Source organism: Panthera tigris, chromosome F2 (assembly GCF_018350195.1).
Source record: "Panthera tigris isolate Pti1 chromosome F2, P.tigris_Pti1_mat1.1, whole genome shotgun sequence".
In the NCBI taxonomy this organism is placed as follows: domain Eukaryota; kingdom Metazoa; phylum Chordata; class Mammalia; order Carnivora; family Felidae; genus Panthera; species Panthera tigris.
Window position 1 is genome coordinate 10,274,786 of NC_056676.1, and position 72,089 is coordinate 10,346,874.

At 41.5% G+C, this 72,089-nt stretch overlaps 1 protein-coding gene across 4 annotated transcripts; it reads left to right on the plus strand.

The window, feature by feature from the left end:
* Positions 1-23,248: 23,248 nt before the first annotated feature.
* Positions 23,249-52,306, plus strand: UBXN2B (UBX domain protein 2B). 4 transcript variants are annotated; one of them, XM_042972823.1, is made up of 9 exons: positions 23,249-23,351; positions 27,777-27,880; positions 33,777-33,927; positions 36,704-36,787; positions 37,582-37,691; positions 41,269-41,406; positions 46,808-46,969; positions 48,798-48,974; positions 51,248-51,333. In XM_042972823.1, exons 1-8 carry the CDS (start codon positions 23,271-23,273, stop codon positions 48,931-48,933), a joined length of 966 nt encoding a protein of 321 aa, XP_042828757.1. In that variant the 5' UTR covers positions 23,249-23,270; the 3' UTR covers positions 48,934-48,974; positions 51,248-51,333. The 4 variants fall into 4 exon arrangements, with proteins under 4 accessions (XP_042828757.1, XP_042828754.1, XP_042828756.1 ...); XM_042972820.1 differs by lacking the exon at positions 48,798-48,974 and having other exon boundaries at positions 51,248-52,306; XM_042972822.1 differs by lacking the exon at positions 51,248-51,333 and having other exon boundaries at positions 48,798-50,004.
* Positions 52,307-72,089: the final 19,783 nt, after the last annotated feature.

The window sequence follows — 72,089 nt, forward strand, 5'->3', positions numbered from 1 at the left end:
TGGCTCAGAGCCTGGAGCCTGCTTCCGATTCTGTGTCTCCCTCTCTCTCTGCCCCTCCCCCCTCCCTCTCTCTCTCAAAAATAAATAATCATTAGAAAAAAAGAAATAGAGTTCTTCTGGATAGAGAGAGGATCCCAGTATAACAACTAAAGAAGAAACACCAATTTCTACAAGAATAGTTGACGCCTTCAGAAAACAGGTGACATCAACAATTAAGGGCACACAATTCTAAAAACAAAACAAGGCCAATGAGGGAAAAAAAAATAACTGGCAATGAAATGGCTAGAGTATTAGATGCAAATGTAACATCGTACATAAGTTCTAAATGAGTTAAAGTGTAAAACACAACACTAAAAACTACATATAAGTCAGTAAAAAATTTAAAAACACGTTTGGTGTTTTTTTTTAATTTTTAATGTTTACTTATTTTTGAGAGAGACAGAGCGTGAGCAGGGGAGGGAGAAAGAGAGGGAGACACAGAATCCGGAGCTGACTCCAGGCTCTGAGCTGTCAGCACAGAGCCTGATTCGGGGCTCAAACCCATAAACGGTGAGATCATGACCTGAGCGGAAGCTGGACGCCTAAACGGCTGAGCCACCGAGGTGCCCCTTAAAAACCCACTTGTAAAATGGCATGAATAAATGTTTTAAAAAGAAAGCAATGAAATTCCCAAGCAGCAACATAACTCCTAAAAGTTTCATATTCTGACTTATAAAAACTGATCCCAATAACGTCCATGCTCCCATTTCACTGGAGAGATGGAAAAAATGTAAATCAAAAAAATTTCAGTTACCGTTACACATCTGTGAAACCAACCATAATAAATAGAAATGGTAGTCAACATGAAAGACCAAAGCTGCAGGAAACGAAAGGTATTCCCAGTAAACTATCTGACACTGTCAAACAATATTTACAAAAATCCGTAACAACGTGGAGTGTCTACCCACATAGCCATGGGAGAAGGTGGGGGGCAGGTGGGAGGGGGGTCCGAAGCGAAGTGGATGCCGTGGTTCATTTCTAAAATTTACAACTGAAGAAATAGCAATTTACGGGTTGTTGTTGTTATTGTTTTTAATAATATGGACCTAATTACCTTAAGAAACAGACAAGACAAGCCATGGCCGGAATCATGAGGAAACGGTGAGGCAGAAGACTGCTATTTGTAATAAGCCATGGGATATTAATCAGTGTTGTGATCATGCTTTGTTTTGAAATTTTTTTCTAGCATAATTAATTAATTGATTTGAGAACCGTGTGGGCATTATGCAAATTTTCCACTTCCTTATGTGCAAATTTGGCTGCAAGAAACACGAGCAATATTGCACCCAGCTGACCTGGCGGGAATACACAAAACACACACACACACACACACACACACACCCCTCAGATATCTACCAGCTGTCTCCATGCACCATGTGTATGAACCACACCCCTCCACAGCCCCTATTATGCATCAGTATCACTCTTGAAGATGAATAGTAATAAGTATGGCTGTTTCTTCCTAGTCACGCCAGCATTGACAATTTTAGCTATTTTTTTTTATTTTGCTCTTAACGAAAGTATTTTTAAAATGTTATGTCCATTCTGTTCACTGTGTGTCAAGTCAATTTATGTCACTGACGACATTTTTGTCATGCCCCTAACTCCATTTTTTGCCCTGCGGTCTTTGTTTGTTGTCGGGTTTGTTTGGCATGCGTAATTAATAGACTTGATTTTTTAGAGCAGTTTTAGGCTTACAGAAAAATTGAATGGGAAGCATAGAATTCCCCCAAACTAAGTTTCCTCTGTTATTAACATCTTGTACCAGTGTGGTACCTTTGTTACAAGTGAGGAGCCAATATTGATGAATTATTATTAACTAAAGCCCGCAGTTCAGTCTTTGTGTTGTACATTGTACGGGTTCTGACAGATGTGTAACATGTATTACCACATCTTACACAATAGTTTCACTGCTCTAAACATCCTCTGTGCTCCCCCTACTCATTCCCCCCACCCCACTAACACTTGGTAGATGCTAATCTTTTTACTCCCCATAATCTTTTTACTGCCCTACGGGGAGTAAAATATCATGTAATTGGAACCGTAGGGTATTTAGCTTTTGCAGACTGACTTCTGTCCCTTAGTAATAGGTATTTAAGATTCTACCACGTGTTTTTGTGACTTGATAGCTCATTTCATTTTATTGCTGAGTAATACTCCATTGTATGGATGTGCCATAGTTTATTTTCCCATTCATCTACCGAAAGGACATTTTGGTGACTTCCAAGTTTGGGCAATGACGAATAAAGCTGCTATAAATATTTGTATGCAGGCTTTTGTGTGGACATAAGCTTTCAACTCATTTAAGGGCAATTAAGTTTTGTTTTATTTGTTTTAGAGAGAGAGAGAAAGCACCAGCTGGGGAAAGAGACAGAGGGACAGAGAGAGAGAGAGAGAGAACCACAATGAGGCTCCATGTCGAGCACGGAGCCCAATGCGGGGTTCAGTCCCCCAGGACTGCGAGATCATGACCTGAGTTGAAATCTGGAGTCCAACACTCAACCCACTGAGCCACCCAGACGCTGGGAGGGGCAGTTAAGCTTTTTAACTCAAGGAACGCAATTGTGCGGTAAAAGTAGGTTTAATTTTGCAAAAAAAAAAAAAAAAACCAACTATGAAACTGTCTTCCAAAGTGGCTATAACATTTTGCATTCTCACCAGCAATACAGGAGAGCTCCGTTTACTCCAGATCCTTGCCATCACTAGATGTTGCCAACATTTTGGATCCTGGGCATTGTAACAGGGTGTGTAGGTGTACCTCATTTTTTTTATTGCAACTCCTTCATGACTTGATGTTGAGCATCTTTTCACATGCTTATTTTCCATCTGCGTATCTTCTTTGGTAAGGTGTCTTTTCAGACTTTCGCCCATTTTTTAACTGGGTTGTTTCTTTCCTCGCTGTTGAGTTTTAAGAATTCCTTGTGTATTTTGGATACCGCTTCTTTATCAAATATGTATTTTGCAAAGATTTTCTCAAAAACCTGGCTTGTCGTTTCCTTTTCTAAACAGTGTCTGTCACAAAGCAGAAGTTTTTAATTTCAGTGAAGTCCAACTTGCCATTTTTTCTTTCGTGGGTCATGTTTTTTGTTGCACAATTTTGCACAAGTCAACGATTTTTAGGAATTCATAGACTGTGATAGCCACTGACCACATTGAACCTTTTCAACCATCCATTTATTTGACCAGATAATTCCCTTTTGAATGAAGTCCCTAAAACAATTGGTGCCGATGTACTGAGCAGCACAATTTACAGTGAAAAATAGGAAACCTACCGCCAAACAGAGGAGAATGGAGACATAAGAATAGAGAATATTAACGTTATAAAATACACTGTTGAAGATTGTTAACACGTCAACATACTAGGCACACAAATAGAAGTTCATGGAAATGTTAAGTGCAGAAAGTGGCACAGAAAGTATTATTTATCCATTAATTTCAACTGAGAAAAAATACGACCTGACAAATAGAAATGAAAATCCAGAAACATGTTTTAGTTAGAATAAGTAGCACTAGTTGCTGTAAAACAAATTCCAAAGTTTCGTAGTAAAAGTTGAATTTTTCATTCATGCAAAACCTTATTTCAGGTTAAGTAACCACTAAGGGACCCAGGATCCTTCTACCTGGGGCTGTACCCCCCCCCCCCGCCCCGGGCTGTGGCACTCTTGGCCCTTCCTTCCTCTGCGTTTGGCTGGCGGATGAAAGAAGAATTTGGGGGATCACACAGCAGGTTTTCACAGCCAGGTTTAGAAGGCTGAACTTGACCTGCACACACCTGGCTACATCTACCTTGAAGACAGGCTGGGAGAAGTGACCTAGCTGTGTGCCCTAGACATGAAGGGATGCTTCTGTGCCTACATAACGCTGCACCTAACAAAATTAGACTGGGGTTCTTAGGTTTCTTTCCTTTTCAATTTTGCTGGACTCCGTAGTAATACATAAGTATTCTTTATTGTCTTAATCTATTTAGTTCCAGAGTCCAGATTATGAGAGTTTAGACACCACTTACACCACTTATCCAAGTCTATCAGGTTCCTGTGTTCAGATAGGAAGAGTTTTGATAGCTATGGTTTACTCCTTCTTTCCTTAAAAAAAGAAAATTGAAATTTGCAGCCTCTCTGGATTCATCCCCTATCCTTCATGTCAGACAATACCTCCTAAACCGACTTGGAGTATTGCTGGTCCTATTTAAAAAGTTTACAGCAAGATGACATGTCTTGCCAAAGAACAATGCCAAAAAATCATTTCTGTGATTCTTTATTCCTAACCTAAATTTGCGTGTGTGTGTGTGTGTGTGTGTGTGTGTGTGTGTGTGTGTGTTGTGGTCGTTGCTTTGTTTTTTAGAGAGAGAGAACACGCAGGGGAGAGAGGGGCAGAGGGGGAGAGAGGGAAGCTTAAGCAGGCTCCACACTCAGCACGGAGCCCAACCCAGGGCTCGAGCCCACGACTCTAGGATCATGAGCTGAGCCGAAATCAAGAGGTGGACGCTCCACTGACTGAGCCACTCAAGCGCCCCTAAATTTTTTTTGTTTTGTTTTCTAAGAGAAAGCAAAATTCCTAAGATTTTCTTCCCTGCGTATTAAGAACTAGTGTTTGGTTATGCATCGAGAACATTCATCAGGGTCAATTCTTGTAGAAATGTTTCATATTAACACAGATTGTTTATATAAGGGCCTGTAAACATGTTGTATTTGAAGCGTAGAACATCTTTATATGATAATCCATTTCTAAAAATGTTTTTTTTTTTTTCCTGTGGCAGCTCTTCCTGCCCATGGGTTCTCTCCCCGTGTTTTAATAAAGTGCTTTAGTAAAAAAAAAAAAAAAAAAAAAAAAAAATCCATTTCCATGATCACCTTAACATTGTTCTCCAGTCACCTTTTTTCTTTTTTCTTGTAGAAACCTCTACACCCAATGTGGGGCTCAAACTTAGAACCCCAAGATCAAGAGTCACAGGCTTTACCCACTGAGCCAGCCAGGTGTCTTCCAGGTACCTTTTAAATTTAACAAAATTTTTGAAAAACGTTTGAAGGTTTTCTAAAGTAAGTTGATTGTTAGTATCTTTGTGGTTTTTCCAGATTTTTTACTATTAATTTGCCAATTTGTATAAAATGTCTCCTACAGGCTCTTAATATACATTTACACTTTATCTATGTTTACCTTAAATAATATTTGCATGTTTAATGTATTTAATTCTGTAGTTATGAGTGTCTTACTTTATTTTTCCTACCAAAGTTTTATTATATTCTGTTAATATATATTATATGTTCCAAGATAAATCACTATCCATCTATGCAAGGCTTTGTTGCTAAGTTATTACATTTATTTTTTTATTTTATCTTCTAACTACATGTCATTAATGTAAGTGTGCAATTGATTTTTTGAAGACCACATTAAAATCTTGCCATTTTGTGAACTTCTAATTTTTTGGTTGATATCCTTGATTTTCTGTATGATTATACAATTAGTAGAGGTTGACTTCCTAACAAACTATCCAGGAACCTTACTTGAGACTTTCCTTTAACTAGCTTCTTATACAGTAGTTTTAAGGTTTCATTAAGATATACAAAGTTCAATCTGTATGCACTCTTAGTTTTGTGATTAAGTAAACCTATTAAAACCAAAATATTTATAAAATTAACTGAATTAAGGAAACTGTGACAGATGGAAATTATATCATTTGACGTAATTGGATTTGGAATTCTATTTCTATAGACGTTAAAAGAACAAATTACCAATCCATTGCTATCCTAAGTGAATAAGTGTAACGTAAAAAATTTTACAAATGCACTTTTTGTATAACCATAAGTATACTATAACACATTTTGTAAATGCATTTTTTTGTGAAAAATAAAATTTTACTACAATGGCAAAGGCTATTTCTGAAATGAATTCTGAGAATTACAGTCAGTTATCAGATCAGGAACTGTTTGGAGTGTTACAGTATCACCACCTACTGGAGAATTAGAATTGCAACATTTTCATCATCGTGGAAATCCTCATCAAAGGCAATATTTACTGAATTTAGACATTCCTAGACTCATAACATTTCTTAAGATGTTGGGGTCCTAACCCCTTACTTTACACACATGTAAAAATAGACACAGAAGGGCTAAACAGTTCAATGATTTGCCTAAAATCACTAATTATGCATAAGATGAGTATATATGCTAAATTGTAGATAAGACTATGCCGCATTTCTACTAGTCCTCAGTCCCATGATCTGTGGTCTCTATCCTGTGTCTCCTACTGCAACACTCGTCATGCTCATTGTCAGTGACCTTCATAATAAAGGCGAAAAACACTCATGTTTTCCTACCAAATTATTTAGCATAATTTCCCATTTTTCCTTAACTGCCTCAGAATAATGAAGAGCTAAGTGTTCACTGCATCCTTAGGTTTTATCCTACAAATGAATGCTGATCAAATTATTTATATTAGCAGCCAATTTCTCAATATCTCTCTTGCATTTTCCCACCCACAATCTAAAAAGGAAGACAGCACTTTCCAACCCTCTGCCTACAAATTAAAAGGCTGCTGGAAACTGTATGAGAAAGCAGACTCCCTCTCAAACTGGGAGAGAATAAATTAGTGTTAAAGTTTTGTTAGTAATTTCACAGCACTGTATCTACCAGAAGCTTACCTAATGTCACTTTGACACCACAATTCTACTTCTGGGTATTCATTCTCCTGATAGTTTTGCCCAAATATTCATTGCAGTATTATTGGTGATAGCAAAAACAAAACAAATCTGGAAACAACCTAAATGTTATATAAAAAGATACTGATAAATTATGGAACATTGACACAGCCAATACTGTATGGAGTACTGTTCAGCTATTTTTTTTTTAATCACATGGTTCTGTGCACACTTATAAGAAACAAAGCCTAACCTTTATGCTTAAAAAAAAAAAAGAGCCAGTTTTTATTTTATTTATTTTTGAGAGAGAGAGAGAGACAGAGACAGAGTGTGAGCAGGGGAAGGGCAGAGAGAGAGAGAGAGAGACGACAGACAGAATCTGATGCAGGCTCCAGGCTCTGAGCTGTCAGCGCAGAGCCTCACGCGGGGCTCGAACTTAAAAACCGCAAGATCATGACCTGAGCTGAAGTTGGATGCTTAACCGACTGAACCACCCAGGAGCCCCTGTACTTGTTTTTGTTTTCTTTTTTTTTCTTTTTTTTTTTAATATTCAACACGTGAGATTGAGAGTTTATAGGAGTATAAGTATCCATGTGGGTTTAGTTCTTTGTTGACTAAACTTGAGTTTTCTGTATTTATTTTGTAGTGGATTCTTTATAAAAACTAGAGTGTATTGAATGTACCTACCTTTTAGACTGTTAAATAAACCCTAATCTTAATATTTAATTATCTGTAATTTAGCAAATGGGTTAAGGAGTCCTTCAACTCTAAAAGAGAGTTATGACCTTACACTGCCATTTAAAAAAAAAATTTTTTTTAATGTTTATTTTTGAGAGGGGCAGAGAGAGAGAGAGAGACAGAGAGACAGACTCTGAAGCAGTCTCCAGGCTCTGAACTGTCAGCACAGAGCCCACTGCGGGACTTGAACTCACGAACCACAAGGTCATGAACTGAGCTAAGTCGGATGTTTAACCCACTGAGCCACCCAGGCACTCTTAGTCTAACTCTTGATGGCCACCTTTGATGAAAATCTGTATTTGCACAAGAATACAATTTGAAAAAATTGTAATTACTTTACAACCATGCAAAAACTTTAATATACCTGAGAGTCTTTGTCTTTTCACTTAATGTCTTATCTTTTTCCTTCATCAATAAATGTAATGTTAAAAGTTCTTTGGTGAGGTGACTGGATTTCCAAGTTAACCGGATGCTTTCCTACCAAGTATTTCTCAGTCTAAATAATCTCTAATTTGCAAAAAGACATGGGCCTTGTTAGAGCAGTCACCCTCAAAGTGGTTTGGATGGCCCTAAAAGGGCACGTCTGCCCCAAGTAGGCAGAATTATACAATATCTGTGGTGCACAGGGTTGAATAGTGTCCTCTACAAAATTCATGTCCATCCAGAACCTCAGAATATGACTTGATTTGAAACAGGGGCCTTTGCAGATGTGATCTAGGTCATGTTTAAGATAAGATCATCTTGGATCAGGGTGAGCCCAAAATCCAGTGGGACTTTTCTTAAAAGAGACAGAAAAGGAAAAGACCCAGGGATACTGAGAAGAATGTGATGTGAATATGCAGACAGGAGTTGAAGTGATGCATCCTCAAACCAAGGGAGGCCAAGGATTGAGGGCCACCAGCAGAAGCTGGGAGAGTGGAAGGGACTGGGTTCTCCCTCAGAGCCTCCAGAAGAAACCAACCCCGGTGACGCATTGACTTCAGACTGGTGGCCTCCGGAACTGGGAGAGAAGGTATTTGTGTTATTTTAAAGCCTAGTTTGTTTATGATGTCCAGTCAACTTTGCCATGGCATCCCCAGGACACTAGTATACATGGGACGCCTTCTCGAGGATGGGATGCCTGGGGTCGGGTGGGGAGTCCAGTAGAGCTCTCTTTCCGTGAGGTAAACCAAGATTTCAGTTTCAAGATAGAACACCCATGAGGCTCAGCTGTGACTTTACTCAGCACTCCACCGCCTGGGCCAATCCACCTCCCCCATGCCCCCCATACAAACGCTTCAAGGAAACAACCTGTGAAGGCAACACTGAGAGAACAGCTCAGGAAAACAAGATCTTTATTTAATTCCCGTTACAGTGCAGTAAAATGTCGTAGAGAATGAAGAAAATGATCAGGCTTTTTCAGAGAAAGCAGCATCTTCCACAAAAGAAAACTGTTGGAGGGGCGCCTGGGTGGCTCAGTCGGTTAAGTGTCCGACTCTCGATTTTGGCTCAGGTCATGATCTCAAGGTTTGTGAGATCAAGCCCTGTGTCAGGTTCTATGCCGAGCGGGGAGTCTGCTTGGGACTCTCTCTCCCCCTCGCTGTCTGTCCCTCCCCCGCTCACTCGTGCGTTTTCTCTCTCTCTCTCAAAATAAATAAATAAAACCTTAAAAAAACTGTTGGAATGTCAAGAAAATTTTGAGCACATAGACAGTGAGTTTGATGAAAGGCCATATTTGAAAAACATCTTCAAAAATATCAACACATGTGAACCTCAGCCACCTGATACTAGGTCATGCCGTGGTCTCCAAAATGATTCTGGGAAAGAGAATCTTCTCAGACAGGGTTAAATGAAGTCTTCCTCTGAGACCACCAAACTGAAGGACATTTGGTTAATGATCCTAAGTATCTTGGACATAGAATGTGGGCAGAGAGATATTCTCCAGGTTTTCAGTGTATTAATGGCTGGGGCTTAGTGTCAATCACCCTAATATCCATGCAGGCTTGGGACAGAGCAAGACATAGTTGGTTCAAAAGAAATACAATAGTTATAATATAAAATATTTATGGGCGCCCGGTGGCTCAGTTGGTTAGGCATCCAACTCTTGATTCCTGCTCAGGTCATGATCTCGTAGTTTGTGAATTCAAGCCCCACCTCGGGCTCTGTGCTGATGACAGGTCCCGGTTGGGATTCTGCTTCTCCTTCTCTCTGCCCCTCCCCTGCTCATGTTTGCTCTCTCTCTCTCTCTCTCTCTCTCTCTCTCAAAATAAATAAACTTAAAAATATAAAAATATTTACACAGTATCACTGTTTTCACAGCATTTAAATCCGTGAAAAGAGTGCACAAATCAAATTTTACAAATATAATCATATCTAAACATTCTATAGAATGTTTTTATTTGTAAGAACCACAGAAAATACCCTTCTGGACACTGAAAAAAACCTCCTGCGGCAAAAATACTTATTTTGTTATTAATCTCTTTTGTTTATAAGGTACTTAAGTATCTTTAAAGTGAAGAGCCCTCAGAATTTGTTTTCTGACATGAATTTTTGTTTGTTTTTAGAGCTTTAGTGCAACATGATTGCCAAAAAAATTGTGAGATATTTAAAGTGTATGTGATTTTGTATATATAGTAGATATTTAAATATATTAAATATGATAATCATATTAGTATGTGCTATATTTAAATATGTAAATATTTAATACATTACATATTACAATATATACTATTGTATATTTAAGTATATTAAATATGATGATCATATTAATATGTGATATATAGTTAAATATCATTTAACATTAAATGATATACATTTAAATATTGTGTATATATATACATATATAGTGAAAAGATTCCCCACAATCAAGTGAACCCACCCATCTCCTCCCATATTTACCTTTTTTGGGAACCAGGGGGACACTTGAGATCTATTCTCTTAGCAAATTTCAGTTATGCAATGTAGTATTATCAACCATAGTCACCATGCAATTCGTTAGCGCCTCAGACCTTATTCACCTTGCAACTCAAGGTTTGTACCCTTCCACAGTCTCTCCCTGCCATTTCCTTACCCCAACACTTGGCAACCACAATCTCCTGTCTGTTTTATGAGTTTGGCTTTTTTTTTTTTTAAGCTTCCATGTATCAATGGTACCATGCGGTGTGTGTGTGTCCTTCTCTGAATGATTTCACTCAGCACAATGGCAAGACACAACCCTTGAGTTCCTACATGTCGAAGAATGCAGGACAACCTATGGGGGTTCTCTGAGATGCATACTTAGCCGTCAGGCTTCCTTCTCTAGGCCGGACGGTACCTGGTATTGTCTAGGAATTTAGGGTGAAATTTCCTTCATTGCATTTTTGTCATTCACATTGCCTGCCCTAATTCTGGTCCTTTCTGCAGATACTGGGTGTGTTTGTCTTGTTGTGGCTGTGTTTGCGTTGGGGCCCAGGAAGAGGGGTGAAGGTCAGGTGCTGGGAAGGGCCTGGGGTAATGAAGAAGAAAACCACTGGATCTGTGCTCTCCACAAAAAGCTGAGGGCTTAAGGAATAGCTTGGTAAAATGTGCGATCAAATCAATCAATACAATTTGATTACACTAGACTCTTTAAATGGCTTTTTAAATGCGAGTATAATTGATACAGTAGTTTCGAATATACAACATAGGGATTCAACCTCTCTACATTATGCTGTGCTCAAAAGTGTAGGTCCCATCTGTCACCATGTAACACCATGACAACATCATTGACTATATTCCCTAAGCTCTGCCTTTTATTCCCATGGCTTTATTCATGACATAACTGGAAGCCTGTATCTCCCACTCCCCTTCACCCATTTTGCCTTTCCCCCCACCCCCTCTGACAACCGCCAGTTTGCTCTTTGTATTTATGGATCTTATTCTACTTTTTATGTGGTTATTCATTTGGTTTGTTTTTTAAGTTCCACATATGAGTGAAATCGCATGGTACTTGTGTTTCTCTGTCTGACTAAATTCACTTAGGATAATACCCTCTAGGTCCATCCCTGTTTTCACAGGTGTCAAGATCTCATCCTTTTTTATTGGCTGTATCATACATATCTATATATGTATATGTATATGTATATGTATATCTATATCTATATCTATATATCTATATATCTTATCCCCATATCTTGGCTGTTGTAAACAAAGCTGCAGTAAACATAGTGGTACATATAGCTTTTAAAATTAGTGTTTTCATTTCCTTTGGGTAAACACCCAGTAGTGGAATTATAAATATTGGGTCATATGGTATTTCTATATTTAATTTTTTGAAGAACCTGCTAAATATTTTTTTCAACTTTCTTTCCCAGGTTATTTGGCAAAGAATGGGAACAACCCCTGCAAATTTCACCTCACCGATTCAACTCTCCCTCTCCCTCCCATTCTCTCTCTGTTTCCTAAATTCAGCTTTACAGGGGCACCTGGGTGGCTCAGTATGTTAAACATTTGACTACAGCTCAGGTCATGATCTCGTGGTTTGTGAGTTCGAGCCCCACGTCAGGCTCCGGGCAGGGGAGCCTGCTTCGGATTCTGTGTCTCCTTCTCTCTCTCTCTCTCTGCCCCTTCCCTGCTCTCTCTCTCTCTCTCACAAAACGAATAAAACTTTTAAAAAAATTTTTTTAATAAATTCAGCTTTACATTTCTATATAATAGCTATCAAAGTAATATACTTAATCCTCTTTTAATGTATGTTTTATACATTTATACATTTATAACACCGTATGTCTGAGAACTTCAGTCAAGATTAGGAGGAATCTGAACCTCAAGTTGGGAATCGCAAATTACAGGCAAGTCTGTGGGCTGGTGCCCCCTCTGGTGGACAGTTTTTACATTGCGCATGCTTTTTTTTTTTTTTTTTAGGGGCTTTTTTTTTTTTTTTTTTTTTTAATGTTTATGTATTTGAAAGAGAGTGCACACAGGAGTGAAGCCTGAGAGTCAGGGAGAGAGGGAAAGAGAATCCCAAGCAGGCCCCGCGCTGTCAGCACAGCCCAAGTCAGGGCTTGACCTCACGAACCAGGCGAGCATGACCTGAGCCGACACCAAGAGTCAGACACTCGACCCACTGAGCCCCCCAGGCAACCCTGTCGCTTGGCTTTGTGCAGGTCCTACAGCAGAAAATGGTGCAGAAGCTGATTCTATGTGCCGGGTGATTTGGGGTTCTGGGGGTGGCTGCCTGAGACACAGCTCAGAGTCCGAAGGGGCTGCTGAATGTTGGAGGCCAACCTTAATTACCACTATGGTCCTTTGTTGGGAAGATGCTAAGCCCATGATGCTGCAGTGTCTCTGACTCAATACGACCGGAGCGCTCGTAAGAGTCAGAACCAACGCCGTAGGTCGGTGTTTCCCAGCGCGGGAAATGGCCTGCGTGTAGCTTCCTGACCGAGGCGCCGGTCCAGAGCCCGTGCAGGGTAACCTCCCACCCGGTGTTGCTTTCCAAGACCCAGGAGCACGAGTACCTCCCCACCACTGTAGCCCACCGAAGGCACCACTGTGGCAGGTCGACGGCACGTGGGTGGCTGAAATGGCAGGGACTTGGTCAACAGGACTGAGCGTCGCCCTCTGGACAGGGCTGAGGCCTTGGGCCTGCCCCGGGTCTTCCGCGGCTCTAGCTGCGTCATCCTGTTCTGTGTCGTCTTGTCGTCGTGGAACGGCCTCTTTTACTGAATGCTACCTGGCTAGCTTCAACCGGGTGTTTAGTTCCTCTGTGAATGTACTCAATGGCTCTATTTTCAGTCACAGGCGGATAGAAATGCAATACTAAAGTTTGGTGGCCGCCTTTCTTCCTTTGTTTTTACCCTTCCTCTGCATGGTCATTTTGCTCCGGCTAAATGCTTCACCAACAAAGATGATAACACATTACACAACTGAGAACAGGGAAGTTGGGGGGGGGGGGGGGGATGCCTCTGAACAGCCAAAACAGATGTTGCAAAGCCCATGTGTGAGATTGATGTAATGTTTGCATAATCCTGAAACCACTATCTGAGGACAATGCTAACATCTTTTACTGCTATAAGGGAAGCTCTCAGTGCTTTTAGAGGTAAAAGAGAGCAGCTTTCTGGGAAATTTGCAGTGATGATTGTCCCGATTTACTAAGTATCTTTTCCATAGCTACATTTCCTAGTCAGCTATTGTTGGGGAAGGTCATCAAAAGGACATGACCTCTAGAAGATACTTGTAAATGATACACCCCATAAAGGGTTAGTATCCAGAATATGTAACGAACTGATACAGCTCAACACACACACACACACACACACACACACACGCGCACACACACACACACACACACACATAATCCAAATACATAATGAGTAGAAGTCATGACCAGACATTTCTGTTTTCTTCCTGAATAGACATTTCTGTTTCTTCCTAAAGAAGACATCCCGATGACCAACGAACACTTGAAAAGATGCTCAACACCACTCATCATTGGGAAAATGCAAATCAAAACTACAGTCAGATATCACCTCACACCTGTCAGAATGGCTAAAATCAAAAACAGAAGAAAAAATAAGTGTTGGCAAAAATGTGGAGAAGTAGGAACATTTGTGCCCTGTTGGTGGGAATGCAAACTGGTATAGCCACTATGCAAAACAGTATGGAGGTCCTCAAAATAAAATAAAATAAAATAAAATAAAATAAAATAAAAATAGAACTATCCTATGATCCAGCAATTGCAGTACTGAGTATTTATGCAAATAATATGAAAACACTTATTCCAAGGGATACATGCACCCCTATGTATACAATAGCCAAGATATGGAAGCAACCTAAGCATCAATTGATAGATGAATGGATCCTGAAGATATAAATATGTGTGTGTGTATACACATATATAACAGAATATTACTCAGCCATTAAAGAATGAAATCTTGCCATTTGCAACGACATGGATGGAGCTAGAGGGTATAAAGCTAAATGAAATAAGTCAGTCAGAGAAAGACGAATACCATATAATTTCACTCATATGTAAAATTCAAGAAACAAAACAAATGAGCAAAGGGGCAAAAAAAGAAAGAGAGAAACCAAAAAACAGACTCTTAACTACGTAGAACAAACAGATTGTTGCCAGAGGGGGAGGTGGATAGGAGGATGGGTAAAATAGGTGAAGGGGATTATGAGTACACTTATCTTGATGAGCACTGAATATATATATATATAATTATATATTATAATATATATTACATATTAATATATATTATATATTATATATAATATATATTAATATATATACAAATGACCGATATATATATAATATATATACAATATATATATAATATATATGTGCAATATACATTATATTTATACAATTTTTGAATCACTGTATTGTACACCTGAAATGGATAAAACGCTCTATGTTAATTACACTGGAATAAAAAAAAAAAAAAAAGACATGATCACCAATTGACCCAAGAGCTAGACTGGGCACTTAGAAGTTCCTCACCTCCTCCCTGTGCTGGGAAACTGGGTAGACTTGCCTCTCCTACTTCCAGAGGCTGCTCCCAGGTCATGGCCTTGAGACAGTGATGTGGTGTTGGCAACACCTGCATGGTATATATGACTGAAACCAGTTAAGACCTCTTAATAAACTTTCAAGATTTGGATGGTGGGTGCCGGGATCCATTCATTCTGTTGCCCAGTACAAGCGCCATATGTAAGTTGCTTTTGCTTAGTGAAACCACCACCTACCATACCAACCTGGAGTGGCCTGTCTCTTTGTCTGGTCTCTCCCTGCCCTCTGCATATGGGGGCCAGTTTCACATTTCACCTGGGAAGTTCCTGGGAGGGTTATGAACCAACGGCTGTATAGTATCTTGGTCACAATTTTAGCATTAGATGAAAGAGACCATTCACTCTTAGGACCAGTGCTTCAGAACCAGTGCAGGAAAACTCTTTAATACTCCCCTGTTCGTAATTTATGAATCACACTGAAATAGTCAGTGCTATTCTCTGAGATTTCCACTTCTTCAAAGCACACCATAGGATTGTACTTCCCCAATTCCTTGAGTTGGGGATGGCCATATGATTTTCTTTGGCCAACCAAATATGCTTATTCGAAGAAATGATGGTCCTTTGGGAGCCTACACAATGCATATATTGTTGAGCTGAATGGTGTCCCATAATTCCCTCAAGCTAGCTTCACTCCTTTTCATTCTTTTTAATTTTTGCTCCCCTGATCAGATGAATTCCACTGCCTTGTCTTGGAGTTCTTCACTCTTAATAAAGAAGGAAATCCTGCCTTTTGCAACAACACAGATGGACCTTGGGGGCACCATGATAAGTAAAATAAGCTGGGTATTACATGCTACCACTTATATGTGGAATCTGAAAACAAAAGTCAATCTTACAGAAACAGAGAGTAGAAAACTGGCTGCCATAGGGGAAATAGGAAGTTAAAAGGTACAAACTTTCAGCTACAAGATAAATAAGGTCTGAGGATCTAATGTATAACACAGTGACCATTGATAACACTCTACTGTATAATTAAAATTTGCTAAGAAAATAGCACTTAAATGTTCTTGCCGTGTGTGTGTGTGTGTGTGTGTGTGTGTAAATGTGAGGTAATGGGGGTGTTAATTAAGTCAGTGAGGGGAATCTGTTCATAATGTATACATATAACAAATCATTACAGTGCACACTTTAAATATCTTACAATTCAATTTGTCAGTTATACCTCAGTTTTCAAAAGAAAAAGAATTTGTATCATGTCAGTGGAAGGGTAGAAAAGAGAAGACATGCTCAAGAGATATTTTGGGGGGAAACTTAAAAGATTTGGTAAACAATAAATGGTGTGGGTAAAGCAAAGAGGAATTAAAATGACTCTGATTTGTAGCTTTTGCTAAATGGTGATGGAATAAACGCGAAACTAATAAAGAAGGTTTATAGGAGAAAAAAAAAAGAGTTTTTGGTTTGAGACAAGATGTTTTTGAGACATCCAAATGAAAATTACGGTTGAAAAGACGATTGGAGATGCAGGTCTGGAGTAGAGGAAAGAGCTAGGTATTATAAAAATAGATTTGGAAATCCTAAATGCAGTCAATCCTCTATTCACATTTCCATATTTGCAAATTCACCTACTCGATAAAATTTATTTGTGACCCCAAGTCAATATACATGGGGCTTCTGTGGTCATTGGCAGACATAAACACAGAAGCAAAATACTCGAATTACTCAAGGAGCATGTTCCCAGCTGAGGGCAAAGCAGGCAATCCTCTGCCTTCTTGTTTCAGATCTTCGCTGTATGCAAATATCCTTTGCAAGGCCTATTTAGTGTCACATTTTTTACATTTTTGTGCATTTGGTTGATGATTTTGTCATCGAAAAGGGCCCCAAGTGGAATGCGGTACTGCTATTCCGAAATCCAAGTTCATAAGTACAAGGCTGTAATGCACCTTGTAGGAAATGGAGGAAATGTATGTGTTAGATAATCTTCATTCAGGCGTGAGTTATGGTGCTATTGGCTGTGAGTTCAGTGTTAATGAATCGACGATGTATATTAAATAAGATGTCTTTTAACAGGAACAGAAAACAAGGTTATATATCAATCGGTTGATGAAAATATAATCGGAAGCTTGGAGAACCCTAACCTTGTATTTCCTCTGGGAGCAATGGTTCAGTACTCACTAATTCAATGTTCTTGGCAACGTTATAGACATGACCACTGCAAATAATGAGGATTTTCTGTGTAGAATAGTCGGTACGAGACTGGGAGACATTGAATAGCGAAAGCATATACAGCAAGACAGTAAGAAGGCTAAAAACAGAATTCTAGGGAATGCCAGGATTTAGAGGGTGGACGGAAAGCAAAATGTTAGGGGAAGCTCAAAAGGAAAGGTCAGGTAGGTAAGCAGAGAGTGCCAAGAAGTATTCTGAGGAAATTTCATTAAGGGAGCAATCCCCAATGTCAAGAGCTGATAAGAAAGCTCCCAGGAGACCCACAGATGGCATAAAGGAAACGCATGTCTTTAGACCTAATAGACCTGAATTTATTTATTTTTAAAAGATGGTTGATTTATTTACTTTGAGAGAGAGAGTGTGTGTGTGTGCATACACATGAGGAAGGGGCTAGAGAAAAAGGAAAAGAGAGAATCCCAAGCAGGCCTGGCACTATCAATGCAAAGCCCGACAATAGGGCTCGATCTCACGAACCCTGAGACCAAGACTTGAGCTGAAACCAAGAGTCAGATACTTAACTGACTGAGTCACCCGGGGGCCCATAATAGACCTAAATTTAAAACTTAGTTCTGCTACCTAATAGCTGGGTGATACAAAAAAAAAAAAAAAATCAGCTTATTTCCCTGGTCTTTAATTAATTCTGTAGAATGAAGACAAATCCTAACCCAGTAGATTGTTGTCGTTTATGTGAAATAATCAACAACTAAAAATTCTCCATATTCTGTAAACACCAAAAAAGTCAAGATTAACGTGTTTTAAAGGGTCGTATACTACAATGACCTCGGATCTTGTTACATTCCAGCAGAAGTAAATTACACAAGTGTGCGTTTCACTTAGGTTGGGAAGTTCGCAGCGAGATGCAGTTTATTAGTCCGTGATGGATAGGACTGCATTTTATTGTCTTTCCTATCCATACATGATGATCTCTGTTGATATTTCTTGTTATTTCTTGCAGAGTTGCAGCTCTGTCTCTGGAGAGAGTCAAATCTTGGTTTGAGTTATGGATCCCTACCTCCGTCATTCACTCACTCAATCACTCATCCACTTATATTGATATTATGTCCCAAGCTCTACATCAAGGCACTGGATTGATATTATGTCCCAAGCTCTACATCAAGGCACTGGAGATAAAGAAATGGCCTGTAGCCTCCAGGATCTTACCATCTAATGGAAGGAAAAACGAAGTATAACAAGGTATAAAATTATGTTTCTAGTTTAAGCACCCCAAGGAACAAGACATATTGTATGTTGAAGCAAGTGTGAGACAGAATCTCCTGGATTTTATATCATAGAATAAATGTCATGATTCTTGAAACCCCCCCCCCCGCAACCACTTTGAGAATATAAAATAAAAGATGGAGGGCAGTGAGGTATTTGTAATCATAACTCTTTGGAGAAGAATGGAAAGAAATACTATAGTTTTCATCACAAGCTAAAAGAGAGGGGAGTTCCAAGTGACCATGTGAATGTCAGCTGATATTTTTATTGAAGTTAACAAGATTTGAGTGAAACAACACAAACGTATGGAGGAACTCAATGACATGACATGAGCAACTTCTTTTGTGAATCCTCTAATAAGCTAATAATTTACAAACACTGGAATAAAAGGTCTTTTCTTTTTTCCTTTTTTTTTTTTGCTTTTCATACTATTAACAGCTATAGACACAGCATACTTTTAAATCTTAACTTCATTGCAGGGGCACCTGCGTGGCTTAGTCAGTTAAGCATCAGACTTCAGCACACGTCATGATCTCACAGTTTGTGGGTTCGAGCCCCACGTCGGGCTCTGCGCTGACAGCTCAGAACCTGGAGCCTGCTTCGAATTCTCTGTCTCCCTCTCTCACTGCCCCTCCCCCCGCTTGTGCTATCTCTCTCTCAAAAATAAATAAATAAACATTTAAAAAATTAAAAAAACAAAGTCATACCCTTAACTGAGCCACCCAGGTGCCCCTCTCCACCACATTTTTAAATCTAGAGTGGACTGCGAACAAAACAATAAATCAAACCCTTCCTTACGATATTTGTCAATTTCTGAGGTGTGATACTCCCATCATGGTAAATTTCAAGCCACCACTTGCTGTTGCTGAATGCATAGAGTTAGGAAAAGGAGTTCAGTACCTTGTCCTTACATAGTATCTCCACTATATGGATACAAGAGGTATAAATAACCTCAACAGCATAAATAATAAAATGTATTCAAATAATTAGGCAACAATGATTTCTGAGTATTCATTACGTTGGTTTTTAATATGACTTCATTGTAAGTTTATGTAATTTACTTTTTAATAATGGTTATGTTCTACAACTGCTTGTAAAATTCCTGAAAATTTAACAATAGGCTCTCGCAAGCCAGCCTAAGCCACTTCTTACACACCATTGACTTTAAGTACATTGAAAACATAGACCTCACTGTCCTGGCTGCCACTCTTAAACTACTAAAATATGGATTTTCCTCTGTATGAAATTAGTAGTGACCTTTGGTACGCCAGTCTCCTCTTCCTTTAATCCAGCAGACGCTCTCTGGTCCTAATCTTACTTGATTTTCCGTAGGAGATGACACTGTTGGTCTCTTCCTTGAAACCACCCTGTCACTAGTTTTTCCAGTCTCTCGCCTTCATCCTACCTGACTATTCCTTAGGTTTACTTTGAATGCTCTCCTTTCTCCACTGCGTCCTTCAATGTTGGTGTTTCCGTGTATTGTCAGTCCTCGTAGCTTCTCGTGTTTCACATTGCCACGGGAAGCCTCACCTACTCTGCTCTCACTAGTCTGCAATCAACACCAAATCTGTCTCCACGCCAACATTCTCTCCTGGTGTCCTAGAGACCACATCCGCATCCACAGTTGCGATTGTTCCGTGATGTATTTTCACTGTATCGTTTCGCATGAATTTCACATTCAAAATGTCCTTAACGGAATGGCTTCTTTCTGTCGAAGTTTGTGTCTGCCTTTCTACTCAATAATTTGCGGGTAGCACCATTTCTCAAACCACCTGACCAAAACCTGGAATGTCATTCTTTATTCTTCCGTCCATGTATTTCCCATGTAAACTCCAGCATCATTGGGTCTGACCCTAATATCTCTACCAACTATTGCTTCTTTCTGTGCTCACTGCCACTGAGGAAACTTCTAATTTCCTAACAATGTTTCATCCTACACACTGATGCCTCTGTGATCTTTCGAATCACAAATCCTTTCGTGGCCCCCAGTTGCCTCAGATCGGTGGTTCTCAACCATGGTCGCAGAACAGAATTATCTGGAGAGATTTTTTCAACCAAGTTTATAAATGTATGATTTACGTATAATAAGGCCTGCCTATTTTAAGTATGCAGTTCAGTGTGTTTTTAACAAATGTATATACCTGCGTAATTACCACAGCAGTCAAAATATAAAACATTTCCATCATCTCAGAAAGTTCCCATATGCCCTTTTCCAGACAACCTTCCCAGGGCTTATCTTCCCCAAAGGGACAACCCTAAGCAACCACCAGCTTTCTGGCAGTAAAGATTACTTTCGCCTGTTCTAGAATTTCATATACATTAAATCACACAATATTTACTCTTTCGCATCTGGCTTCTTTTACTCAAGATGTCTTTGAGATTCATCCATGGTGTGTGAGTCCATACTTTCTCCCTTTTTACTGCTGAGTAGCATTCCACTGTATGAATTTATCAAAATGTTACCCATTCAGTTGCTGATGGGCATTTGGATTATTTCCAGTTCGGAGCTATTATGAATGCAGCTTCCGTGGACATTTGGGTACAAATATTGTTGTAAACATGTTTTCATTCCTCTTGGGTCAATCTTAGGAGTGGAAATGCTAAGCCTTATGATAACTGAATATTCAACTTTAGAAGAAATGATCTTCCAAAGGGGCTGTGCCATTCTCCATTCCTACCAGCACTGTGTGAGAGTTCCAGGCAGAAAGTCAGAGCAAACACAGCTCATCTTGCTTGTTTCTCTTCTCTGGGATATCACAGACCTGCACTGCCTGTTATTCAATATCTGAAAACAGTTATTTCATGTACTTTGTCAAGTTTTTTCATTGTTGGGAGTGAGAGTGTAAGAGTAGGGCTAACCTGTAGCCTTAAGAGATAACAGCTTTCTTTTAACACTATAGGTTAAGAGATAACAGCCTTATCCTACCAATCAAGGGATGGATTAGCGCTTGATTGGATTGGGGCAAGGGCCTGTTTGAACTGTTTCCACCTGGGAACTATTCCTTTGTTCTGTTCCCAGGTGATAATAAGACGATGTGGTCGGCTATAAAAACTCAGTACCCCGGCTGTTTGTGACCACACTCTGGTCAAGAGTGTCGGTCCCGACCGATTGGTTTGCCTTGCCTCTCATTGCAATAAACTTTGTTGTGACTGTCACTGGTACCCATAGCATTCTGTTTCAGGAGTCGTGTGGATGCAACAAGAGCAAGTCTAGTGCCAGGTGCAAAGTCATGGCCAGAAGCAAAGTCCACTTGGGAAGCAACTTAAAAAAAATATGAGCTTGAGTCCCACCCCATATGAATTAAATTCGAGTTTCTGGGGTTAAGTGGGGGAGGGAAGGGGGTTCTAATGTGAGCTCTAATGTGCAGCAACATTTGAGAATCACTGGCCGTGAGGTAAGGTTCAATCTCTTCACTAAGACAAGATCTTTCAGAACCTGTCTGTGCTAAGCCTACATCTTCAGTCTAGATCTGTACCCCACCCAACCCATTTCTATCTTTTGTCACTTCCCCTAAGCTTCAACCATGTAGTGTTATGCCCAGAATTCGTGATCCCCAAAGACCACCAGGGAGCCGAGTCCGATGCAAAAGCAAAAGAGCCTTTATTCGAGCTAGCTCGAGCTCAATCCCCTACCTGCACCGACGCAGCGGTGAGATGCCGGGGAGAGAGAGCGAGTTTCAAAAGCACAAAGGTTTTATAGGGGTCTAGGGGCAGTTGGTGAGGTAATGGCTGTGGCCTCAGCTGATTGGCTGGGGAACGGTCGGAGTCCTGTTCCGCAGGTCGCTGGGCGTGTTTTGATCAGGAAGTTTGAAGGGGTGAGCGGGAGGTTACTCAAGGGGAGGAGGCGTGGTCTAGGCGAAGGACACAGAACAAGATGGAGTTGGCCGGCCTAGGCCCGCCCTTTCAGTAGTACTTTATCAACATGAACATGGCGTCTCAAACCAATGCCATTCCTTGTGATCCCTTTTGGTCCGTAGTCAATTGTAAGATTCGGCCAAAATGTCCTTGGCTCTGTGGAACATAACCAAGAGCCAGGGATTTCTAGAGCAGATGTTGTATGAAAAAAAGAATACTGGAACCGCCAATACCGGATTTGGTAACTGGACTGCCATTTACAACAGGGTGAATCCAGCCATTATTTATCGTCTGGTCTTCTTGGGTACAACACGATAATAACAGTACGAAACGAACAGAGAGACAGACGGGATTACACACGGAGCGCACCTAGCAGGGTGCACAGGGCAGGTACCAGCAAAATACTCTCCTTCACACCCCACATCCCACTCATACCATTCAATGCAAAGCTCTATTGCAAATTGCATTTTATTATCTGTTTACATCTCTCTTTTCCCCACTAGATTGTGAGTTTTAGAATGACTGGGTCCTACTCTTTTCTACCTTTGCACCTCGGGGGCATAAAAGTGTCTGGAATAAGACACGAGGAGTTTAAACACATCTCAGATGAATGAAGAGGGTATTGCAGTCTCCAGCTCTGCGTGCAAAGAACTTTCACTGTGTTCTTCATCCTCAACACCGATTCACGCACTGGGGGCGAGCATACCACCCAGTCTTTGCTGGGGAAGATGGGCTAATTTGACCAAGACCAGAAAAGCAAGGTTGCGATTTTTAACAGACAATGCATCCAGAGGACGTTTCCATTGTTGAGTTAACAGAACCTACACGTCTACACCGCCCTGTAGGGCGGCCCACAACACCACCAGGCGCGTGGCGGAGACAGCGCGCGGCTTACGTAGATGCCTCCCTGCGGAAAAAGGTCTCCATGCCCACTACCTTTAAGGAAAAGAGGATTAAGGCCCGGGAGGGACGGCGCCGGAAAAGGGCGACGCGCGCCCCACGCTCTGGGGAGGTGGCGGCGCGCAGGCACCGCCCCTCCCGCGGTTGCCGGGCAACCGGCCCGGAAGTCGCGGAACGCGCGTCGGCGCAGGCGCCTGTGAGCAGGTGCAAGATGGCGGAAGGCGGTGGCGCCGATCCGGGGGAACAGGAGAGGTCTTCTGGGCCGCGGCCCCCGAGCGCGCGGGATCTGCAGGTGCGGCGAGCGGCCGAGGGCGGGGCGCGGCGGCGGGAGCTGCGCGGCGGGGTGCGTTTCGGAGGCCGCCCCTGGCCGCGGCCGAGCCCTCGCCAGACCCCGCCTGGGGACCGAATTGTAACTCCCGCGATGCAGGTCTCCCCAGGGCGGTGCAGCGGGCAGTGGTGTTCGTGGAAACAGGTGCCCCAGCCCAACGCTCTGGTGCCCGCGCCTCTTTCCCTCCACCCGATTTACAATTTAAGAAGCAACCGTACATTTAAAATGGCCTTGCGTGTGGGGTGGCTCACTGGTTGGTGCCGCCTTCGGGAGACTTCTTGTAGAAGAAAGCTTTCCGGTGGCCGCGGGAAATCAGCGGTCACTTTATAAGTAATGATACGTGCCGGCTTGATCTTTCTTGTCTCGGAGGCTGTTTCTGTCTGGATTACTTGTGTGTAAAAATGATTGCTTTTAATCGGGGAGCTTTTCCCTTTTAGAAGGGCGAGCTAAGGTATTTCATCCTATGGCTGTGCATCCTCGTTGTAGAAACTGTAGTGCGTGAAACATTGCACATAAGAAACGGCGGCTTAAAACCTCATGATGACATTCGTTAGCTAAATAAGAATGGGGCAAATCTCGCTTTCTCAGATACTTTACCCTACTGTCCTCATTTAGGCTTTTTTCCCCCTGTCTCATGAGACCATTGATACAAATTCAACAAGTAAACAATCATAATAAGCTGTGTAATTAGAAGTAAATGACACGGAATCTGCATGCGTTGGTAGAGAAGTTCTGATGCAGTTACACCTTCAGTTCTGCTTCTTTGAACAAGTATTGAAGCACCTGCCATGCATCGTTCCGCTAAACCCCACAGAATGAAGAGACGAGTAGGACATCAAATCCACAGTTGGTACTGGCCACTCTTGAAGGGGATAGAAGAGGAAAAGGCATTTCTATCTATTTGTTGCAGAAATAACATATGAATATGTTGAACATAGCATTTTAAGGCGGAGTATGATTGAATGCCAAGTTAAGCAGGACATAAAATGAAGAATTTGGAGAATGGACAGCTCAGTGTCAGGTTACAAGACAAACTGGATGGGGAATAGTCCCAGTGCTTGTAAATTAATTCAGTGGTAGTTACCATCTACTTCTTCTTTTCTGTTGTAGACTACCCTCGTTAAGAAGCAACATGGGATGGTGGGGGAAACCGGCCCTGCCACTGAGTAGACTTGTGAATGTCAGAAATGTCTTAATCCCTCTGATCCTCAGTGTCTTTATTTGTAATCTAGGGGTGATGTAGGTGGTGTCAGGAATGAAATGTCTATGAAGTGCCCGTGCACTCCCATAGTATCTTGGGCTCTATACTTGCTTGGTAAATATTTGGTTCCTTTTTCTTTTTTTTTTTTTTTTTCAACTTTTTTTTTTTTTTTTTTTTTTTTTTTGGGACAGAGAGAGACAGAGCATGAACGGGGGAGGGGCAGAGAGAGAGGGAGACACAGAATCGGAAGCAGGCTCCAGGCTCTGAGCCATCAGCCCAGAGCCTGACGCGGGGCTCGAACTCACGGACCGCGAGATCGTGACGTGGCTGAAGTCGGACGCTTAACCGACTGCGCCACCCAGGCGCCCCGGTTCCTTTTTCTTTAAAGGAGGAGAATACTATACCTTTAACTGGTTAGTCCATTCTAATACTATTAAAGTGAAAACCCTGTAACTTAATATCCTGTCTCACTTCAGTCTATTTCTTCTTTTCATGTGAAAAATGAGAAAAGTTTGGTTAATGATTGCCTGATACTTGGCAGATTACAGACCTAATGCAGTGGATTTGATATGATTGATGGTTACAGATGTTTTGGTGAATGTCACTGGAGAATGCCGACCTCTCCACCATCAGTTAGAGGATAGGGATTTTTTGTTCTTATCTACTTTCTGGTAGGTTGGTAGGTGGATAACTAATATCTTATGAACGTGATTTGGATATTAAATACATTAAGTATTGATAATGTTTCCTTTAGAATTTAATAAGCATCTGAAAAACTTGCAAATAAACCTGAAAACAACCAAAGTGATGATGTACAAAGAAATAGACTAGGTTTAAAAGAATGACGTTCTTCTCCCCAATGAGTTTCTTTAATATCAATTATTGTTTTATTGCCTCGTTATTGTGTAATCTAGCTCTGCTTTCTTAAGTGTACTTTTCAGCAGATACTTCTTTCTGGAAAGCTCGTTCTAAGAGTCACAATATTGTAGAGGAAAAGAGTAATGTATTACTAATTGGAACACGCAAAAGATACCCCTAAGTATGTATATGTTAGCTGCCAGGCAGTGTAGGGTTTGTTGGCATCTAAATCAGAAGAGATTTCCTCATTTAGCACAGGAGGAAACATGGACGGCTGTCCCCCAGAAAGCCTCCCGGCACTGTGAGCCTCTGACTTACAAACCGCAAAAATCTCCTCTGGATAACAAACCAAGAGCAGATCTTAGCTCCCTTCCTGTACCCCCAAAGTGGGAAACATTCAGTGGGAAGGCTTAGGATGGGATTGTTAGTGACAATACTAACCCTAAAAACCTCAGTGTTGGTAAGTTTCTGAACATTTTCAGAGACTTTTCTCTCTTCTGGTTCCCCTCAATCAATCCACACGCACATGGGTTTAACACGTGGTTAACATATTTAATTGTATGCTTCTGTCCCAGTTTTCCTCCAGAATCATATCAAAAGAAAAAAGGTTTCTGTTCTCAGTGCTGTGTGTCCCTATAGATTGGAGTTGGGGGTGATTAGAGATCACTTCAGTACTTACGAGAGTTAGGACAGGTTGGGGGAAATAGTGGAGTTCTGTAAGTGGGCAAAAGAATAAGAATGTCTGGTCCTGTGTTACAGTTGCCACAAGTATCCTAATCCTGATGGCTATCAGTATTCCGTATCATTGGTTCTCAATTTAGTGCGTGTCAGAATCATCTAGAAGGCTTGATAGCACAGATTGCAGGCTCCTCCCCCCACCCCAAGAGTTTTTCACTCACTGGGTCAGGGTGGGGCCGGAGTATGTGCATTTTCAAAGCTTCCCCGGTAATGGTGATGTTGTTCTTCTGTATAAAAACTATACCTTCTGGCAGTTGTCACTCTAAGGCTGAGAATTCCAGGAGTTTTCATCTTTTGCTGTCTACGTGATTATTCTCATTCTCAGTTACTTTTCCTTCAGGTTTCGCGTCATGCTCTTCACATTTTAAATTCTGGAGAAAAGATGATCAGTGCTTATGTGCTTTATTCCCTCTGTGCAATTGAAATAGCTTCATAATCTCATTGTTTAGCCCGTGGAACTTTTTACGAATGAACTTACACCATATGATGCTGCAGGGACATCATGAGTCCCAGCATTCATTCCCTCTAAGTATCATTTTTGGTTACTTTTTTCCCAAAAGATTTTCCAGAGATGATCATGCCTATTTGGGGGACATTAAGGGAAATTTTTGAATTGTTCAAGTTGTCAGAAGTGGCAACAAAATAACTTAATGCTGAAATTTTATGAATAACTTTTTAAAATTCCAATTTCAAGAACTATGTTGGATTTTTCTTTCCATTTTGAAGGTACCCAGCCATGTATCTATAACACATTATTTGGTAATACTGCTTTCTAAAAGTTATATAAACCATATGTACAATTTATTATCTTATATTTCTAAAAGTTCATTTGTGTAAACTTGATGAAATTCAGATGTCTGTTAAAGTTTTAAATAGAATAATTTTGAAATTATTTTATGTGCTTGGATTTTGAAAACTTAAAACAGCTAAATGAAATAATTTTTATCAGAGCAGACTGACATGAGTGTAAAACATCTTCAAGTATTTTTTTTTAATTATAGGAAAATTATACACCCAACTTTGAAATTATTATCAAATGCAGTTTTTGAAACAGGTGAATAGTTAATTGAAAACAATTAAGCAGTTATTGCAACTTTAATTTATTCTAGTATATGTGGCATTTTGATTAGTTTTATCAAGTGAGAGATACTTTGGTTTTATTTTGGAAGGAGGTCATCTGAAGCAGCAGCCTTTATTTTTCATTAAAACTTTTACAACTCAGGGGCAGCTGGGTGGCTCACTCAGTTAAAGCGACCCACTCTTGATTTCAGCTCAGGTCATGATCTCACGGTTCCTGGGATCAAGCCCCAAATGGGGCTCTGCGCTGACAGTGCAAAGCCTGCTTGGGATTCCCTCTTTCTCTCTCTTTCTCTCTCTTTTTGTGTCCCTCCCTTGATCGCTTGCTCTCTCTCTCTCTCTCTCTCTCTCTCTGTGTCTCTCTCTCTCTCTGTGTCTCTCTCTCAAAAATAAATAAATAAACTTAAAAAAAATTTACGGCTCAATCACAAGTTAATATTCTACTCTTCATTTCTGCTTGTCTGTAAGAGTTCATTCCTAGGGTTATACTTCATAACAAATCTGTTGTTTTATAGTTGGCCTTGGCGGAATTATATGAAGATGAAGTGAAATGCAAATCTTCCAAATCTGATAGACCTAACGCTGCAGTCTTTAAAAGCCCGCGAACACCACCTCAGAGGTAAGTTTTGTTCTGTTTTTGTCTTGTTTTGGTTTTAAACATTGCATGTGTTTTTAGTTCACCAATCCTCTTATTTTAAATGGCCTTGGGAATTTTTTCTGAAACTATGATTTCTAAAGTACATATTATTTAGGTAGTATTCCTAGAACAATAGTAGAAGGCTAAAACATACTTATGGAAAAATTGTCTTAAAGTCCTGATACTTTGGTAGACATCATAAAGAAATACACACCGAATAGTATTTTTGTTGGACACTGCGGTCCTTTTTGAGTCATAGGACACACTGAGGATATGACAAAAGCTATAGCCCATCTCCCCACAAAAGAGCATTTACGCACAATTTTATTAATTGTTTTTAAGGATTTGTGTTTCTGAAAACCCACTCATGGAGTCCCTATATGCCTTCTATCCTCCATTTAAGAACCTAGAACTTCAGGAACCTGTCTGTGCTTTCACGGATGATGACCCATCGAATAAGTGATCTCTTAGACAGTATTTGCTATTGTTAAACCCCTGAACTAGAAGGAGAACCACTAGATTTAAGAGATGAGAGCCAGGTACACTTCATTACCATGAGTTTTCCTGTTTCTAGCAATGTTTTCATTAATGTCTTTTTAATACTGCGAATTTCATCACCGTGGAGAAACTTGGTATTTTTCCATTATATCTCATTCACAGAAAGTCTGTCATTTTACCAGAAATTTAAGACTTCACTAGAAATTATCCTTTCTTTTTTGTTTGTCACTACTCCACATCCTTTTTTCTGTAGGGGAGATAAAAATGATGTACCTTTTTTGGACATGAATGAGAAGAAAGAAAATTTGCCCCCAAACTTTTTATTTTATGAATTTTCAAACCCATAGGTAATCACAAGATTAGTACAATGAATGTATGCTGTATATGCTTTCCCTATATTCCCCGGTTGTTAACATGTTACAGCATTACATCTGTAAAAACACTCTGTTACTCAACTACTTGGAAGCAAATTGCAGCCATCGTAACGTTTCATTAGACACTTCAATAGACTATCCACTAAGAAGAGGCACAAACACCTTTATCACCTGGTAACGTATCACAGCTGAGAACATGAACAGTAATTTCCTGAAATCCTGTAATGTCTAGTCCATAAATATCTCTTCAAGCCCTTTTTGGATCTAGGATCTAACCAATGGCCGTGCCATCCGCTTGATTGTGCCGGTTTTGAATCTGAATCCAGAGCATTCTCCTCATCTGTTCGCTGTTTGCTCTTAGCTCAGCTGTATAATCCAAAATTCATTACATTGACATTCAAGGTCATTGTGTCTTCGCCATTAGATTCTTGTTAAACATATTTGTCGAGGATACTAGTAAGTGATACTGCCTACCCTGTATTATATCACATCAGGAGCCATATGTAATTTCAGATTTTCTCACTGTTGGTGATATGTTCACTTGACAAAGGGGCCGATCACCACATCATTCCATTGTAAGATACGGTTTTTCTTTTGTACATCGGCAGCTTGGTATCTTGGCACTGTTTGAATATCCTGTCCTTTTCATTTTTTTTTTTTTTTTTTTTTTTTAACATTTATTTTATTTTTGAGACAGAAAGAGACAGCATGAATGGGGGAGAGTCAGAGAGAGGGAGACACAGAATCCAAAACAGGCTCCAGGCTCTGGGCTGTCAGCACAGAGCCCGACGCGGGGCTTGAACTCACGGACCACGAGATCATGACCTGAGCCGAAGTCGGCCGCTTAACCGACTGAGCCACCCAGGCGCCCCTGTCCTTTTCATTTTTGACACGTATGTGTGTGTGTACATATATATGTAAAATATATATACAATATATTTTAACTTCTTGACTTACTCCAAAGTTTTGAAAATACTTAAAATATTTATGTACCAAAGTTTTATTCATTAACTGTTTGACCATTGTTTCGCCAATTTGAGCGTATTTTGAACAACTTAATTTGTTTACGATACAACAAAATAGTTGACTACTTATAATAAGGTTAGTGTATTAATGTTTTCCTTGCTATTCAAATATAATCATTAAGTTTTTTTTTTTTTTTTTTTTTTTTTTTTAACACTTATTTTTGAGAGACAGAGCATGAGCAGGGGAGGGGCAGAGAGAGAGGGAGACACAGAATCTGAAACGGGCTCCAGATTCTGAACTGTCAGCACAGAGCTGGACACCGGACTTGAACTCATGGACCCTGAGATCATGACCTGAGCGGAAGTCGGATGCTTAACCGACTAAGCCACCCGAGCGCCCCAAGATTTTTTTTTTTTAATGTTTATTTATTTTTGAGAGAGCACAAGCAGGGTAGGGGCTGAGAGTGGGAGGCAGTGGTTCCAAACAGGCTCCAGGCTGGACAGCAGCGAGCCTGATGTGGAGCTCGAACTGTGAGATCATGACCTGAGCGGAAGTCAGATGCAAAACCAGTTGAGCTACCCAGGCACCTGGATCTTTAAGATATTTTAATGAATGGTTTTTTTCTCTTTTGTTTTGTCCTGTCTGAAGCAGTGTTGCCATTAATAGTTGCAATTTGGTAATGCCATTTTGAAGAACTTTGTGCCTCAGATTTGATCTCTGGAAATATTTACATACCCAAAAGGAGGAGCTGCCCTAAAAGATATTGACTGAGGCTTAAGCTGTGTTTAGTCTGCTTAGAATACAATGAAGCAAGTTATTGGCGATCTTTTTTTTTTTTTTAACTCAGTATGCTATTTTCTAATACTAAGTATATAATTCTTTTGATTCCATCCTCCACATTGACATATACTCAGTTTCATTGCATTTCTGCTGCTTTATTTGGTACAGAAGACCTGCTTATTTTCATGGTTCACTTTCTTGGGCAGTATTGCATATCAAATTATTTCTCTGCTCCTTGTCATTTTTAAATCCAGTATATTTTCACTGTCTGGAACTCTGCACATAATGTGGTCTATGTTTGTAATTTAGGAGAGGAGGGATAGAATCTACAGAACTCAGAAGATAGCCTGACACCAGCTTTAACATACTCATCTGCAAAAGTTGACATCTAACAGAACCTAAAAACAATGTGCCTCCTTGTTCACACTGAACGACTATGAAATTGGACTTATTCAAAAATTTGAGAACTTAAAAAAAAAAAGTTCTTTTGCGTCATCAGGCAGTAGTTTTATTTTGAGAATTAAATGAGATAAGTGTTTAAGATGACTAGCACAGTGTTGGAACCTAGCTGGACCTTAAAAGATTATTAGGATACAGGTACCACAAAAGACAAGGGACAGGGTTCCTAAACAAATGGGCACAGAGGAGAAAATGATACGTATGATGAGGGGGATCCGAATAGGAGCCAGCAGAACTTTAGTAGACCAGCTGCAGATAAGGTTGGCTAGCTAGAGTGCTGGCAGGGTGTGCTTCCTGGCCGTGTGACCTGTGCATTCACACAGAGCCCCATGCTGCGAAAGGCCCCGTGCTGGGGTTAGTGTTGTGCCCTTGCATATTGAAATTCCTAACAAATTTTGAGCAGAGAGACTCCTTTTCATTTGGCACTGAGCCCCGCAAATTACATAGCCAGTCCTGGATAGAGCCACATTATGGGCAGACAGCCTTGAATGCCAAAGGGGCTTGCTTGTACTTGTGTCGAAGACAATGGAAAGCCAGCGTATGTTTTTTAATGTAAATTTTATGCTAAAAACTGTAACACAGTGAGAAAAGCTTTGTTTCTAGAGACAGATACACCTCAGTTCTAATTTTTTTTCCTCTTTGTTTTAATAAGGTTTTGCCAATGGACAAGTTTTTGAAACTCCCTAAGCTTTAGTTTTCTCTGTAAATCAGAGATAATACCACTGTTACGAGGATTAAATGAGCACATAGTTACTCCTTGATAAGTGTTAGCTATTGTTATATATTTTAGAAAAATAGGACTGGCGGTACAGTGTAAAATTAATAGTAATGGGGAGAACAAGATAAGGAGAGAAATTAAGAAGAAAACAATGACGGTAATCTAAGAAATGTGGCAATAAAAATTTGGACTCAAGTGGCGTCAGTGGAATGGAGGAGAAAGAGTAAAATCAGCGTGGGATACTTCCAAAGAATTTACTGTAGAAACATGGTAACGTGGGATATAGGGAGCAACTGAGTAGGAAAGAGACCTACAGGCTGTACAGGAAAAAAAGTGACTGTTCATGAGAAGATTTGTGTGGGGAATACAGGTTTAGTTTTGGTTTTGGAGAGATGAATTCGATTCAGTAGGTGCTTTTAGGTTCAGCGCTGGACCCTGTAAGTCACAGGAGGCTAAAAACATATTTGAGAATCGCCTGTAGAAGAGGTCGTTACCTAGGGAAGTGCACAAATGTTTTGATGATCAGAGGAGTTTACGTTTGAGGACAAGAGTCAAGGATATAGGCATACTTAATTATGAAAGAGGAGAAACGGATGGATTGTGATCTAAACATAAAAGGAAATATAAATAGGAAAATAACATATAATAAGAAAAATAAAATAAGACTTCTGGAAGAAAGTGGGATATCTCCGTGACCTTCAGGTAGGCAAAGGTTTCTTAAACAGGAAAGAAAATCATTAACCATAAAGGAACTAGTAAATCCTTTCCCATGTCACATTTTTCCCGTAAGGTCTTTGTAACCAGGACTGAGATGAAATATATAGTTGTGCTTTCCAGAATAGAGACATGGGAAGGAGCTACAACAGGAAATAGCTGCAACAGGCAGCTTTTCTTTTTGTTTTCCTTTCCTCCTTCCTCTTCCTTTCCTTCCGCACAGCTGCCTTAAATCCTCTGCTACCCACCTTGTACCACCACTCACCTTAAGAGCCAGCTATGGCATTGTTCGGCCTTGCCTGATCTACCGGGCCCTCTGAGGATAAGGTTGGCCCCTAAGGCTTCCATTGTCTGCTGCTCTGGGCAGACTCACCTCTGTGCTTGCCTAGTGCCCTAGCAGGATGGGGTCCAGCCCACCGCACCCCTGTCCTCAGCAATCATGAGCTGGTCTTGTGTTCGCAGGGTTCTGATGGTGCCCACCTGTTCTCCAGGTGGATTTTTCCTTCGCTTACAGTGAATTAAGAGCCGTTCTGCCATTCTGTCTTTTCTGTCCCGTTTTCCATATACTAATTTTGCAGAAAGTCTTATAGAAAGGCTATTCTTAGCCTCCAGTATTGATGTAATTTCCCCTCTTTGTTTTGTGACTCAGTTCAGGACAGATTTAGAACTGAACATATGAGCTTTGTTATCTTATTCTGGGTGTCTCCATGTTGATATTTTGCTGGTTATATTTTCTGATACTCTTGACTGAAAAAAAATCTTGAAAGATAAAATAGATAAAATCTTATGTAAAACATGATGTGAATTTTATGTTCCCTAGGACCATTGTGAAGTTGGAGTCAGACTAGAAATTAGTCACTATGTAGCTAATACACTGGAAAAATTGTGGTCTACATTATGTACCTTTGATACAGGGAATTACAATTTTTGAGTCCAAAAGTCTCTGAGGAATAAATTCCCTGTGTGGGAGTAGGTCCCTTCACTAAGTAGGTCCCTACTGAATGTGGATTCGTCAGGGGAAGAGACTTAATTCTGACTGTCAACGCTGCTTTGCCCACCACACCAAGAGTGCCCACGTTGTGCGAGAGATGTGTTTGCTAAGCACTTACAGAAAGGGGATGGAAGAAATGACAAGCCAGTTCTCGTGTGGGATGTGAATTTGACTGCCACAAACCCCATCAGGAGAAAGTGTATGAACCATTTACTATTTCATTCCTTAATCCCATTTTTCAAATTAAGTATTTCCACAGAAGTCATAGAAATGGTTCTTCTTAAACAAAGGTCATGTCCTAAGACTCTGTAGCTTTTTACTTCAAAGGAGTTTATGTTTGTATTCTGAGTTTTTCTTCATGAACTTTAATGTCGAAAGGTTCTATTCAAGTGAACGTGAATACAGTGGATTACATATAGTTCAACCTTCAACTGGGAAGATTGTGAGTGAACTTTTCAAAGAGGCAAGAGAACATGGGGCTGTCCCTCTGAATGAAGCCACAAGAGCTTCAGGCGATAACAAATCTAAGGTGAGTGCTAAATTTAAAACTGAAACACACTGTTTATATATTTGATCTCACCTATAGGTTTTTATCTTATTTGGAAACATTGTTTTCTGACTACATGTTTCTGTTTTAAAAATTTTTTTTTTTTAACGTTTATTTATTTTTGAGACAGAGAGAGACAGAGCATGAACGGGGGAGGGGCAGAGAGAGGGAGACACAGAATCAGAAACAGGCTCCAGGCTCTGAGCCGTCAGCACAGAGCCCGACGCAGGGCTCGAACTCACGGACCGCGAGATCGTGACCTGAGCTGAAGTCGGACGCCCAACCGACTGAGCCACCCAGGCGCCCCTACATGTTTCTGTTTTAAACATTTGCTCTATTGTTATAAGATTATAATCCATTAATGATTGAAAGTCACAGCAAGTTTTTACGTTTCTGTGAAACTTACCTGTTTACCCTTCCTTAAAAAATAATTATAGATTCACATGAATATGCAAAAAGAACACAGAGAGGTTCTATGTGCCTTTCACCCAGTTTCCTCCAGTGGTTATATCTTACATAATTGTAGTACAGAATCAAAGCCAAGATCCGACGCTGGTACCATGTCCATATATAGTTCTGTGTCGTTTTCTCACATGTGTAGATTTGTGTAATTGTCAGCCCAGTCAAGGTAGCGCTCTGTCATCACGAGGATCTCCCTCATGGCGGACCCCGCCGTGCTCACACCCTCTTCCCATCCCTAACCTCTTGCCACCTAACCCTGTTCTCCACCTCCGTAACGTCGTAACGTTGAGAACGTTATACGAGTGGGATGATACAGTAATAGTATGTGACCTTTCGGGATTAGCTTTCCTTCACTCCGCTCCATGCCCTGGAGATCATCGGAGTTACTGAGTGTCTCAGTACCTTGTTCTCCTGAGTCCAGAGTAGCACTTCATGGTATCGATGTGCCACAGTCGGTCGAACCTTTTGCTTACTGAGGGACGTTTGAGGTGTTTCCAGTTGGGGACAATTACAGATAAAGCTGCTGTGAGCAGTCGTGTCCACATTCTCGTGTGGATGTCAGTTTTCCTTTCTGTGGGATGAATGCCCAGGAGTCCAGTTGCTGGGTCATAAGGGAAGTGTATGTTTAGTTTCTTAGAAACTGCCGAACTCTTCGCGGTGAATGGCAGATCCAGTTTCTCCATTCTTGCCAGCTTTTGGTATTGTCGCTATTTCAAATTTTAGCCATTGTGATAAGCGTGTGGTTATAACTCATTGTCGTTTTCGTTGGCACTTTCCTAACGGCCAGCGATGTCAGTTTGCGTTCTCCTGATGGCTAGTGATGTGGAGCATCTTTTCATGTGTTTATTTGCCATTATCTTTACTCTCCCCCACTGCAAAATGACTTTGGCCTCTTTTCAAATTGGATTGTTTGTTACTGTTGAGTTTTGAAAGTTCTTTAGAGATTTCAATAGGTATGAGTCCTTTGTCAAATATATGCATTGCAAATATACATATATGTTTATATATTTACATACATATGTATATGTATTTACATATATATTTATACTTATACATACTTATATACATTTATAAACCTATATGCATATATATATCCATACATGTGTGTGTATATGTGTATGTGTGTATATATATGTATTTGAAGAAAGACTAAGACAACATAAGCTGGGCAGGGGCAGAAGAGAGAGGGAAAATCCCAAGCAGGCTCCTTGCTGCCAGCACAGAGCCCCATGCGGTGCTCAAACTCATGACACCATGAGATCATGTCCTGAACTGAAATCGAATTGGACACCTGACTGAGCCACCCAGGTGCCCCTGGATCGCAGATATTTTCTTCCAGATGGTAGTCGGGTCTTTTCATCCTCTTATCAGGGCTTGTCACAGAACAGAAGTTTTTAGTTTTGACAAAGTCCAATGTATCTTTTTCTTTTTATAGATTATTTAGTCTGTAGAAAAGAAAGGAATGTGATCATTAAAAGCGTATTTATGATATGGAAAGTGATTAAAAGGAATGGTATTTTTACTTCATAAGCCTTCCTCCCTGAAAAATAGAAGACCCTGTGATAAGTGTAATAAAACAAAAAGTACAATCATAGTTGACTGCAACAGTTAAATAAAAGCAGCTTATAAAATAAATATGCAGCCTTTCTTCAGAGTAATTTATACCCATTTATAAAATTCTTCCTTAACTCTGTGAAACTGTTATTTACTTTGTGAAATATGATTTAAACATAATTTTTATGATAAGACATAAAATACTAATGGTGGCTTTTAAAAATCTGTTTATACTTGAAATTAGATATTTCAGTATGTAAATACATTAACAAAACTTTTTTTTAATGTTTATTATTTGAGAAAGAGATAGAGAGCAAGCAGGGGAGGGGCAGAGAGAGAGGGAGACACAGAATCCAAAACAGGCTCCAGGCTCTGAGCTGCCGGCACAGAGCCCGACACGGGGCTGAATCCACAGACGGCGAGATCATGACCTGAGCCGAAGTCGGCCGCCCAACCGACTGAGCCACCCAGGCGCCCCTGTAAATGCATTTTTAAATTTAAAGTTGGTCTAAATTATTTCAACTCAAGTCACTAATGTTTTTAGGGAAGAAACATAGTATCTTACTTGAGTATACTTCTCTGTAACATAAGAGCTTCATTTAAATAAAAATTTTTCCTCGAAAGTGTAAACCAGTTGGGCTAATTATAACTAATCTAGTTTTAAAATATGTATCATACATTATCATAACATTTTTCACTATAAACCTTAGTGAATTTTTCGCTCATTTGCGGTGTATTTTAGTCATTTACAGGTGGAGGATATAGATTGGGCAATTCCTTTTGTAAGCGGTCTGAATACATCTATGGAGAAAACCAACTGCAAGATGTAGGTACAGTAGCCAAAACGAAAAATTGTAGATATTTGCCTCTAGTTCCTGCTGTTTTAAATTTAAGGGTTGATAATATAATCTCTTTTCTGTTATTTTTTGGAACATGGATTTTAAAAGGATCGATGTGAAAGCTTTTAGTCTCAAATTTTATATTTTGTTTCTCCATTATGCCTTGTGCTTAGATTGTAAATATTTTCTATACGTTGAAAGAACGTATGATTCACTATCAAAATGAGCTTTACGTACATACAATAATAATTACCCTTAGTGGTAGACTGTCAGAATATAGAAATAGCTGAGTTGTAAACGGTCATTCTTTGTTTTTGCCTTTTAAAATTTGGAGTTACAATTTCATTTAAACATGTATAGTTTAGCCTTGGAGGGTCATTGGAAATTCTCTCTTGCCCCTTGACATAACTGTTTAAGCCCTGTAGCAGACAAGAGTATGGGCACAGATGAATGAGAAGGGTGGGTGTGGAGTGACAGCTGTATGCTCTCAATCCTTTCATTTTCTCAGTGACCCAGAATAATTGTACTTCAAGGCCAGGGTCTAGCTGTGGGACCTTTGGTATTTCAGCCATTGTTGATTTGTTAAGCTACATACAAATCTGCCTGGCAAACACATGCTTTCATTTATGTCTTTATTTTAACTGTGAATAAAAAATAATAACTCCCATGTTTTAAATAAAGTGGGTGGCTTAATATGTTGTGAAATATCACATTGGAAGCTTAAGATTGTTCAGTAAGATGGATTCTTATATGCCTTTGTCTTTTTTCCTATGCTCACAAGGTTCAGATTTTGCTTAAACTGTGGAGCAATGGTTTCAGTTTAGATGATGGAGAACTGAGACCTTATCACGACCCACCAAATGCTCAATTTCTGGAGTCTGTTAAAAAAGGGTAAGATGTATTGTGTTCTGTTTGTCACTTAGGGCGGGACTTTTTCACGGTACTGGGATGTATTATGTAAGTGGTTGCTGAGGGAAGGGTATCTTTAAATATCTAAAGGGTATATTGCTATCTGTAAGTCTCTGGTTCTTAACTTGGTGGGGAGGGACAGTAGACATTGGCCCCTTCCAAAATCTGATCAAGCTATGGTCCCAGTTCCAGGAAGAAACCTCTTAATGTAATAAGTCAGTGCATTGATTAGCATGTAGCTGTCCATCCACTAAGCCACTCTCCTGCTTACCATTAACAGGATGACTCTCATTGTATGTGTACCTGAAATTCAGCAACTTATATTAAAATTTTTAAGGTGACATTACTGCTGGCAGAAGATTTCAAAAGGTTAGTTGGAGTAGTGGTTCGTGAAAGTAAACCATCTATACAATGCTCTGACCCATCTAACGAACATCATAGCTCACCAGCCCTCCTTGCTAAAGGATGAGGAATCAGGTGATTTTGCTATGATTATGAAAGCTTTTCTGCATCAATGTGATCGTTCCTAAGTAGAAACACAACTAAACAGAGAAGGTTGGTGAATAAGTGGGAGATTTAAGTAGCAGGGAAGGGGCTGGAGTAGGAGCTTATGCTCCATCCAGGAACTGAAGCTGGAGCTTTTCCAAGCGATGTAAATATGTCCAAGGAGAGTGGCTGAAGTGGAGTAGAGGTGAAACTCATTGGCGTTGAGGGAGTCGAGAACCTCTATTTTTAGAACACTAATCAACATGAATTTTGAATTTGAATTCTACAAAGATAATGTTTGGATACCAAAAAGTGCTGTAGGCGATATGCTGACGTCCTTGAGAAAGGTGGGGAAGCTGTCCTAGAAGGCAGTATGTGGCGAGGGTAAATACGAGGAAATAATAGTTTAAGACAGTGCTGTGGACCAGGAGACCTGCAGTCACTGGGAAGAGCTGGGAGCAGCTGGTTAGGGAAAGTGAAGATCTGCTAAGGGAAAATCAACATTGCTATTGAAATTGATGCTTGTTTCAAGATGGCGGAAGACAAGACCATGCTGATGTTGGATGTCCTATAATGTAGACCAAAACTCATTTATTCTTAAATGAAAATAATCCACAAACTTTATGGACTAATATTCAAGCAGTCGTGGTATCCTAAAAGAGTTTTTTTTAGGAGTTTTAATTTGAAGTAAAATTATGATCAAGAACAGTTTTTAAAAAGACTCCTTGAAAACAGTGATTTGATGTCAGATGGTAGTTGGCAACTGTAGAATCACTGTCCTCTTTTTATGACAAATATTTTGTGCCACCACCTTCACTGTCTTCAAAGAAGAACTCGCAGATGACATAATCGCCTCTGCATATTATTTCCCCAAAAAATGATCTAAAATTTATTTTAAATGTATTGAAATAAAGGAAAATAATTTATCATAAAATTGTGCATATTTTATTTTTTTTTTAATTTTTTTTTTAACATTTATTTATTTTTGAGACAGAGAGAGACAGAGCATGAACGGGGGAGGGGCAGAGAGAGAGGGAGACACAGAATCGGAAGCAGGCTCCAGGCTCTGAGCCATCAGCCCAGAGCCCGACGCGGGGCTCGAACTCACGGACCGTGAGATCGTGACCTGAGCTGAAGTCAGACGCTTAACCGACTGAGCCACCCAGGCGCCCCAAATTGTACATATTTTAATTTATAACTGCTTCATCTGACCACACCAGAAGACAAAATAATAGTAGTCAGATAATTCGCACCTATGTGCAGTCTTACCCCTCTCAAAGAAAATGTGACAAACATAAACGCGGAATGATGAGGTGTGTGAGTTTGGCAACATAATTACCATCAGTGGCGTTGAAGCCAGGGACTTGGTAAAGCTCCAAGCAAACCAAAGTGCAGTCTTCTCTGTTTATATGATACACATATTCCTGAAATTTTCGAAGTACATTAATACAATGCTCCCCGCCCCCCAAAATGTGTCTTGCTTTTTTCTAAGACAGACCCAAAGCCTGAAGTTCTAGACTCAGACGTTACAGACAGTGTTGTCATCCATGTGAGTCTCAGGCAGGGCATTCAGTGATTCTGTGGAACCCGAGACAAGACTTGATTCGGCAAACTGAATCCCTGTGGCAGACCATCTCATACCTGGGTCCCGACCCTGAACGGCAGCACTCGCGAATCACTCGACAGTCAAAGACACCTATCGATTTTTAAACTTCAGCTTCTTCCAGAGAGTTTAGAAGTAAATATCTATATTAACTCTTATGTCCTCACAGGAATTTGCTAGCGTTTATTTAGGGATAAATTGCCATCTTACAGTTTGGCTTTCTAAATGTTAGAAGCACTCCAGGATCACTGATGACAAAAAGTCCCTGTATTGAGAACCACTAAGGAATAATGTGATACAGCTTTTTTACAAATTCTGATTCCGGTACCGTTATCATACAGTGTTACATGCATTTCAGGTGTACGATGTAACGATCCAACAATTCCCACGTCACCCAGGGCTCAGCACAAGTACAGTCCTCAGCCTCCTCACCTGTTTCACCCATACCCCACCAGCTCCCCTCTGATAACCATCCGTGTGTTCTCTGTAGCTAGCCGTCTGTTTCTTGGTTTATCTCTCACTTTTCCTTTGGTTGTTTGCTTTGCTTCTTAAATTCTACATATGAGTGAAGTCCTAATGGTATTTGTCTTTGAGTATTTCACTTAGCGTAATACTCTGGCTTCTTCCTCATCATCGCGAACGCAAGACTTCATTCTTTTTTTTTTTTTTTTGGCTGACTAATATTCCATTGGGTATATATAGCACATCTTTATCCATTCATCAGTCAGTGGACACTTGGGCTACTTCCGTGTTTTGGCTACTGTAAATAATGCTGCTATAAATATAGGGGTGGGTGTATCCTTTAGAATTGGTGTTCTTATATTCTTTGCATAAATACTCAGTAGTGCAGTTGCTGGGTCACAGGGTAGTTCTATTTTTAATGTTTTGAGGAGCCTCCATACTGTTTTCCAGAGCGGGCGCACCAGTTTGCATTCCCACCAGCAGTGCAAGAGAGTTCCCTTTTTGCCACATCCTGGCCAACACCTATTGCTTCTTGTGTTTTTTTATTTGAGCCATTCTGACAGGTGTGAGGTGAAATACCTCATTGTGAAAGAATTGGAAGATGACACAAAGAACTGGGAAGACCTTCCAGGCTCATGGATTGAAAGAGCAAATACTGTTAAAATGCCTGTACTACCCAAAGCAAACCATACATTTAACACGATCCCTGTTAAAATACCAACAGTATTATTCACAGAACCAGAACAAGCAATCCTGAAATGTAAATGGAACCACAAAAGACCCCGAATAGCCAAAGCAATTTTGAAATAGAAAAGCAAAGCTGGAGGCATCATAATGTGAGGCAGCTTGAAGAAGAAAAGATCTACAGGGACTAATCCATCATCGTGGGAATTTCTGTATTGTAACTGTTTCCCAGAGTAGCTCACAACTTGATTATAATCATGTCAACGGTGTAGATTAGGTTTTTTTTTTTTTAAGTGAACTAAAACCTTTTTCCCTTTTTAAAAGAGAGATTCCCCTGGAGCTTCAGCGGCTGGTTCACGGTGGCCACGTGAATTTGGATATGGAGGACTGCCGGGATCAAGAATACATAAAACCTAGACTGAGGTTCAAGGCTTTCAGTGGAGAAGGACAAAAACTTGGAAGGTAAAATCCTAAAATGAGAAAAATACTTGTCTTTGTCCAGCACGAGTTTTCTTCGGAATAACAAAAGCAAAATAACCTAGAAAGTAAAAACTGAAACATGATCCGTGAAGGCCTTGCCGGTAGAATTACATATGCAAATCTAGTGATAATATTGGTAGCTCATACTTAGATAGCAGTCACCACATCCCTGGCCCAGGAAACACTTTAAAATACATGAAGTCACTTAATCTTCACGACTCTTGGATATAGATCCTGTGATGACTTCATCTGCTGCCGCGGCAGTCTGCCCAAGGCGACGGGTCTGGGAAGTGGTTGCTCTGTGGGATTCAGAGCCCACACTCTGGCGCGAGCTGGTGCTTTTGACCCCTGTGCGGTCCTGCCTCTCTCTGATTATACGGGCGCACAAGGGGAGATCGTAAAGGGTTGTTGATTAGATGAGACAGTCGGCATCTTAGGTCTCAGCTGTGAGCTTGCCTGTCCGCCATAAGGCACTGCTAAGCTCTCGCAGCAGGAGCTGTGTGCTGAGGTTGGTTTGTGTTCAGCACATTTAAAGCCACCAAACCCTTTCTTCAAGTTAGGGAAACCCAGCACGGAAAACATTTCACACGACCTGAGCTTGGACTGCAGAAGGAAGGCATTGCTCTGGAGATGTTTCTAAAGAGCCCCTAGGACTTTGGCGAATACAGTTCAGAAACCAATGTGCGTGGCATCATGTGTGTGTGAGCGGACTCCTTTATGATAGCCGTGGCTTAAGAGAATTTTCAGAAATCTTGCGAACTTTGTTGGTAAAAGTTACCCTGTCTTTGTCCACGTATTACGAGTGACACGTAAAATAGTAACACGGGCCTTGTTTCCATCATAGCCTTTTCAGTGCATCCTTTGTTCCTTTCCACGTGATTCCTTCCCATCCAGGTTCTTTTCCCTTGCCTCGTGCACACTGGTTCGCTATTCCCCCTCGCGTTTCTCAAAATAGGGAAGAATTCACGTCAGTTCTTTACGCTCATCTCTCATACCTCGAGTCTCCCTTTCTGTATCCTTTTCTCCTGACAGACACTGACTTCTGAGACAGGTAGGGAATACAGGGACATGTGTGGCCCTGGCTTTTCTTAGGACCCAAAGCCTTCAGTGCCCACTCACAGATCTGTTTGGAAATTTTCTCCCTTATCTCTCCTTACCACTAACACGGGTCAGCTTTCTCCTGACGGTTTTCTTCCTCTCTTTTGTTTTTATAACTATGAACTCCAGATGTAGCACTCCTCATTTCTTAATGTTTAGTCAGATTATGATTTTTAATTTAGAACACAGGTAAAGGGGCGCCTGGGTGGCGCAGTCGGTTAAGCGTCCGACTTCAGCCAGGTCACGATCTCGCGGTCCGTGAGTTCGAGCCCCGCGTCAGGCTCTGGGCTGATGGCTCGGAGCCTGGAGCCTGTTTCCGATTCTGTGTCTCCCTCTCTCTCTGCCCCTCCCCCGTTCATGCTCTGTCTCTCTCTGTCCCAAAAATAAATAAAAAACGTTGAAAAAAAAAATTTAAAAAAAAAAAAAAAAAAAGAACACAGGTAAAATGCCCAGCCATCTCTCTGCTTTGTACATAGTCTTTCTTTTTTATTTAAATTTATGACCAAGAATTAATGTTACAATGCACACCTTGGTTAGTGGAAACAGTAAATCTAGAACTGAAAATGAAGAAGGTAGCATAAAGGGAAGATAGCTGAGACGAGCCAGTGATTACAATCGACAGTTTCAACTCATAAAAATAAGGGTGTTATCTCATTGTTGTATCTTACAAAGACCGGTCTTTCTTCTCATAAGGCAATTAGCTAGAGAACATGACCCCCCCAAAGAAAGGAGGTAATGATGACAAAATATATGACAAAAAATACCTGACAAAATGACAAAAATAAGTGGTGAGAATGCTGTGTCGTTAATCATTAGCCATATTGGTCAGGGTTTCCGAGTGTAGAAAACAGAATCCACTTACTAGCTTAAAAAGGGGCTTCTGACAGAACCCTGGATAGTTTATAGAATTTCTGGAAATAGCAAATCAAGCTTTCCTGGAAGAAACAAACGCAACAGAGAACTTTCTAGAGTAAAGACTTCCTGTGTCCCCCTCAGCTGCTCAGTGCCCATGGAAGCTAGGGACCAGACACTGGAACATTCTGTCATGGCTGCTGTAGAAGAATCAAAGGCCTCCAAGACCTGGGGGACCAGAAGAGCTGCAAAACGTTGGCCTCGTAGTGCTTACGTTCACCATGCAAGCGTGTATCTCGCTCGGCAGAAGGGTGGGATTATATAAAATTCTCGCTGCAAGGGCGTCTGAGAAATGTAGTCTTCAGAATTTTCAGCTTCTGTGTAGGAAACGACACTAGGAGATTAACATGGTGGTGTGAGCCTCTCGGATGCACATGAATCGAAATGTAGAGTAGTAGAGTATATGTTACGTTCTCAGAAAGTGAAGAACTACCTAGGACATTTTAGAAGGCTTTACGTTAAGAAGTCTGTTAAAATATAAAGGTTCTCTAACAGTTCACCTTTACAGATTCAGAAAGCAACTTTCTAAAATGGCTCATTTCCTAAGAATTCCAGATAACGACTGAACAGAAATCACAAAACAGAGGCAAACAAAACAGAAATGGAAATAAGTCCATTGTTTTCCATAGCCGTCAGTCGAATTGCAGACAGAACGTTACACAAGATAGGGATGCCTGGGAGCCTCGGTCGGTGGAGCTACCGATTCTTGATTTCAGCTCAGGTCGGGATCCCACGGTTGTGAGTTCAAGCCCCGTGTCGGGCTCCGTGCTGACAACACGGATCCTGCTTTGGATTCTCTCTCCCTCTTTCTCTCTTAAAATAAATAAACTTAAAAATACATATAATATAAGAACATTACACAGGTGGAAGCTAACTTAATTTTTTACTGTGATATGACAAATAATTATGAGGAAAACCTAAATGCAATAAAAATACTACCTAGTTCCTTCGTGTAGTATCGTAGGAGCAAGCAGATCATAGGTTTGAAGCTACAAATGTACAGTGGCAGAATAAACTGTATTCCTGCATAAAAATTAGCTTAGTGAGCTGGAGTAGAACCCAACAAGCCCCAGGAAATCACAGAATCGTTTCTGATAAGCAGGGCTGCTAGTAAGTAGACCGTCGCTGTAGGTTTGTGAGCTTGTGTGTATGATGATGCAAATCATGATTTGAAGCAAATCTCTCTGCTTAAGAACAGTGGCTGCCTGTTCTCATACCGTGCAGTGCAAAAGAACCCACCTGCCACTCACCTGTTCTGAGTTTTGACTTCATCTCGACCCCTGGGCCCTTAAGGGCTCTCTCCTCTAAAATCTAACAATCCTTCCCTTCCTGCCTTTTCTTCCTTTTCTTATCTCAGCAATTCTGCAGCCCCTTGCCTTGCTGTGCAGCCTGTGGATTTGTCTGCCCCTGTGCAGCCCAGTACTGTTGGGGGTGTTCGCACCCCCATGCCAGGCGCCCCCGTGCCGGAGGGGCAAGCTGCCCTCTCCCACTCTCAGAGGGCTCATCCCAAATGTTTCCTGCCCTCGGCAGACTTTTTTTGCTTCCAGCTTCCCTGAGAAAACGGAGCCTGACCGGAATTAACTTTCTTAATATATTCCTCTTAGCCTCCAAGTTCAGGAAATCCATCCTTACTGCCGTCTCTTAAGTTAGAAGATGCTTCTCTACCTGACCAAGAGACTCACTCTCCTTCCAGACAGCCTCCGTCCTTTCCTCCAGTTTGCCCGGAGAGTTTGTTTTATCGATTAACTTCCCTCTTTCTCTTCATTTTCTTTTTAACGTAATACTTGAAACATACAAACATTGTATCAAAAATGTCATTCTATTTTGATCAGTTGAATGATAAGGAGAATGTTTTAATAAGTAATAAAAAGGTGTAACTTTGAAGGCTAAATATTAAAGTTGCCACAACTTTTTAAAATGTGTTTTTATACCTTACTAACCAGCTTACTCAGCTAACTATCTTTCGTGGCTTTGAAAATGTCTTTCAATCTCTGTGACTCTGTTTTTTTCCTATAAAGTGATATGGTTGGCCTAAACCTTCTTGTAAATCCATTCCTGTTCTCAAATGTTATTATTCCACATAAATTCATTTTGACGTACACACATCTTATACAGAAATGCATTGAACAGCTTTCCTTACCTAGTTTCCCCACCTGGTACTTTCTTTTTATATTTTGAGAAGAAGCTTATCTGGTCAGAATCTGTTTTAAAAAAAAATTCTTTTAACCTGTTTTATTTTTGAGAAACGGAGAGACAGAGTGAGAGCGGCGGGGGTGGGGGGGGGGGGTGGAGGGAGGCAAGGGGAGGAAGGACAGAGAGAGAAGGAGACACAGAATCAGAAATAGACTCCGGGCTCTGAGCTGTCAGCACAGTGCTGGACGCCAGGCTCGAACCCATGAACCATGAGATCATGACCTGAGCTGAAGTCAGACGCCCAACCGAGTGAGCCACCCAGGCACCCCGGTCAGAATCTGTTTTTTTGGTTTTTATGTATGTATGTATTTATTTATTTATTATTTTTGAATGTTTTAATTTATTTTTGAGGGAGAGAGAGACAGAGTGCAAGCTGTGGAGGGGCAGAGAGAGAGGGAGACACAGAACCCGAAGCAGGCTCCAGGCTCCGAGCTGTCAGCACAGAGCCCGACGTGGGTCTTGAACCCACGAAGAAGTGTGAGATCATGACCTGAGTCGAAGTCGGACGCTTAACTGACTGAGCCACCCAAGCGCCCCCAGAATCTATTTTAAACAGAAAGCATTAAAGTACAGAAACAGCATCCCAAGCCGACTCTGTGCTGACACAGGGCTCGATCCCACAAGCCGTGAGATCATGACCTGAGCTGAAATCAAGAGTTGGACGCTCAGCCAGCTGAGCCACCCAGGCGCCCCACAGAGTTAAGCTGTTGAAAGAGATTGGATAAACCATAAATTAGATGGGGCGCCTGGGTGGCGCAGTCGGTTAAGCGTCTGACTTCAGCCAGGTCACGATCTCGCGGTCCGTGAGTTCGAGCCCCGCGTCAGGCTCTGGGCTGATGGCTCGGAGCCTGGAGCCTGTTTCCAATTCTGTGTCTCCCTCTCTCTCTGCCCCTCCCCCGTTCATGCTCTGTCTCTCTCTGTCCCAAAAATAAATAAAAAACGTTGAAAAAAAAAATAAAAAAAAAAATAGAATCCTAGGATACACAATAATTTTAGTATAATGAAAGAAGTTGGAGGAATTATGGGAGACCCAAAGGAAGCCGTACTCTTGCTGGTCCAGATCCCAGGCGGGAAAACTTGAGAGTCAGCTGTGGATGTCAGTCATTATTCCACTGTCTTCACTGTTGCACGTCTTACGTATTCAGACTTGTGTTCTAATTCTTCAATTCTTCCTTCTCAGCCTTACACCTGAAATAGTCAGTACCCCTTCGTCTCCTGAAGAGGAGGATAAGTCCATACTTAACGCCGTTGTTCTCATTGATGATTCAGTGCCAACGACAAAAATTCAGATCAGATTAGCAGATGGGAGTCGTTTGATACAAAGATTCAATAGTACACACAGGTGAGCTCGATCGCAGTTTTACACGTGGTTCCTCATCCAAATAAAACTATGCGACATGAGCAGAGGAATAGGAAATTCATTAGATACACTTTTTAAGTATGTTTTTGACAGAAGGAAAATAAAAGGGTCATAGCTGTGTGAAAGGTCAGTGTTAGAACATCCTCTGTGAACTGCTCACAGACTAATGCAAATTCAGGTATCTCTCCAGAATAAAATTGTTAAAAGTTGCAGTTTTGCACTGTTGCTAAAACCATGTAAGTGGGATCAAATTTGGTTTAATATAGTATATATAGTAAAACTTTATTTGGACTTTACTCATTTAAAAATTATAATTCTGATTGGAGTTAACTTTCTACTTAGCAGATTCTTCATAATATAAATTTGTGGTGTAGATAAAGTATAATTGTGCTGTTGACAAGCACTGTCAATAAACTTTTCAATGTCATTTTAACATTCATTTGTACTTTTGTTGTACTCATTAAGGTACCATTTTTATTTGTTCATTGATTCCCTCTAAGGGATATATTTGTAATCTTAGTTGAGTTACCAGGGATATGTGAAAGTCATTTTTTAAAATGATCCTTATGACTTACACCTTTGGTGGTTATAAACTCATCTCGACCCAGGCCACTCAAAGTACCTTTTTCTGGGCCGTCTGCTGCTAAGATATTTTATACTCTGAAAAAAGTGTTAATAACATTGTTGACATTTATTTTATGTATAAAACACCTAAAGATTATCTCTGTTTACAGTTAAAGGAAGCATTAGCTACACTCAGAGTGAATGCTCATGTTTTATCTATAGTCCAAGATAAATCCATCCATTGAAATAATGTACGTTTTTAAAAGCTACAACACATTTAAATAAGGGTTAGGACTTATCATCATCTAATTTTAGCTAAAAGCTTACATTAAAATAAAATTTTTAATATCACAAATCATTTTTGTCTTATTTCTTCAGGATCCTGGATGTCCGGGACTTTATTATACAGTCCCGTCCTGAATTTGCAACTCTTGACTTTATTCTTGTGACTTCATTTCCAAACAAAGAGCTAACAGATGAAAGCCTGACACTACAAGAAGCAGATATTCTTAACACTGTGATACTCCAGCAGCTAAAATAACATTGCTCCTACCCATGCAATAGCATGTAGGAAAGATAATGTGCCATAATAATAAGGAAAATGCGTATAGCATTAAGAAAACAAACTATTTTTATTATTTATACAGATAAATTTTGGTTTTATTCTCATTCTGTCTTCCAGCCTTAGAATAGATGAATTTGGACGAGGAATAGATTTTTGAGAGAAATATGTTTGAGGTTTTAGTTGCAGGGCTGGCTTATGTTGATAGCCTGTAAATGTCCAGGCAAACCAATTTGTTACATGCTCTGTGTTAATGTAACAACATTTGTTTGCAGAGAAAATGAACAAAATCCCATTTTGATAAATGCGTTTGGTAAAGTTTGCACTAAAGTTGCTGCATTGAGCAACAGCCATCAAGAAATCTTGTGATCAAATAGTTTGAAATTTTTTCTGTGTCATGTACTGAAAAGTATCTGTGTTCTGATTTTGAAATACGTTGATCGTATAATTATTCCTCCTATTAAGATTGTACGCATCCTTTTTACTGATTTAGCTATATTACTGTGTCAAAAAATACAGTTTGGCCTTGTATTTTACAGAACTATGACCATCATAAACCAGAAGCAAAGACATAAAGGCCAGCAGTTCTTGAGAAATCTGTTAAAGAGCACTTTAGAGTAATTACAATCCCTCCCAGAGCCTGTCTTGATCGCATTCATTTATTTATTCAACACATTTTTCTAGGGGACCCACTATATATACTGAACACTGTTCTAAGTGTTCAACCCAGAATGTATTCTACTCCAGGGCACAACGAGTGTACAAATTCAGAAATGTAAATTCCGTCAGCCAGACTGGATCTAAAGAACTACCAGCATAAATATTTGCATTTCTGCCAAAGCCAGCTGCTTCCCGAATGAGGTAGGCTACATCAGGAATGATAGAAAAGCTTTTTCTTTTTCCCAGATACCATTTCATCTTTGGTCACCACTCCTGGTTCGTTTTCTGTGGCTGCTGTAACAAATGACTACAGACTTAGTGGCTTCAAATAGCACAAATTTGTGATCTTGTAATTCTGTAGGTTGGATGTCCACCATGGGTCTCACTGGCTAAAATAAGGCATTGACAAGGCTGTGTTCCTTTTGAGAGGCTCCAAAGGAGAACCTTTTCCTTATGTTTCCGGCTTCTAGAGGCCACCTGCCTTCCTTGGCCTATGGCCCCCTTTTTACATCTTCAGAGCCAGGAATACTGCCTCTCTGACCCTTCTCTGTCGTTAATTACACCTCATTAACAACAACGGGAAGGGTTCTCTGCTTTTAAGGACTCATGTGATTGGATTGGGCCCACCAGATAATTCCGGATTATCTCCCCCTTTGTAAGGTCTGTGGTAACCTTAGCCGCATCTTTAAAAAGTCCCTTTTCCCACACGAAGTGGCACATCACAGCTTCCCTCTGGAGGCTCCAGGGGCTCCAGGGGCGAGTCTGTTCTCTGCCTCCTCTGAGGCTGCTGGCATCCCTCACTCTGGCTGTGTCCCGCCAATGCCTGCTTCTGTCCTTAGTCCTTTACTACCGACTTTACTTCTCCTCTTTCCCTCTTACAAGGACCCTTGTGACTACCTTTGGTTTACCTAGCATAATTACCAGAAAAGTCTCATCTCGAGTTGCTTAACTTAACCACCTCTGCAAAAATCCTTTTCCCACGTAAGGTAACACATTTATAGGTACGGTGATGGGAACAGGGACGTTTTGGGGGCCATTCTGACTACCACAGCCCACTCCTGCTTCAAGGATCCATATGCATCCCACAGAAAGTCACCCCATCCAAAGATGCTCGAAAGTGTCAGCCCATTCCAGCATCGACTTAGACTGCAAAGCCTTACCTGGATCCCACCGGTTCAGAAGTCCCACGCCTCATTTAAAATCCTCTAAATCAAGTGTGAGTGAGGGTCTGGGCATGATTCCTGGGACGCAGTGCTCTCCACCTGTGTACCTGTGAGCCTAGAAAAACAGTTATCTGCTCCCAAATAGAATGGTGGGACAGGCAGACAATAGGGTTTATAGGCATCATTCCTGTTCAGACAGACAAACGAGAAAAAGAGCCACCCATGCCAAGCAATTTAGAAGTGAGCCATGCGCACGCCATCAGGTCTCAAATCCCGGGTACAGCCTTCTGTGGCCCACAGCACCATCTAGGCTCGTGGTGTCCTCGCAGAGCCGTCTTTCCTTTCTTGTGAAAGGTGGCACCTGAGCAGTTTCATCGGCTTGTTTCTTACCTGTGGAATTGTGGGAAGTCTGACCGTCTTTCACTTCGTACCATCCCCATCCATTTCAACGTAAGAGAGCAGTAGCTGCCGGTATAACATCCGAAGAAACTTGGGGATCTTGCGTGCGTGTTACGAGGGTTCGGTCCAGTAGACCGGAGGCCCCTGCACAGAGCATTCCTAGCTGATCGCGTCTCCCTTTGTGGCTTTTTGTGAGAAGGCCGAGAGGATCCATGAGTCACACCCTTAATCTCTTCAAAGAACCTATAGTGTGACAAAAAAAATTCAGGCCTTCCTCAGGTATTAGCGAAAGGTTCCATAGCTGCACCCTCCTCTCTTTCCCCTGGGCAGGCTTTCCCGACAGGGAATCTCTTAAGGTCCTTTGTCATTCCGGTAGACTGAGAATCTGCAAGTCATTGTTGAGTCCTGTTTTCTTTAACAGGTATTTCCTCAATTTATCTGGCTCCTCTCACCTCTCACTGTAACTGGCAAGAAGAAAGCAGGCCGCATCTGGCCCACTCTGCTCGGAAATCTCTTCAACCAAACAAATGTCTTCGGTGCATCCCTTACAACTAATGCTTTCCACACGGCTGCTGACCCCGTGTTGCTAAGCTTTTTGCCACTCTGGAACCAGAATCTTTTCCTTCGGTTTCCAACAGCATGTTCCTCATCTCCTAGGAGCCCTCACTGGCAGCACCTTTAATGCCCTTATTTCCTCTAACAGTCTGTTTATGACGGTTTACGTAATCTCCATGGCAGTTTGGGTGTTCTCTGCCCTGCCCTTTACCTCCTTCCTGCCCTCATGAGCGTTAACGTGCGTAGATCCGCTCGCTGGCGGCACTCGGGGCCATCTTGCCTCTTTCTGTCGTGCTCCCGAAAGTTCTTCCAGCCTCTACCCGCTGCCCGATTGCCAAGCTGCGTCCTCATTTCTAGGTATTTGTTCCAGCGGCGCCCCGTTTCCAGGTGTCTGGGAAAGCACTATGCCAACTCACTGCCACGTGACGTGAATGCGCCAATAGGAGACCTGGGATCCACCTGCCTCGGGTGCTCCGGTCGTTTTCAGGGAGGTGAACTGACCCGTGGCGGAGGTCTTCCCCCTGGCAGGGCTGGCAGAAGTTCCACGGAGAGAAGTGTTATCTCACCTCCACGGAGAAGCTCGTTCTCAGTGTCACGAGGCGGAGTGACGTCATTCCTGAGTCTTCTCCGAGCGAAGGAAGCCATGCTCCTCGCCACTGACTGCTAACCGCTTGGAGGGTCTGGGAACGGATGGCAGGCTAAAACGCTTACCAGGAACGAGCTATGGTGTCACAGGAGCAAAATCGTCTTCCTTAGGAAGTCATCTGTTGGAACAAATGGACATTTTATACTAAAGGGCGTTGCCATGTTTTGGATTCACAAAACCCTGTAAAATTGTTTGAAATGCTATTCCTGTAGTTCCTTTTTATCGCGTAGGTCGCGTGCCTGTAGACGCACGTACAAAAGCCACTGCCATCTTTATATATGATAGTCTTGGACAATGTAGAAGTTAGGAGGGAGAACTGGGCATTCAGAACAACGCTTTCACACGTACTACGTGGCGTTTTGCTGCATTAGAGTCGTTTCCCCGAATTCTTTTTACTACTGGAGTCGCCGTAACCTGTAAGATCTATCATCACCCCCCAAAAAGATGCCATTACATCGAGCTGTTAGACAACCACGTGTGAGGGCAGTTGGTTTGCATGACATATGTAATCAAAGAGTTTAAGTGTCCGCTTTACCAATAAAGAATGTTTTCACTGAAAGTCATTGAAAATCCTTTTCAAAATCTCCTTGATTTGCAGGTTTATTTGAGTGACATAGATTAAAGCATGAATAGCCTTGCCTGTGCTTTAATTTCCTGTAGTGTACCTTCTTGATTGACAGAGAAGAACCGAATTGTAGCTACGGTATCTCAGTTTCCCGTTACCGTTGTTGTTTTTATTCCATCAAAATAAAGGTGCGAAATTTTCTGTATGATTTTGTATAAGTCTGTATAATTCTCTGTATTAATTTTAAGTATCTTTTAACTCCAAAGAAGTGATTTATAAAAGGAGCCCCAATGCACATGTGTAACTGTGTGTGTGTGTGTGTGTGTGTGTGTGTGTGCGCACGTGCACGAGCGTAGCACCCAAAAATTAACGGTTAGTATAGATAGCAACATAATCATGTTTAAGGCAACGCCTTTTCCTGCTTTGACCTTCGTGATGGAAGATTGTTTAAAATGAGCACGTGTCGTTTTATGCCTTCACAGTTGCTTTTTGGTTCATATTTCCCATCTCTGCAGAGTGCACCTTTCCACGTACCTTGTAGAACATTGTTAATTATACGGCGTGTCAGGCCGGAGTTTCCACGTTTAACATCTTTCCCGTTATGTTCATTTTTGTCTGAGTGGGAAAGGCTTGTTTCTTCTAATGTTAGCAGATTTTGTCATTTTTGTCCTGGGATTGGGAATGGTAAACGTGTAATTTTTAGTGTCCCATCAGAATCTGTGTTGATTAAAAAGTAGCAACTACAAATACTGGAAATACTCAGAACATCAGTAGGCTTGAACGTGAACGCATGAACATAGTTGAATCCGAGTGGAGGTCTTGCTCCCAGCAGCCTGGACTTTTTAGCCAGGTCTGGGCTTCTGAGCGTAGAAGGTAGTAGGGTAGAGTAGCACCTTATAGGAAGAAATGTTCATCCTCAGCGTGGATTTAACAGTCCCTGACATGAGGTGATAATTTTTATTAACATAGTAAAATTACATGCAAATAAATGGTTTAGATACACATATCATAAAATATATGATAACATGAAGGCTGGGTCTTTTTTCCCCCTTGAAAACACACTGTAGGGGCGCCTGGGTGGCTCAGTCGGTTAAGCGTCCGACTTCGGCTCAGGTCGTGATCTCGCGGTCCGTGAGTTCAAGCCCCGCTTCAGGCTCTGTGCTGACTGCTCAGAGCCTGGAGCCTGTTTCGGATTCTGTGTCTCCCTCTCTCTCTGACCCTCCCCCATTCATGCTCTGTCTCTCTCTGTCTCAAAAATAAATAAACGTTAAAAAAAAAAATTTGAAAACACACTGTAAATGTCCATAATGTTAGTAGATGTCACTGAAACGTTGTGTGTACATAGGTATTCTATGGCAATTCAAACTAATCTGACTTTATAATCTTTTTTTTTTTAATATTTATTTATTTATTTATTTTAAGAGAAAGAGTGAGCAGGATAGGGGCAGAGAGAGAATCCCAAGCAGGCTCCACACTGGCAGCACAGAGCCTGATGGGGGAGCTTCGAGATCGTGACCTGAGCTGAAATCAAGAGTCGGATGCCTAACTGACTGAGCCAGTCAGGCGCCCCTGACTTTATATTCTTTAATTAAGCTTGTGCGTGATTCATTTGCAATAAGGCCTATAGATAAATAAGTACTTGGGTTGAACATTGATTGAGGGCTTAGGAAGAGCAGGGTCCCATATTTGATAGGCAGATGTCACTCATGGTCAACATCCCTCTCTGTCACCCTGATCTCAGTGTAAATGTGACTTCAGAGAGACCTTTCGTGAGGCCTCAGTCTAAAATCACTCCCTTGTCTCTGTCACACTACCCTGTTTACTATAGGTATTAGCAATACCTGATATTTTCTCGTTAACTTGTTTGGCTTTTACCAACATCTAACATGGAGACGGTCTTTCCTGTACCCTGTCCCCCCTTTCAAGTGACGAAAGTAAAACTATTTAGCAACAGCTTGATGTCCTTTACCTAAGGGAAAACAATCCGTGGGTTGGGTGGGGGGTGGGAGGGTGGAGCGGGGAATACACAGCCTCACAAGCCCTGGAGACTGACCCCAAGGGATTTGGGGCAAGAGTGAGCCTTGTAGATGGTACAAGAGGCAACTGAGAGACAAGAATGATTGGCTTGGGTGGGGGGGGGGGGGGGGGTTGGTTCCTTACAAGACTGGCAGGGCCTGTTTTCCAGAGAAAGGTAAGCTAGCTAAAGCTGAGACAGAGGATTATGATTGGTGTGTGCTAGGTTTCCTTGAAGGGCATTTCCCATAAGAGCAAGCTTGGGTTTAAATTTGTGACGCAGGCCAGACCCCGGGGGCATCCTACATTTTGTGGATCCCAATATATGAACTCACTTTATCGCCCCAGATAGCCCGTGCTATCCACTGCTGGGGACATCACTTGGAGCTTAGAACAGTACCTTAAACGTAAAAGTCCTAAGTGGTTAATAAGTCACCAACCAGTGAATTAAGTAAGAATGGGACCCTCCGAATGTTGGAAGAATGTGTATATACATATTTTGAAACAGAGATTCAGAGGTGCTAACAGAACTGACACCGGTGACAGAAAACATTTGTCCAGATGTTTGGGTTTTAAAGGAAGAGGAACAAAGTATTGTACAGGTGGGAGGCTTGATTCATTTCCAGGAGCGGTGCCACCTATAACTCTAAGTGGATGGCCCCGGCATTTCCCGGGGTAGAACTGGGATAAAGAGAGCTGAAGAATAACGCCCTCCTGAGCAGCCAACAGTAAGAGAAACACCCGACATTGTCTGGATCCCAGTGGTAGGTGCTGTGATTCCACAAGTTCAAGAATGAGGAGGAACTTTGTTCTGTAGGCGTGGTTGAGACCCTCAACTCCTTATGTTCTACTTGATTATTCAGAAAGGTATGCTGCCCACCTGTCGTGTAATCTAATTGCTTCTAGTCTGATTTCTCTTATGGATTCTATCCTTACTTCAGAGTTAAAATACCACTAGCCTCTCAGTAGCTATTACTTAACTTGCTCCCTTTCACATAAAATGTTAGCCGTTGATGTTTTACGGTAGAATGTGATGCCTCGTCATCGTTTATCTGTTAACTTTAATACTGATACCTCAAAAATGCGAAAGTTGATTTTAATGAAATTTACTTGAAATTTACTTGAAATTTATTTAACTGGGAGTGTGCCGCAGTTTATGGCAACTCTCATCAACTGAAAAGCTGCAGAAAGTCAGATGATACTAGAGACGTTGCTTGCACATCGCTTGTGCCTTTGAAATGAAATTAGTGTGAGGAACTGTTTGTTGACTTTGGCTTGACTCTCACTTTGGCCGAACTGATAAAATTCTCACTAGTCACTTTATATCGTTCTTGTTCTCTAAATTAACTCCCATTGCCCAATCTTCCACGCAAGCAAAGAAAGCAGAAATGACCTGGAGTTACGGATTTCCAAATAACCTTTATAAACAGACAAGGATATCAGCAAACAGGTGTGAGTTTCAATGTTCTTGAAATTATTTTTCAGAGAGAAAATAATGCTTAAAATTCTCTTAATTTGGGGGCACCTGGGTGGCTCAGTCGGTCAAGCATCCGACTTCAGCCTAGGTCATGATCTCACAATTCGTGAGTTCGAGCCCTGTGTCGGGCTCCGTGCTGACAGCTCGGAGCTTGGAGCCTGCCTCGGATTCTGTCTCCCTCTCTCTCCGCCCTTCCCCTGCTCATGCTCTGTCTCTCAAAAATAAATAAATGTTAAAAAAAATTCTCTTAATTTTGATATTCTTTAAGTGTTTATTTTAGAGAGAGAGAGAGAGTGTGTGGGTGGGGGAGAGGTAGAGAAAGAGGAGAGTCCCAAATAGGCTCTGCATGGTCAGTGTGGAAGCCGATGTGGGGCTCGAACGCATAAACTGTGAGATCATGACCTGAGCCAAAACCAAGAGTCAGATGCTTGACTGACTGAGCCACCTATGTGCCCCAATTTTGATATTCTTTAATAGCACCCTTTATGTCTTTATGTTAAAACACCTAGTACTTATTTAATTTGCATAGATTTTTAACATACTGTAAATAAATACAAATATTAAGTATATTTGACACTCAAAATGGCACTAAAGCTCATAGCTGTAAATGATCAGGGGTTCCCTATGTGCAGCCCATGAAATACATGACTTTTAACATAGAATTATGTCCCAAGGCATCCTAATCATTTTGTTTGAGATGTAATGAAAATTTCAAGAGAGGCTACATGTGATTCCAAGGCGCACGCATGACTCATTGAGTGTGTGGTATATCTCATTTGATCTTGTCTCCTCAGACAAGGACCACTGGGTGATTCACAAACTGTATTTATCTTTTCTTTCTCTAAATTTTTTTTTTTAATAAGAGGATCTACCGTAACCCATCAGTGAAAACAACTATAAAAACTGTTCGCAGTTTTAGAAGTTTTCAATTTTATGACTTAAGCTTTTCATTTCATACCTGCAAAGAAGTCCCCCAAATCCACTTCTGGATGGTTCTCCAATCAAGGCTAAGACTTTTACTCAAATAATTGCATTTAGGTATATGTAAACATATTTTTGGTTATTTCCCTCATTATTCTTCCTGTTATAAACAATAGTTAGTGCCTACTTTGACCCATAGGGTCTACCAAAATATCTAAAAATCTTCATCCTATAGGTATGTGGGGGGCTGGGAGCGGTGGTGGTGATGCGTTTTTCCACCAACACACAAACGTTCGTTTCCATTCTCGTTTCCCCTGCCTTTCTCTTGTCAGGTTGTCTTTTCTCCCTTTTCTCCCTATGCTGTTAAATATTACTTCCCAAACTTGTTGACTGGCTGGGAGCTTCCCATGGAAGAATCAGTTCTTCATCCTCAAATGTGTAGGGAGAAGGGCCGCGTGTAGGGAAGAGGGGGTGAGGCGAGCCTTCACGAGAGCCCTGGGAGACCAGCAGCATCAATGTTATCCCCATTGTCTTTATGGGAGAAAACGTGAAATGACTGGGGAAGAATCACGTGGTGAGCAGAGATGAAGTCAGCGACTCCTGCCTCTCGGTGTGCTTTGGTTTCCAGTAGGGTCGGGCAACAAACATTGTCCTCATTTCTGATTAATCATCTACAGCGAACGTACAGAGATATCAGGACACTCATTTTACAGACTGTCGATAAAAGGTTAAATAATATGCTAAAACATACTCAGCAAATATGGCAACTCTTAACTTTACCACCAAAGCCATCCTCAAATACAATCTTACTCCATGATGATTTGGTCACTTTGGTGCTCTGTAACTTCTTGTGTGGAGTATTCAAATATGGTTCAAGGTTTTGTTATATTTTTCCTCAGTCTTTGCGGTTTCCCTAGCAATTTTATTACACCAAGAATAATGAGGCAGAAAAAAAAAAAAACAAAACAGTATTGGAAGGAATCAGGCACTAGTCCTCTAAGTCTTTTTTTTTTTTTTAATCGGAGCAGTGAATGTCGAATTCTTTTTACATTGATCTAGCGCATGAATCTGGTATTCTTGCTCAACTTTAAACCGGAATATCTTGAAAGCCAAAAAGTTAATAAGCCTAGGAATCTGAAAAATTCTTCGTACAGCCTTTGAAAAATCCTGTGTGCTACAACATGGCGGTGGATGGAGGCTGGCCGGTGGTTATCTTCAATGTAAGAAAAGAATTGAGCTTACCGTAACAGGTATCACTGCCGGGCAGCAATTAACAATATCAGACATGCTCTTGTTGATTACCGGTTAACTTCTTTCACAAAATGACTCCAATCTTATAAAACAACCCGGGTGGAAAGTGGAAGGCCGGCATTTTCGCCCACCAATGCCTATGTCTGGAGGAGGGGCCAGGGGAGGTAGGGCAGTGAGTGAAGAATTTCCTTTTTCATATCATCATCCGGTAGTAAACATCACCGGCCCCGCTGATCTTCACAAGGATCGAGGTGCTGCTGTTAACAAGACAGAATCCTGTTAGTGCCTTTGACAAGTTAGTGCTGGGACATCAGTATGTGCCAGTTCGGCTCCTGAGTACTGTCTCCAGCAGACAGTGAGGAGGCCCTGGGATAGAATTTGCATCGTTGTCTCTCCCTTAGCTGTTTGCATCAAGTGTAGGGAGAGGATGGAACCTACTGGTTAAAATAAGAGCTGGGAGTGACCCAGACCTCGACATCATTCGCCCCGCGTTTTCTGACCTGTGCGATGCCTAAGGAATACGAGGCTGAACACAACGTGCGTTGTCAGAAATGTGACAGTAAATTGTGAAACTGTTGACAGTGTCGTGTACTAGTCCTTAGGGGTTTTTCGGTGTGGTGTCATTGCCCAGATGTTTATCACTTGGGCACATTGTCCACGGGCCATTCTCTCCGGAGAGCATCCAACTCTTATGCCCCAAATGTCTCAACTCCCTCACTAATGCACTTGCCAGGGGGCGCCTGGGTGGCTCAGTCGGCTGAGCGTCCGACTTCGGCTCAGGTCATGAGCTCACGGCTTGTGGGTTCAAGCCCCGCATCGGGCTCCGTGCTGACGGCTCAGAGCCTGGAACCTGTTTTGGATTCTGTCTCCCTCTCTCTCTGCCCCTCCCCTGCTCACCCTCTGTTCTGTCTCTCAAAACTGAATAAACGTTAAAAAAAATTTTTTTTAAATAATGCATTTTCCATTTTAAGGCACTGCTATAAAGGCTCTGTCCTTTTTTTTTTTTTTTTTTTTTTCCTTTTACCCATATCATATTCCGTGCTGTTTTCTTTGTCTAGATTCTGATTACTCAGATTCGATTCTTGCAGTGGCCGGTTCTTCCAAATTGTGTGTGCAAACCGTATGCTCGCCGGGCCCTCTAATAAAGACAAAATTGGCAGGTTGGCAGGTGGAAACGGAGAAGACTGGCATAAGAGCTGGGTGTCCTAAACTGCTCAACATGCCTCTACCACCAGCTCTGCCAGTCCCTGGTCTTCTTCTGTCCGGAACAAGGACATTCGAACACGGTCCTTCAGCTCTTCATTCTGATTCTTGCCACAAAATTAAGCACTGACCAACATAACGTGCCTAAAGGTGGTGTGATGGAGGTAAAAATGGCCAATAAGTAAATCCACGGAAACTATACCTTGTGTTGTTTATTCTCTTCCTTGTAGGTGGGTTTTCTGGCGCTGTTCTACTGGTAAAAGAATTTGAGGAATCTTGTCAAAAGCGTTTTTAGTATAGTAAATAGCTGGTAAATTATAGCATTAACGAATAGGTTAAAGACAGTTTTACAGGTTGGGGCGCCTGCACGGCTCAGGTGGTTAAGCGTCTGGCTCCTGACTGCAGCCCAGGTCCTGATCTCTCGGTTTGTGAGTTCAAGCCCCGTGTCCAGCTCTACACTGACAGTGCAGAGCCTGCTTGGGATTCTGTCTCTCTCTCCCGCCCGCCTCTCTCTCTCCCTTTCCCTCTGCTCATGTTCTCTCTCTCTCAAAAATAAACACTTTTTAAAAAGACAATTTTACAGGTCAATACAATTTCTCTCATTGTTTGAGAACTTTAAAAAATTAGTTAGTGTCTAACTGTGCAGATCTAATCAACAAAACGTATGGTGTCTGTATAAAATACTATTCAGTCATCTTTTAAATGCAGAATATTTAATAATATGAAAAAATTCATGCTAAAAACAAAGTCATGTTAGAAAAGGTTTACCATAGGGGCAGCTGCGTGGCTCAGTCGGTCAGGCGTCCGACTTCGGCTCGGGTCGTGGTCTCAGGGTTTCTGGGTTCAAGCCCCGCGTCGGGCTCTGTGCTGACAGCTTGGAGCCCACTTCAGATTCTGTGTCTCCTTCTCTCTCTGCCTCTCCCCTGCGCATGCTCTGTCTCTTTCTGTCTCAAAAATAAGTATTAAAAAAAAATTTTTTTTAAGAAAAAGTAAAGGTTTACCGTAGGATGACAGTTTACTTAGGGAGAACAAAGCAAACAAACTTCTTACCATTTCTAGCCCAAGTTTCAGTCTCTAATATTATTCCTCACCGAAAGTAACCAGAGTCCCTTCAAAAAAAAAATGGCTGATTTCAGCAACCCCCTAATTCAGCGACCGCACTTAGCATCCCCGGTGGTGAAACAGCCAGGCACTGCACATCTCCCAGTGGGTTGCCTGTGGCATACGCGTAGAACTTGCCAGATAACTCTCTACTAGAACTGTAACTTGAATCTGTCAGCCTTAGATGAAAGTTGCACTTCATAGGAAATATATAGAAGAATAATTTGAAGGTCAACCAGAACTGATCAGACAAATCCAGAAGGTGAAACATTTTACAGGACAGATCTATGTCATGAAAAGAGGAGACTCTTCTAGATTCAGGGAGGGATAAGGAACACAACTGGATTAGTGTGCATTGAACTAGATCCTGATCCGGAGAGACAAACTCTAAATGATATTTTGAGGGCAACTTGTGAAATACGGTCGGGGAATATTGAAAATTATGATTGATCTTGTGAAGCGTGGTTAATATTTTCAGCTATGTAGAAAAAAGTGGTTAACGCATACTAAAGTATTCCAAAAATGTTAATGCTCATTAATGACAAAAATGTTAATGGTGGTGGAGTGTATAGGCTTTGGAGACAGGTCTGACTTTGACCCCTGACTTCATCATCGACCAGCGGGTCAAGGCATGTTAACTCTATGCCTTAGTTACCTCGTTATGCTATGCCTACCTTATAGGTAATGGGAATTGTACAAGATAATATATAGTTTAACAACTGTCTATGGCACTTTCCCATCAACCTCCTGATGGTTGACCTATTTTCTATTACAATTTTTTTTTCTAAATCTCTCTGTTCCTGTTTTAAGCTTTCACTAGATTTCATCCTTATTTCCACTCAATATTCTTCTATTCTCTCTGTGCTGTGAGGACTCGGGGTGAAATTATCCATTGTTATCTCCGTGCCGCTGAGTACTCTGATTATACATAATCATTCACTTCTCTTAGATCTTTTTGTCACTAAAGAATTCAACAATCCCTGCTGCTGTGTCACTTGGTGACAGTTCATTTAGGACAATACCTTTTTTCTTACTGACTTCCTAATCTCCTTCAGCCCTCTATTTTCTAGAATAGTCCTGCCTGCTTTATTTTGGTTCCCAATTCTTTTTTTTTTTTTCTTTAATTTTAGTTAACATAGAGTGTAATATTGGTTTCAGGAATAGAATTCAGTAACTCACCACTTACATACAACGCCGAGCGCTCAACACAAGTGTCCTGCATACTTTATTTGCGATCGTTCAATCTCTCTTTTTTCCTCTCCCTCTCTCTCCCTCTCTCACTCTCTCTCATTCTGTCTCTTTCTGTGTCATTAAAGAGAGCCAGATTTTCTCTCATATAAGGGAGAATAGTTTTTCTGCTTGACAGTGTCTACTTCTCGTGTCTTTCTATTTCCTTCGTCTTGCTCCTCAGTGGAGTCTGAACCCACTTGGCTTGTGGCTTGAGTCCGAACCCACTTGGCTTGAACTGCCTCGCTGTCCACTCTCCAATTCTCTCCCCAGTTTGGGCTCTGACTTTTGTTGCCCTCAATTATCAGAAACAGCCATGATAAGGTCTTCCTTAACCTCTTCTTCTTCTTCTTCTTTTTTTTAACGTTTCTTTATTTATTTTGAGAGAGAGTGAGCAGGGGAGGGGCAGAGAGAGAGGCAGGGAGAGAGAATCCCAAGCAGCGTCCACATTGTTGATGCAGAGCCTGAGCCAAGGCTAGATCTCACAAACCATGAGATCATGACCTGAGCCGAAATCAAGAGTCCAATGAGCCACCTAGGCATCCCAACCTCTTTCTTAACTAAATCCAAAATCTTCGTGGTGATCTTTAACTTTCAGACTTTTCAGCCACTGGTAATTGTGATCAGTCTGTCTTAATTTACCTAGAACTGGCTTTCTTACTTTTCCAGTAATGTCTTTAACGCTCTCATTTGATTACAGCTACTTGTCATTCTCTCCCACCTGTCCCTCATTTGCACATGGTTAATCCCTTTCCCTATTTTGGTCATACTTACTTTGCAGTCCCTGCAATTTCTGTGCAAAGAACAGAAACAGTGTGTTTTCGGCAGCAAATTCCCCCAAGAAAACAGACTGCTGAAGAACCAGTGTTAAGAGATTAAATGAAAATGATGATATGGCAAATGTCATTCATTCCTTTAAAATCTCCTACTTTTTCCTTTACGGATCTGAATATATATGTCAATATATCGTTAGTCTCACTAATATGTGGCAAAGTGAGTTGGTTAGATCACAAGCCACCAGAGATCCTCCCTGCCCCCAGTGTAGGGAAGTATGCTTTTCAGTCACTCTGGGGGGGGGGAGGGGGGGGCGGGTCCACGTTGCGTCCACGTGCCCTAAACATCATCCTGGGGTCAGGTCTCAGCGTAATCCCTCGCTCTCCCACTGTTCATTAGTGTCCCTGGAAAAGCAACCCAGAGCTCTAATATCTTCTTCTGTAAAATCAAAAAGAAGCTCATAGTACCTCCTAAAGGCAAGATAAGGAAAAGTTCTGTAAAGATACTTGTGTATTTGTTAACCACCCCCTTCCAGAGAGGGAAAAGGGGAGCAGGAGAAACATGGAATTATTTCTACCCAGAGCGGCTATGCTTTCTCATCCTTCTAATTTCTACATGAGACCGGCTCTGACTTCCCTTCCACGTCCTGCGGAAGTCAAAAGCCCTCCCCAGCATTGCTCCACATTCGTCTTGTTTTCATGAACATCTTTATTCTGAGCTCCTTGTTTCTAACGAATTAGTGCAATTTGTGAACCGCCATGCCGCTGCCCCATCCCACCGCCCCGTTCCTATTCTGCACGACATTGATGCAGATGTCGAACCTGGACATCACCCATCCTGTCCTCCCCCAAAAGCCCAGCAAAAACAACACTCTGCCTACAGGGTCTTTCTTTGGGCAGCCAACTTTAATAAAAGTTGCAGAGGAAGCGGAAAGAAATATTACAGCAAGACAAAAACTTCAGTAGAACATTCCAGCCCTACCACTGTCTATTCCTGGGGATTTTTCTTTGGCCACCTTGTTCTGTGCTGCACCTCCAGGCTTATGCCACCGTGCCCACTTTATGCTCTCTGCTAGGAAGTTAATGCTCCCTACAACTCCAGATTTTCTAAGTAAAGCCACTTCCCTCTTTTCTGTCTATAATCATAAACTTAGCCTCTTCACCAAACCAATTGAGGTCCTCAGCAGAAACGGGTGGAGATGTCTTCCTTAGTAGCTGTATATGGCATTTTCACCATCCATTACATAATGGCTTGGTTCTTAACGAAAATGTGGCTGTGGTATCACAGTTGTTTTGTTTTGTTTTGTTTTAAATGCCGTTGACCTAGAGTTTATAGGCCTAAGAATAAAGAACTACCTCAGAGTAAACATAAGAAGTACAACACACACAGGATCAAGGCTACATGCAAATACAGTTTGGTTTCAGCCTTCCCAAATACCTGTAGGGGGGCCAAAAAAAAAAAAAAAGACCTTGATAAGTACTGTTCAAGGTCTATTCTTATCAGTAAATGGCCTTGATCTTGGCTATTGGGTCCAGAGTTGAACAGGCCATGTATATAACCTACTGGCTTATGTTGACATTGGAAGCTTTATAGCTCTTCAGTGACAAAATGCTTGCTATTTCCAAACTTTCTAATATACACACAAATACACACTGTTACCTCTACTGATATTTCTTTGTCCTAAGAGATAGAGTTATCAGTTTACCTTTTTGTGCAAGCCAATTGTTTATAAGCTTTGAAAAGTATGCTATTTCAAGGTGAACAGAACAGGGAGAGGGAAATAATATCAAATATTCAAATAACACATCTCAATAGAACCAACTTTGGGTCCTCCTGCTTGATTAGAGGGAGATTTTCAAAACACTTATAGCACCTAATGTGTGGCCAGTATCAGATGAACCCAACGCAAACTGGAGGCTGGAGTGCGGGGTAAGTTCTTGCTTTCTTTCTTTGAACTTCCGTTAAGCAACCAACAAAAACAGCATGTCCCATGACATCAGTGCTTGGACCAATTTTTCAATTAAGTTTCGGTAGATCAGCACCATGGCAATGAGCTCACTGGGTTACATGTTTAAAGTTTTGTATTTCTCGAATGTTCATGTCTCATGTGGATTTCTGCAGAAGCAATATGGTTTATGGACACATCATGGCTTGGCAGGAGGAAGACAATGACTATATAAACTGAAGTCTTGTCTTTATTCCACCACTTACCATCAATGGGACATTAGGCAAATCACTTCACCTCTCTAAAGTGTTCCACAACATAAGAAGTCATTATGTATCTGTCATCTATTGATTTAAGGCCTTCCTTGCTTTGCTGACCACCGTCTGTGAAATAGAGATCATCCTTTTTAGTTTTAGTTTTTCTAAAATTTGTTTACATCTTAAGGAGTCTAGTACATTTGAAATAACTTGACATTTGATGAAAAATAAAGTTACTCTGTTGATAGCTGTCATGATCTTTCAGTCATCCCCCAAAACTTTTCTCAACATTTGGTCATAATAATAACCTGCTGACTTAGAAGTCTATTTGCATGTATTTCTCCCCAAATAGGAAATCAACATAGATCACCGTTTCTGAAGATTCTTTCAACCTTGGAATGGTTGGAAGATTTCTTGAGGATTGTGACCAGACCAGAAGAGAAAACAAATATAGAGGCAACATATTAGTCAGTTATAGCCTTAGTTAGGTATTATTTGAATTTTTCTTTGGATGATTTACCTTAGAACTGTTTGGGCACATCCAAGCTCAAAGATAGACTTAACCCGCTGTACGCATAAAGCAGGATTTCTATGAGGGTAACGCTTCTTCTAGCCTGGCATTTTATAAGGCAGCATCACTTCTGGTCAAACCAGCCACAGCCCACCCAGACTCAAGGGCAGAGGGAACTGACCCCGCCTCTCAAAGAGAGGACTGTCATCTTTAGTCTGCCACAAGTTCATTTTCCAGAAACATCACTCCCAAACATTTTTTCCTAAAATGACATTTCAAAAAGCCATGATGGATTCTAAGAGTAACATAGGCACAGTATTTGATCTAAGATACAGAGACGTTCCTCCTTTATTTTGGAGTTAAGTGTACCCTAATGTGATGTAATGTGTGGTGATATAGTACAATGCAGATGCCCTCTTGGGGGGATCCATTTTCCTTGTTACGTGACTTCAGAAAATACCCACTCTGGGTTAAGATAAGTTATTTCATTACAGTTGTGGGTGGTTGGCTAGGGAGAAGAAATAATTCTTTCAAAAGGAATGCATACTTATGTTTATATCCAAAAGTCATAGTGAATGTGAACACTAATGTCCCAGGGTCTGGTAGTTGTGCTGTATCTACTTGAATAACCAACTAATGCTCATTCTTATTGTCAATCTCGTGTAGCATCTGAGGACCAGCTACTAGCAGCTAATCAATCAGCCGCTTTTAAGTACACATCGTCTTGATGGTCAAGGCTTTGCCGATAAAATCAGCAGGCTACAAAACAACAACAGCCGGAGTAAAACCACTCCATCTGTTCAGAGCTACAGGTTATACACATTTAATTTGTCGGCTTTGGAATCTAGCCCTTGACAGAGGTCATCATCGTGCGAAGCGACCCTGCTGATGGGATTGAGCCACGAACAGGTGTGCCGTGAATAGGTGACTGAGTGCACTGACAGTCAGCACTTGGCAAGCTGGCTGGGTGCCGGGACGGCTACAGTCCCCCGACTGATGACCTCCGGCTTCAAGCAGACCTTTCCAGTTACCCCCATGTGCCTGAAGTAGAATAATGTCTCTATGTGTACCCTGTTGAAGGAAAAAAATGAAGAGCCACCCACCCACCCAAGGAATAGCTATCATCAAATTTTTAACTACCCAGGTTGGAAGGTCATCTAGCCTAAAACCCGGACTAATTTATCGACAAATATCTTTTTTTTTTAACGTTTATTTATTTTTGAGACAGAGAGAGACAGAGCATGAACAGGGGAGGGGCAGAGAGAGAGGGAGACACAGAATCCAAAACAGGCTCCAGGCTCTGAGCTGTCAGCACAGAGCCCGACGCGGGGCTCAAACTCATGGACCGCGAGATCATGACCTGAGCCGAAGCCGGACGCTCAACCGACTGAGCCACCCAGATGCCCCTCGACAAATACCTTTGTTTGCTCACAATGGCAAGATTCTAGAACACTGATCTCACCGGCTGATTTTTTTGGAACCGTGGTAAAATACACATAACATGAAATTTACCACCGTAACCATGTTTACGTGCACAACTCAGGAGTGTTAAGTTCCTTCACACTGTTAGGCAACCAATCTCCAGAACTCTTTTCCTGTTATAAAATTATAATTCTACCCCCTTAAACAACAACTCCCTATGGCCCCCTCCCTCTAGCCCCTGGAAATCACCATTCTCTTTTCTGCCTCCATGCATTTGACTCCTCTAAGCACCTCATGTAAGGGGTATTGTGCTGTGTATGTCTTCTGGTGACTGGCTCGTTTCACTTAGCATAATGTCCTTAAGGTTCACGTGTGTGGTAGCGTGTGTCAGAATTTCCTTCCTTTTAAAAGCTGAATAATATTCCATTGTGTGCAACTGCCACGTTTTGTTTAACCCACTGATATTTTACGCATGTTTTCATTATTGATAACAGACTTACTTCTGGAGCCTGATCAGGGCATCTAGAAGCCATTGCATTGTGATTCATTTTCATTTATTATCCCTCGTAAACAAATGCATCTGCCATAGGTCGACCACAATATTTGGGGGCAGGGGTGTTGGGGGGGTTGTTTCTGTTTTTGCCTTGGTAATATGTAACGGATGTTACGTAATATAAATAGAGCAAAAATTATTAGAACTCTAGTCCAGGTCAAAGCACTTGACTGTCTATGACATTGAATGAAATACCTTTGATGGCTGGATTCATTACAGGATTGTGTTAGTGAGGACTCCTGGTTGCCAAGGCCTCAAGGGCATCTCGCAAAATCTAAAGAGAATCTAAGGAGTAGAAAGGGAAGGACTGGGGTGCCTGGGTGGCTCAGTCGGTTAAGCATCCGAGTCTTGATTTTGACTCAGGTCGTGATCTCAGGATCATAAGGTCCAGCTCTGCATCTGGCTCCACAAGCCTGCTTAAGATTCTCCCTCTCCTCTCTCTCCCTCTACCCCTACCAACCTTCCCCCCACCCCCATCCCCCCACCCTTTACTCTCTCTCTGAAGAAAGAAAGGAGGGAGGGAGGGAGGGAAGGAAGGAAGGAAGGAAGGAAGGAAGGAAGGAAGGAAGGAAAAGGAAGGAAGGAAGGAAGGAAGGAAGGAAGGAAGGAAGGAAGGTAAAGGAAGGAAGGAAGGAAGGAAGGAAGGAAGGAAGGAAGGAAGGAAAAGAAAGAAAGAAAGAAAGAAAGAAAGAAAGAAAGAAAGAAAGAAAGAAAGAGAAAGAAAGGAAAAGAAAGAAAGAGAAGGAAGGAAGGAAGGAAGTACAAGAAAGAAAAGAAAGAAAGAAAGAAAGAAAGAAAGAAAGAAAGAAAGAAAGAAAAGAGAATGACTTATTTGAGGTATAAGAACAGCTGGACCCAGAACTCAAATGACATCAAGACCTTCTCCCTTGTATCTACTTCTCTCTTGTCTGTCAGCCTCATTCTTCTCTCTCTACGCATCCTGGCCTTCACCTGGCAGAAAATATAACAACTTCAGAACCTAACTGAACCGTTAACAGTTGACTGGCTTTAGCAACTGACTGGCTTTAGCAGCCTTCGAGGAGCCCAGATTCCCGAGAGCCCACTTCAGACGTGACCATGAGGCCAGTGAACACCCTGCCAGAGGGAGGATCCCAGGGCCTGGAGAACACAGACAAGGGAACATGATCGAGGTCTACTTAAGGCGCTACACACACACTTCCAGGCACAGAATCCTTATGGTCCCTGCCTGGCGAGATTCCGTCTTCGCAGAGAAGCAGTGACTGCTGTGTTTCCTCTTTTTCCAAGTGGTGGTTTTTGTTGCAGTCAACCAAGCTTTGCTTTACCACATTCCCATCTAGAACGTGACACGAGCAGGGCCACTCCGTGGTCTCATCTTCTCAAGGTGTCTCTGATGATACAGCTCTGTGTGTCTGACTCCTTTGTCCCCACCTCCATCCCCGGTCCTCCTTCCCCACTTTTGCTCATGAAGGGCTGGGACCGTAGCAAGAGTGACGTTCTGCCCTGTCTACCCTTACCTGTTTTGTCAAACCCAGCTGGCCTGCCTCAGATCTTTCTTTCCTCACAAAGAGTTCCTTCACCCTCTAATCAGTGACTAGTGAGTTGAGATACAGCTTGAGGTTTCCCAACATTCTTACCGTGTTAGTGCGGGTCTGTAGTGATCTGGCCCTGCTGGGACGTCCAACATTCATAGTGCACCCCAGCATACTCCCATCCCACAACCAACGGTTTGTTACTAAACACCTTCTGCCTTTCCCTTCTTGCCGATAGCAGCGGAAGGTCTTTGCACTGGGGCCTTCGGGGTACAGATCATTCTTGGCCATGAGTCACTTAGCTTCTGTAAATCTCAGTTCCCTCATCTGGAAAAAGAGCCAATAATGGTATAAACCTCATAGAGTGATTGAGGCAATCCACGAGAGCCCCCAGTGCAGTGTCAACCTCATAATAAGCATGTAGAACATTTACTATTATTAGTAGTCTCAGTCCAAAATATTGGATGGAATTAGATACTTGGGATTTCAAGCTGCTTTAATAAATCAAGAAGTCTGATAGGTGAAAATCTCAACAGAATGCCTATGTCACTTCCCATCAGTAAATTTCTTCTTCTAGGTGATTTATTTACCCATTCCCCTGGATATACACATCGGTTGGGGGTGGAGTTGAAGGGTCGGAAAATCTTTGGAATTCTTATCCTGAAGTTGGAGGTTGGCCTCTTGACTTCCCTTGATCCTACACTTTGCAGCCTGACAGGTGAATCATGAGAGTGTTTTCTTTACTGGCAATTGCAAGGCTTTTAGGTCTGGTGGGGAGGCATAGCTGTACTCTGAGGTCAATAAGATTTGCAAAGATATGTTTACTTTGACTTTAGCTCTATTGGAATTCTGTAACCTTGGGCAGTTCTCAAATATATTTTTTCTGAAGGGCAAAGTCAAGAGGTTCTCCATCCCTTATCCTCTTCTTACGAGTAAAATAGAGATAGGGAGCCATCAGAAACAGAAGACGGTAGGGGCGCCTGGGTGGCTCAGTCGGTTGAGCGTCCAACTTCAGCTCAGGTCATGATCTCACGGTCCATGAGTTCGAGCCCCGTGTCGGGCTCTGTGCTGACAGCTCGGAGCCTGGAGCCTGCTTCAGATTCTGTGTCTCCCTCTCTCTCTGCTCCTCCCCTGCTCAGGCTCTGTCTCTCTCTGTCTCAAAAATAAATAAAAACATTAAAAACAAATTTTTTTAAAAGAAAGAAACAGAAGGCTGCTGGTCCTCAGGTTCTGAGAATTTGGACTTCCCTGATGAGATTTTTGGTTCTTCCCATCAACATCTCCCTCTCCACCCAAGGCCCTCTTGCCGTGAGATGGGAACTCTGGCAGTGCTCCACTCGGGCAGCCATTTATACTTTTGCCATTTTATTTTTCCTTCAGTACTACCTCCCTGTGGGTAATGCGCGTAACAAATATATTACCTCCTACGTAACCCAATACAGAAAGTTCTCATTTTTAGCCCCAGAACATTTTGAAACCCAGAGTACCAAGCAATCCCTTGTAATAATCACCAAAGCTTCTGGAAGGCTTACTTAGTGCTAGGCGGTGTTTTAAGGACTCACTGACTACTCATAACAGCTCTGTGAGGTGGGTGCTTTATTATCCCCTTTTTAAATGTAAGGAAATTCAAGCACCGAGAGATCAAGATCATGAGGCTAGTAAGTGGAAAATCTGAGACATGACCGCAGGTATTATGATTCCAGAATCAGACTCCTAGCCACTGTGCTATACAGCCCCAAAGATGGCCCCAGTGATCCCTGCCTTCTGGGATTCATGCCTTGTTTGGGAGCTAAAAATTTTGACTTGCTTCTAACAATTAGAAGACGGCAGAAGTGATGGGATATTACTTCTGAGGTCAGGTCATAAAAAAACTGTAGGGTCCATTTGGGGCCTCTTGCTATCTCTTGGGTGACTCTCCGTGGGGAACGCCAGCTGCCATGGCACGAAGCAGCCCACATAAGTAAACCCACACAAGTAAACTGGATACAAATTTCTCAGGTCTGCCAACAGCTACATGAGAGAGCCTGGCACCGGATTCCTCAGCCCCGATCCGGCCTTGAATGACTACAGTCTCAGGAAAGACCTTGAGCATCGGGCACCCAGCTAAGAGGTCTGGACGTCTGGCCCGTAGAAATCGTGAGTTAATATTTATCGTTGTTTTAAGCTACTAAATCTGGGGGTATTTTGCCATACAGCAATAATACAACCGCTAAACAATACTGCTCGGTTTTTTGTTTGTTTTAAACCATACGAGATATTACAACGAGAACTTGCGTTTCTTAACAAAGCCTATAGTTAGCGAGGGCACTTGGCTGTTTGTGGTGCCTGTGTTGATTGCTTACTCCGAGCAAGTTCTTTTATGCATATACAATGAGAACTATTTCTATAACAATTTCATGATGGATTTTGTGAAACTTATCGAAGACTTTCTGAAATTCTAAATGTGTCCACTGCATCCTGTTAATCTGATGCCTCCCTCAAAGAAATCCATTTGCCATGCCTACCTTCCTGGAATTATGTGGCCAACTTCTGGTTAATGAGACGTGATCATGTCATATGATGGAAGCTCCATGAGCTTGGGCAGTGTGAAGAATCACCCCTAGGTGGTGACCCAACTTACCTTCCCCATCTGGTGCTTTCAGTGTCTTTCTTACACCCTCTTCTGTCTTTCTTTTTTTTTTTTTTCTTCATCTCTGTGTGAGTATGAGTGCATCTGTGTGTGTGTGTGTGTGTGTGTGTACAGGAAATCTGCTTGTGATCTTCTCCTCTGGCACAAGTGAACATATTCTGGCCAGAAGCTTTTCCCTAGATTCTTACAAAATTATGAAATTATTTTCATTCAGGTGAATTAAATTGTTTCAATATTTATCGGTGTCGCTTAGAAACGATGAGGAACTGCAATGTGGTCTTGTGCATCTAATTTGTACATTTTATTAATAAATTTGAGCTCAGAACCTCTTTAACATATTTATCAATAGAGGCCAAGGATGTACGTAATCGGTGAGTCACTAGCCTTTGTTCCTTTGGTCTTATCCCCATAATCATGAGAGGGTCCCTTCCTTTGAAGATTTACCATCACAGTTTGGGACATTCAGGAGGGTCCCCCCACCATCCTTAGCATTTAGTAATCTGTGATATTTGTGTGCAGGAGTGAGTCACTTACCTGGTGAATAGACGCTTGAACAGCAGTGGTGCTTGGGGGTTTGGGTGGTCTTAAAAATACATCTCTGACTACCAAGGGGCTACTTTATGTTTTCTTTGTTTGTTTGTGTTGTTCTCTTGTTTCTCCGCAAAGTCCTTTGGTTTGGATCGTGTTTAGCCTGCCATCTAGTCTGGAGATGTTTTATTATTTGCAAATACTTTTTCCTTGTTCTTTTTGAATATAAGTTGCAAAAGGTTACTTAAAGTGTGTGTGTGTGTGTGTGTGTGTGTGTGTGCGCGCGCGTGTGTGTGTGTGTGTGTTGACCGGCCGTATTTGGGCAGGCCTGCAGTTTTTTGCATTCTTACCCATCAGCCTTGCCACTGCCCTTAAGTGACTTTAGATTCAAACGCTGATTTACCGAAGATATAGCGATGGTTACATCATTTCACCCAAAGTAACCAAGCTGAATACTTTGCAAACAACTGTTGACCCTAGATCTCCTGCCAAAATTTCAAACACCATGAGACAGCACTGGAAGACATCCAAAGAGGGTTATTAGTTTGGAGCACTGAGGCCAGGGTTGCTCTGCAAGACTCATACGGTGCACAAGGATTGATAACGGCCGAGCAATTTTGATGAATAAAGCAAAAGGCTTGTTTTGTAAGTGAGCAGTCAGATAG

Excerpts from the sequence above, each read along its gene's own strand:
- UBXN2B (XM_042972820.1), top strand. The coding sequence starts at position 23,271 with ATGGCGGAAGGCGGTGGCGCCGATCCGGGGGAACAGGAGAGGTCTTCT. Across the intron at positions 37,692-41,268 it reads CTGGAGTCTGTTAAAAAAGG|AGAGATTCCCCTGGAGCTTC; the intron begins GTAAGATGTATT and ends CCTTTTTAAAAG. Across the intron at positions 41,407-46,807 it reads GAAGGACAAAAACTTGGAAG|CCTTACACCTGAAATAGTCA; the intron begins GTAAAATCCTAA and ends CTTCCTTCTCAG.